At 40.7% G+C, this 72,089-nt stretch overlaps 1 protein-coding gene across 1 annotated transcript; it reads right to left on the bottom strand.

Annotated features, from left to right (window-relative positions):
* Window positions 1-16,009: 16,009 nt before the first annotated feature.
* On the bottom strand, window positions 16,010-62,491 carry slc6a1b (solute carrier family 6 member 1b). The gene is made up of 14 exons (XM_072280096.1): window positions 62,257-62,491; window positions 61,726-61,857; window positions 61,096-61,196; window positions 60,695-60,804; window positions 60,441-60,573; window positions 59,470-59,604; window positions 59,262-59,365; window positions 57,125-57,249; window positions 54,009-54,121; window positions 46,322-46,453; window positions 37,535-37,637; window positions 23,822-23,922; window positions 22,724-22,891; window positions 16,010-16,114 (listed from the first exon to the last, which is right to left on the bottom strand). The coding sequence occupies exons 1-14, from the start codon at window positions 62,489-62,491 to the stop codon at window positions 16,010-16,012; spliced, it is 1,797 nt and encodes a 598-aa protein (XP_072136197.1).
* Between the last annotated feature and the right edge of the window lie 9,598 nt (window positions 62,492-72,089).

The following is a 72,089-nucleotide window of genomic DNA, read 5'->3' as shown; positions in this document are numbered from 1 at the left end:
AATTTCATAAAATATTTTGTGTAGTTCAAGTTTGTTAATATAATATTGTAAGAGCAAATGTCTTGGTTCCATTTTCAAAGTAAGATGTTCTGAAAGAGAACAATGAACAGATATGAGCATATTATCTAATCAGTAATTTATTTCAAAGTACTTGTTTTCTAAGGGAATTTTATTTGACGAAATATAAAGCAGTATATTACAATATAATAATTCCTTTTCAAACAATTGATAGCCTGGAAATAGATGTTCATAGAATCATAGAAATCTACAGCATATTACGGGCCCTTTGGCCCACAATATTGTGCCGACCATGTAACCTATGGTAGAAACCGCCTAGAATTACCCTACTACACAGCCCTCTATTTCTTTTAGGCTCTGTGTACCTATCTAAGAGTCGCTTAAAAGAACCTATCTTGTCCACCTCTATCACTGTCGCTGGCAGTGCATTCCACACACCCACCTCTCTCTGTGTGAAAGACTTACCCCTGACATCCCCCTCTGTACCTACTTCCAAGCACCTTAAAACTATGCCCCCTCGTGTTAGCCATTTCAGCCCTGGGGAAAAGCCTCTGGCTATCCTCATGATCAATGTCTCTCATCATCTTATACACCTCTAACAGGTCACCTCTCATTCTTTGTCACTCCAAGGAGAAAAAGGCCAAGTTCACTCGATCTCTTTTCATAAGGCACGCTCTCCAACCCAGGCAACAAAATCTCCACTGCGCTCTTTCTATAGTATCCACATCCTTCCTGTAGTGAGGTGAACAGAGCTGAACACAAGTAAAATTAATCCCTGAAGGAATTATTTTCAACATACAATAAACAGGTTTTTCAGCCCAAATTGTTTTATTTTCTCGTTTGTACCTCACACCGGCCCCTGTGTGTTCCATAGTTTTCTACTGTGTCCATCTACGAAACTGAAGAACTAGCTCTTGCCCATTTTCAAAATCAAAACATATTCACTATAGCGTCTCGTAGCGGGAAGGTTTGCTACTGCTACACAGCGTGCGGTTTTGTAGTTTACACTATAAGGGCTGGGGGGTGGGGTGCGGGGGGGGGGGGGGGCTGGTGGTGGTGGAGTGCCAGAACAGATAGTGGAGTGGTTGTGGAGAAATATGTTGTTAAGCCTACATACACAGTGGGGAATCAAAACCTCGAGCATAATGTAATTAATGTTCTGAGCTGCATATATTTCAAAGCAAGGAGTATTGGGGGAAAGGAGGGTGAGCTTAGGGCATGGGTCAGCACGTGAAATTATAACATGGTAGCTATTACTGAGACGGTTGCATGTGGGGCAGAACTGGAAGCTTAATGTTCTGGGGTTCCATAGCTTGAGATATGATAGAGTGGGAGGAATAGGGTGTGAGGGGTGGCATTACTGAGTCACAGCAGTTCTCAGTCAGGAGATATGGGAGAGGTTGACTATTCAGGTTTTTGGGTAGAAATGAGGAATAAAAAAGGGATGACTACATTATGGAATTATATTATAGACCACTTTACAGTCCAAGGGATTTAGAGGAGCAAATCTGCAGATAGATCGCAGACTGTTGCAAGAAACATAAAGTTGTGATAGTATGTGATTTTAACTTTCCACATATTGGCTGGGACTCTCATATTGTAAAAGGGCTGGATGGGAAAGAGTTTGCCAAATGTGTTCACTAAAGTTTCCTTAATCAGTACATAGAGGTCCCAGCAGAGAGTGTGCAATACTTGATCTGCTATTAGAGAATGAGACGGGGCAGGTGATGGAAGTTTGTGTAGGGAAACACTTTGCCCTTAGTTTCACAAAGCAATTGTGGAAAAGGATAGGTCTGGCTCTCAGGCTGAGATTCTAAATTGGAGAAAGATCAATTTTGATGGTATCAGAAAGGATCTGGCAAGTGAGGATTGGTTGTTTTCTGGCAATGGTGTGCTTGGTAAGTTTAAGACCTTCAAAAGTGAAATTTTGAGAGTACAGAGTTTGTATGTTCCTGTCAGAATAATAGACAAGGATAACAGGTATAGGGGACCTTGGTTTTTGAGGCCCTGGTTAAGGCAAAGAAGGAGGTGCATTGCGGGTATAGTTACAAATGAGGGACTTGAGTATAAAAATGCAAGAGAACACTTAAGAAGGAAATCAGGAGGCCTAAAGGAAGACATGAGGTTGCTCTAGCAGACAAGGTGAAGAATCCTGAGGGCTTCTACAGATATATTAAGAGCAAGAGGATCTTGGAAGATCAGAGTAGTATGGAGCTGAAAGAGATGAGGGTGATCTTAAATGGATTTTTTTCGCATTTGTATTTACTTGAGATGGATATAGATTCTGTAGATGTGAGGCAATGCAGCAGCGAGGTAATAGATGCAAGTACGGAAATTGTAGGGGCCCGAGCAGAGATATTTGAAACATCCTTAGCCATGGTTGAGGTGCCAGAGGATTGGAGGATAGCCAATATTGTTCTGGTGTTTAAAAACGGCTCTAAACATAAACCAAGAAATTATAGGCTGGTGAGCCAGACATCAGTAGCGCGAAAGTTATGAGAAAGTATTCTAAGGGACTGGATATATAAGTATTTGGATAGACGGACTGATTATCGATAGTCAACATGGTTTTGTATGTGGTAACCAATCTTACAGCTTTTCATGGAAATTACCAGGAAAGCTGATGAAGGCAAGGCAGTGGATGTTGTCTACATGGTTCCTAGCAAGGCCTTTGACAAGGTCCTGTATGGGAGGTTGGTCAAGAGATTCAGCCTCTTGGTATTCAAGATGAGGTGGCCATTGACTACGTGAAAGAAGCTAGAAAGTGTATGGAAATGGTTGCATCTATTTCTGGAGGCCTGTAACTAGTGGAGTGCTGCAGGGACTGGTGCTTGGTACATTGTTGTTTACCATCTATATCAACAATTTGGATGATAATGTGGTAAACTGGATTAGGAAATTTGTGGATGACATAAGATGTGGGGGTGAGTAGTGGACAATGAGGAAGACTATCAAAACTTGCTGCGGGATCTGGACCAGCTGGAAAAATGGCAGATAGAATGTAATGCAGTCAAGTGTGAGGTGTTGCACTTTGGGAGGACCAACTAGCATAGGCTTTACATAGCGAGTGGTAGGGCTCTACAAAGTGCAGTAGAACAGAGGGATCTGGGAACACAGGCCCATACTTTCTTGAAAGTGGCATCACAGGCAGGTAGATTTGTAAAGTAAACTTTTGGCATATTAGCCTTCATAAATCAAAGTACTGAGTGCAAAAGTTGGGATGTTATGTTGAAATTGTATAAGACATTGATGAGGCCTAATTTAGAGTATTGTGTGCAATCTTGGTAACCCAACTACAGCAAAGATGAAAATAAAATCGAAAGTCCAGAGAAAATTTACAAGGTCGTTGCTGGGACTAGATGTATACAAAATTGTGAGGAGTATAGATAGGATAAATGCAAGCAGGCTTTTTCCACTGAGGTTGAGTGAGAGTGCAACTAGAGGTCATGGGTTAAGGGTGAAAGGTAACATGTTCAAGGGGAACATGAGAGGGAAACTTCTTCACTCAGAGAATGGTAAGGGTGTAGAATGAGTTTCCAGCTGAAGTGTTAGATGTGGGCTCAATTTCAACATTTAAGAGAATTGGAGTGGTATGGAAGGTTATGATCTGGGTGCAGGTCAATGGGACTAAGGAGATTAATGCTTTGGTACAGACAAGATGGGCCAAATGGCTTGTTTTTGTGCTGTAGTGTTTGATGACTATGATTCACTTTATATGTAAGAGAAAGGGTTAGATAAAAGTTTCTGCCAATTCACAGAGGCTTTTAGAAAGTGAAATTGACACTCTTAATCACATATATGGGAGACTAGAACACTTATGGTGCCTATACATAGGTCATAATAATTATGGATACATGTTTGTTGTAAGATGAAGATTGATCCTATGTTGATGAAGACATTGGTGTGTGTGCAGCTCTTACCTCCTGGGAAAATGCAGACACAAGCACTAGTCAGCATGTCTACTATGCACAACTTCACCAACCTTCAGGACAGCAAATAAAAAGAAGTGGTGCTAACTCTCTCACATAGTGTGTTATTCTCCCAGGTCCTGAATGTTGAACAACATCTGCTGTAGTCAGAATATATCAACCTTTAAGGGGTTCCCTCAAATGCTTTTTAAATGGCCTACCGCATGACTTGTGGTGTTCAGTAAATGAAAGATTGAGCTGACTACAGAAATGGCTGGATTGGGTTGGTAATCCATCCCACCAATATTTTGGGCCACATATGAATCTAGTTAGGGGCTCCTAAACTTTAACTCTGGAATTCTTGGAAAGGGTAAACCATAAACTACGGTTGTAATGGGACAAAATTTCACTTACCACTATTCTTGGGTGCTAAAATCTCCTTCTGCCATTCCATAACTAGTCTGTATTCTCCTAGACAAGGCATATTGATTTTTACAGACCAGAAAAGCATCTAGAACTGTCTAATAGCTTCTTAGAGGAGATTTAGTATATCACCAAAGACTGGCAAATTTCTAGAAAAGTACTGTGGAGAGCATTTTCAAACACATCATCGGCATCCTCAGCATTGGACCAATAATATACTGTATGTGTTTCATATACAGTGAGAGTCCAATTGTTCAGCAAGTATTCACCAGCACATGCATACCAATTGAAACTTCCAGTAAGCAGTTAGATCTACAGCACAGTGTGGAAGGTGCATGATGTACAAACAAGAAACGTTGTGGCGATGAAAGTAGACCAAAGTGTACATTATTATGAGTCAATTGCTACACTTCACCACTTTTCTAATCTTTTTTCCTTTTCTCTGCAGCAAAGACATATCAGATTACATCCCAGTAACAGCACAGGCTCAAAGTTTAATAACCTGCCCTAGTACTTGTCAGGAAAAGCAATTTAGAGCCAGTTTTCTTTTTATCCAATAATCAAAGTTGTCATACTCAGCTCTGAAGTGTATATGAAACACAGTTTTTAATATAAAAAAGAAATTATAAATTTATATGATATTAAAAATAAATGACGTAGTAACCATTAATGAGAGAATAAAAAAAATAGCTGAATATAAAATAGTACCTGGTAGAATGCAATTAGTCTTGGAAAAATATTTAGATTTTTAAAAAGATTAATAAATCATAATAAAACTATCCTTAAAATAACTATGTTACTATCAAAATATTATATGAATTTAAACCCAAACATTTTCCTGTATTATCTGGGGCTCTGGGATTCTAATAGCTGGATGCCTTATTCTGAAGGCCAAATTATATTGAAGAGGGTACTGAAGAATCAAATTCACATTAAACAAAACCCTTTCTTTGTGTTGTACCTAAGGATATTAAATTAAATTAATCATCTTTGGTGTTTATTTTCAAATAATAGATGCCCATCTTTTTTCTCTTTCACTGGATTAACATTTTCAGGAATATGAAATATCTGTGGAGCTACCAGGAACTCTTGTTTGGTGAGAAAGTCATTACCAAGGAAAGAAAAAAAAATCTGCTCCTCGAAGTTCGGAATTACAATTCTTGTCAGGAATAGCAACATTCTTGCTTCATGCAGCAGGAAAAGTTTACATGTAACACAAGGTTGCTACTGTTCAGCTATTGCAATACAATGTAGTTGTAAGACAACACATAAATAAAAGATGATTACCTGTAGCAAGGGACTTTCAACTGCGAGAACATCAAAGCAAAAACGAACATAGCCAAATTCCATTATAACCCTGTGAATAAGTCAGTTTTACCCCCTTGTCTCTGGAAAATAGAGTAAGTACATTAATCGCTCTTGTTATTTGTGCAGAATTCCCATGTGAAGACCGTTTGCATTTTATTTTCAGTTCAGAACTTGGTCTGTATGTTCAGGAGTTCACAATGTGGGTGAATTATTTTGCAATCTTGAAGCAGGTAACAATTACAGAAAACATTAATAACATCTCAGTACAGCAGCTCTTCAGTCCAACAAAATCATGATCTTAGTCAAAGTTTTCTTAACACATTATTGCTACCTTGAAGTTTAATATATATATTTTTCTCATTCATATATTTAGCTGCTGATGATTCTTAAAGTAAATGTTGCTATTTGTTCTGGCATTGAGCATTTGCTTTAGTGTGTGTGTGTGTGTGTGTGTGTGTGTGTTCTGACAAGAGTACTCTCAATAGGTTTTAAGTGAAAACAATAAGGTGTATAATTGGATCCAAAAATGTTGGTAGAGTTTTCTCATTGGCCCACATCCATGTTATCAACAGAATATCTTGGGAAACAGTGAAATAGTGAAAAAAGGATTTTTTTTTTTGCAGTTATAGTTGGAATCAGGGCGAACCCTCATATAATGTCAGCATGTCAGTTAAGTGACCGTTGAATGATTTAAATTTCAGGTATGCCTAGATACAAACAAATCAAATGCTTTAAATCCATTGCTCATAATTCCCTCCAGGCTCGACAAGAAGCTCAGAGACCCTGGCCTTCACCCTGCCTTGTGTAGCTGGATCCTGGACTTCCTGTCAGATCGTCAGCAGGTGGTAAGAGTGGGCTTCCTCATCTCTGCCCTCTGACCCTCAAATGAGGTGTCCCTCAGAGCTGTGTACTAAGCCCCCTCCTTTACTCTCTGTATACCCATGACTGCGTCACCACCCACAGCTCCAATCTGCTAATTAAATTTTCTGATGACACTACACTGATTAGTCTAATCTCAAATAATAATGAGGTAGCCTACAGAGAGGAAGGCATCACCCTGACCCAGTGGTGTCAAGAAAACAACCTCTCCCTCAATGTCACAAAAACAAAGGAGCTGATTGTGGACTACAGGAGGAATGGAGACAGACTAATCCCTATTTACATCAATGGCTCTGTGGTTGAGAGGGTGAACAACTTTAAGTTCCTTGCATAAACATCATCAACGATCTCATGTGGTCTATACATACTGGCTGTGTGGTGAAAAAGGCACAACAGCACCTCTTTCACCTCAGATGGTTGAGGAAGTTTGGTATGGGACCCCAAATCCTAAGAACATTCTCTAGGGGCACAATTGAGAGCATCCTGACTGGCTGCATCACTGCCTGGTAGGGGAACTGTACTTCCCTCAATCGCAGGACCCTGCAGAGAGTGATGCAGACAGCCCAGCGCATCTGTAGAATTGAACTTCCCACTATACAGGACATTTACAAAGACAGGTGTGTAAAAAAGGCCCAAAGGATCACTGGGGACCCAAGCCACCCCAACCATAAACTGTTCCAGCTGCTACTGTCTGGGAAATGGTACTGCGGTACCGCAATATAAAAGTCAGGACCAACAGACTGCAGGACAACTTCTTCCACCAGGCTATCAGACTGATTAATTCATGCTGACACAACTGTATTTCTATGATATATTATTGTACATACTATTTATTATAAATTACTATAAATTGCACATTGCATATTCAGAAGGAGATGTAAAGGTTTTTACTCCTCATGTATATGAAGGATGTAAGTAATAAAGTCAATTCAATTCAGTTCAAGTCTGAGCTGGAGACTCAGGAATACCATCAACTCAGATGTAGAATTCAATTCAATTCAACAGATACTGTTCTGTGACTAATAGTGTTGTTTTAACATAGTACTGAAATATCTGCCAGTACCACAGCCTATGGCAGGGGTTCCCAATCTTTTTTATGCCCTGGACCAAAACCATTGAGCAAGGAGTCCATAGACCCCAAGATGGGAACCCTATGGGGCCTATGGTATCATCACAGAATTATGGAAATTTATGATTCAGAAAGCCATTCATCCCATCATTTCCCAGGTGATTGAGAAAGAGCCTCCCAGTATTCCAGTATTTCAGCATTTGGTACACAGCACTGCAGGGCATGGCTCTTCAAGTGTGCTGTGAAATGGTCCAGAGATTCTGCATCTACTTTCTTTCAGGCAGTCAGCTCCAGACATCTAATTTGATCAGACTGTATTTATTTCCCTTATTTACCCTCCAATCCTCCTCTAAATGAGTTTAAATCCTAGTTTTTAACCACACTGCTAAGGAAAACATCTCCTCCCTGTTTACCAAAGGGGTGGTATGTCACGTAGTGGTTAGCACAACACTTTCCAGTACTAGTGACCCAAGTTCAATTCCTGCCACTGCCTGTAAGGTGTTTGTATGCTGTCCCTGAGACTATGCGGGTTTCCTTCAGGTGCTCCAGTTTCTTCCCACAGTTCAAAGACGTACCGGTTCATTGGTTAATTGGTCATTGTAAATTGTCCCGTGATTAGGCTAGGATTAAATCAGGGGATTAATGGACAAAATGGCTCAAAGGACCGGAAGTGCCTATTCCGCACTGTATCTCAATAAATAAAAAAAGAAATAAATAATAAATAAATATCTAAGGTTGCCATCATTTTATATTTCCAATGCTAAGTCTTCCTTGGTCTCCTTTGTGCCAAAGAAAACAGCCATAACTTATTCAATTTTCCAGTTCTGGCAACATTCTCAGAAGTGTCCCTGCACCTTCTGTAGACTAGCCACACTCTTCCTGCAATATGGTGCCCAGCACTGTATGCATAGCTTGACAATTTATCATCACAAAAGAGCCAATGGTTATTCTGTTACATTGACAATAGTTTAAGAGGTTTTAATTGGTGCATTCCACGTTAATCATACTGCTCCCACACCGACAAGTTAAAAAGATTGTCCCTTGTTTATAGCCGCCGTTTATTATGCCTCCTGCTCCCTTTGCCCTTATTCATTAGTCTTTCAATGTTTCTATTACCCTTACAGTGTTTCTTCTTCCATCCGTACCCTCTCTTCTTGTTCGTTTTGTTTTGCTTTCAGGGTATCCCCAGCTATTTGCTGCAGTCAGTCCGATTTCTAATTTATGTCATGGTTGGTCTTACATCTTTGTCCCTGAGAAATTTCTGCACTTTATCTTTTTTTTCTTGGGGGAGGTTGTTGCTTGCTTAGATGATTATTTTCCCTCTGTTCCTTCCTCATTGCTCATTCGGTGCCATGCTAATTACAGCTCTTGTCTTCTTTCCATTGCAGATCACTTTCAGGCAAAGGAAACGTTGGCAGCAATTCTGTGCAGCTGCATGCACAGGAAGCAAGTGGCTAGCTGCAGAGATCAGTGCCAAAGCTGTACTCTGATCAAGAATGATTCAGGATTAAGCCAAAGGAATGAGAAATCAAATGAGGGTGGATCAGAAACCTCTCATACTCCAGGGTCACACATGGCCAAGAGTTGATAGAGTCTTCTAAACAACTTTCAATCTCAGAGTTAACAATATAGTCATAGTCATACTTTATTGATCCCTGGGGAAAATGGTTAAAAAGTTCAAAGTAAATTTATTATCAAAATATGGATATGTCATTATATACTACACTGAGATTCATTTTCTTGCAGGTGTTCACAGTAAAACAAAGAAATACAATAGAATCATTGAAAAACTACATACAAAGACTGACATTGAGAGCATGCTGACAAGTTGCATCTCCACCTGTTATGGGAGCTGCCAAGCATCGGACTGGAAATCTCTACAAAGGACTGTGAGAATGGCTGAGAGGATCATTGCAGTCTCCCTACCACCCATCGGGGGCATTTATCAGGAGCACTGCATACGCAGAACCCTTAGTATTATCCCACCCATTCATCCAGCATCCTCTCTGACCTTCTACCATTATGCATAAAAACTAGGAAGGCCAGGATGGGAAACAGTTTCCTCCCTCAGGTCATTAGGCTTCCAAACTCCCTGCCACATTGCATTCAAGCTGTCACTGACTAAGACCTTCTGTGCCGTACAATATTTAAATTATGCACTTTACTTTGTTTATTTATGTGTAATCCATCTGTAGATTTCATCCTTACTTTCATAAGTCATTATGTGTTCTGTGTGTTATGTGTACTCCAGTGCCTTCCAACCTGGTTTGGAGAAACATTGTCTCCCCTGATGGTATACATGTATATAGTTAAATCACAATAAGCTTGACTTGACTTGACAGACACCACTGTGCAAAAGAAGACAAGCTATGCAAATAAAAAAATACAAATAGTGCAAATAGTAATAAATAATTAAATAAGTTGCTGGGAATATGAGTTGTTGAGCCTTGAGAGTGAGTCCATAGGTTAAGTTCAGTGAGCTGAGTGAAGTTATCTAATGCCTGTTCAGGAGCATGGTGGTCAATTGTTCCAGAACCTGGAGGCGAGGGACCTAAGGCCCCTGGACCTTCTTCTTGATGGCAGCAGTGAGAACAGAGCATGGCCTCAACGAAGCTTCTTGAAGATGGATGCTGCTTTCTTGTGGCAGTGGTTCTTGTAGATGTGCTAAACGGTAATATGATGTATCCATTACTTTATGTGGGTGTTTCAGTTCTTGGGTAATGGTGTCTCCGCAGCAGGCTGTGGTGCAACCAGTCAGGTTGCTCTGTTTTGTGAAAGTTTTAGCTGAATCTTCATGTCTGGAGATGTAAAGGAGGCTTGACCCAAAAGTAGGGCAGCAGAGGCGATTCAGCGGTGAACTATAACTTTAATAACAGACCGCAAAATAACAAGCCACAAGGAACGGCAAAATAAGAGACCGAGGATACTGAACACCACAGGCAACAAGGTAACTGGAGGCTAGGAATGACTGGTTGCGGCCGGCTGGTTTGGTGACTGCACAGGGGCTGTGAATGAGAGCTAGGATTAAATAGGCTGCAGGTGATGTGTTGGAAATGAGCGGCAGGTGACTCCTATTAGCTGGGTGGAGACTGGGAGGTGCCTGCCTGTGCAGGCCTGACACATCTCGCACATGAGCATGACACTGAAGATTGCAGCTCAAACCTTTGTCAGTTGTGAATTCATTTTCATTATTTCCCTTCAATATTTCCAAGAGCGTGGGAAATATTCTAGTCATCCCAAGTTGTTGGTGGTGGTGCAGCTCGAAGTGCTGAAAGGTCAGTTCACCTTTTCAATTTAGTTTTCAAGACAAGCGATGCCTAACATTTAAAGCCAGTGCTTCCAGTAATGCTTCTCTTTGTTTTCCCTCATTCCTGTGCCCCCCCCGCCCTTCACCCTCAGGACCTGCTCATCACCTCACTATGGTGCCCCATATCCTTCCCTTTATTCCACGGTTTACTGTGCTCTCCTATCAGATTCCATTTTCTTCAGCCTTTTGCCTCTTCCACCTACCACTTCCCAGCTTCTTGCATCAATCCCATTCAATCCCCCTCCCCAGCCACCTACTTACACCTTCTCACCTGGACTCACCTGCCAGCTATTCTCCTCCCTCTCCTCCTGTCTTCTTATTTCAGCTTCTGCCCATTTCCATCCAATCCTGATCAAGGGGTCTCAGTCTGAAGCTTCAAGTTTCATTCCCTTCCGTAGATGCTGCCTGACCTACTGAGGTCCTCCAGCATTTTGTGTGTGTCGTTTAAGGATTCCAGCATCTCTATAATCTCTTGTGTCTCCATTTTAAAGCCAGTTATTTCCTGGGAAAATGTACAGCTCTCGCTGTGGTGCATTGGAGCTCTTTAGAGAACTTGCCATTGGAACACACGTCCTTTCTTCTAAATTATTCTCAATCCGCCATCCTGGTTTGAACAATCATGTTTTATTTTATTCTCAGTAATCTACTTCTTGCTTTAATGAACCAACAAAGCAGATAATCTGCTTTATGTGCTGCTCAATGCTGCTTACCAAAGGTCTAGCATCAAAGTTCAAATTTCAAAGTAAAATTTGTTATCAAAGTGCAGATATGTCCCCATATGCAATCCTGAGGTTTATTTTCTTTTGGGTATACTCAATAAATCTGCAGAATAATAACGATGAAAAACCACCGAATTAGCACATGCAACCAGCATTCAGAAGATAACAAATTGTGCAAATGCAAAATGAAAGAAATAATAAACCAACAAATAAACCAACAAACAAACAAAAAAATAAGCAATAAATATCGAGAACATGAGATGAAAAGGGTTTTCAAAGTGAGCCCATGGGTCGTGGGAACATTTCAGCCATGGGGTGAGCAAAGTTGAATGAAGATATCCTCTTTGGTTCAAGAGCTTGATGGTTGAGGGGTAATAACTAGTCCTGAATCCGATGATGTGAGTCCTGAGGCTCCTGCACCTTCTTCCCAATGGCAGAAAGCAAACTCAGCAACAATTTGATAGCATTGAGCTAACAGTGAGAGGCTGGAGGAGGAAGCCCGTGCATAGCTGCGCTGTGGAATTTCACACCTGGCGTTACTGGTGTCTTACTCCCCAAAGGAGCCATATGCTCTTCATAAGACCATAAGACATGGGAGTAGAATTAAGCCATTCGGCACAATGTGTCTGTTTTGCCATTCGATCATGGTTGATTTATTTTCCCTTTCAATCCCACTCTCTTGCTTATTCTCCATGACCTTTAATGCCTTATTAATAGAGAATTTATCGACCCCTGCTTCAAATATACCTAATAACTTGGCATCCACAGCTGTCTATGGCAATGAATTCCACAGATTCAACAATCTCTGACTGAAGAAATTCCTTCTCATCTCTGTTCTAGAGCTATGTCATTCTTTTCTGAGGTTGTGCCCTCATGTGTTAAACTCTCCCCCTACTGGAAAAATCCTCTCTACATCCGCTGTATCTAGACCGTTCGATATTCAGTCGGTTTCAAAGAGATTCCCCCCTCATTCTTCCGAACTCCAGTGAGCAAAAGTCCAGCGCCATTGAACACTTCCCATACATCAATCCTTTAATTTCTGGGATCATTTTCATGAACCTCCTCTGGGCCCTGTCCAATGCCAGCACATCCTTTTTTAGATATGGGGGTCAAAGCTATTCATAATATGCCAAATGTAGTCTGATCCCAAACCTGATCCTGACACCACTCTATGTGTGCTCCATGTTTCAGAGATACAGTAGATATTTCATAAAGCGTGACGCAGTAAACCTGCCTAAATTTACTTCCAGCTTTCTCTGCGCTTACAGAGTTCAACTGTATCTCCATGTCCAGCACTATGTTAAGCAAGGTCAGGTAATTTGGTACATATGAAAGTTGAAATATGAGATTTGTATTGTGTTCTGTATTGTCCAGTATTTTTAAGTGAGTGGCAATAAAGGAATAATGATTTAGCTAGGAGGGGAAATCTCCCAGGAATTTGCTTTCCATTACCAAATAAAATATATCAATACCGTCATAGATAGCCTGTTATGAAAAATTATGCATCCGATAATAAATCATACAAGGTCTAAATTCCATGAGATGAGAGGCACTTCATCTGTGAACCTGCTGGAGTCATCTGTTGTGTCCAGTGCTCCCGATGTGGCCTCCTCGACATTGGTGAGGCCTGTCGAAATTGGGGGAGTACCTCCACTACCTCTTCCAAAAGTGGAACTTCCCGGTGGCCCAATGTTTTAATTCTGATTTCCGTTCCTGTTCCGACATGTCGGTCGATGGCCTCCTCCTGTGCCATGAAGAGGTCACCCTCAGGATGGAGGAGCAACTCCTTACATTCTGTCGGAGTAGCCTCCAACCTGCTGCATGAATATCGATTTCTCCTTCCGATAAAAACAAATCCCCCTCTTCTTCTATTCCCCACTCTGGCCTCACAGGCCATCACCTCCCTGCTGCCCCTCCCTTTTCTCTTCTTCCCACGGTCCACTCTCCCCTGATATCAAGTTCCTTCCTCTCCAGCCCTTTATCTTTATCTGGCTTCACCCATCACCTTCTAGCCGGTCCCCCTCCTCCCCTCCCAACCTTTTTATTCTGGCATCTTCTCCCTTCCTTTCCAGTCCCGAAGAAGAGTCTCGGCCAAAATGTCGACTGGGTTTGTTCATTTCCATTGATGTTCCCTGACCTGCCAAGTTCCTCCAGCATTTTGTGTGTGTTGCTTTGGATTTCCAGCACCTGCAGCACCTCTTGCATTAGTGAGGTCCTGATATTTCCCTGTTGTGTTATAAGGAAAAAAAGTGCCTAATGCATCACTTACTGTGCATAATCATGAATCTTGAGCCGAATATCTTGGGCTCCGATAAAATATTCTGCCTTCCTACTAAAGTGAGCATCATTTTAACAAAGGCACAGTCTCTTGTATACATGGTGTAAGATAAAGATTTTATTTGCTTTCCAAAAATTTGACAACATATATATGACAATCATGCCCTTTTATCAATAACACCATTTAGAACTGAACTACGCCATGTAATATATACGTTGAAAACTGTACATTTGATCAATTTAACATTTATAAATCTACAAAACAATACTCTCTTTACTAGACTCATTATATATTGAATGTATTTTATACAAATTAAATACATAGCTGATGCTCAAAGAGTAACACTTTAATTATGTTTTTCGTGTTATGAGTTATTGCAGTGTTAAGGTCTATGATGGAAGAATTATTATTTCTGACAAAACTACATTAAATAAGATGTAGACATTTATACTTTTTTTTTACACATTTGCTATACAACAACATTTTGACAGATATAGTTGTAATAGATTTTTTAAAGCAACCGATATTTAATCAATGCACATATACTTTCTATGCTTTTACTTAGAATACATTATACAATATAGTTAAAATTTCTTTCGTGGATCTGTTTCCCTGTCACAATTGCTTAGCTGCCATAGACACAAGCTGATGTCTGTCTCAAAGTGGAAAACTGTTAGCACTACCTTGATCTGCTGGTACCTGATGCTATGAGATCAATAGTCATTTATCAGCCCCTGGGTTATAAAGTAACTGTTATTCCCAGATCTGAACTGATAAATGTAGCAATGCCATAATATTTTTGCAACTATTTCTAATATTCTAAATGAAATGGAAGGTAATGGTTAGTGAATAAAATGCTTACACAAATATGTAGTTATATTTAAATACCAAACCAACCACAATAGTTTGGCCTCTGACCATAAAGGTTTGAAAGAGTACACGATGATCTATTTAGTTGAAGCCACGTTTCAGAGTTAATGAATGAAATGGTAATATAGTTGTAGATATCTGAGCATACAAGACTGAGGAAAGAATGCTGAACGTTTGCCAGTAGTTTAAAAGCAAGAATCTGGAAAATGGAGGTTACTGATCCACCTTCTAATTCTCTTTTCTCTTCTGAACTTTCGTGACCCGTATCTCATTCTTCCATGTCCACTCACTAACATTCCCTTCCCTATGCATCTTCTCCTCATTCCTAATTTCCTCCAGTCCATCCTCCTCCTTATTCCAGTCTGTATGACTTATGTTGTCAATTACGGATAAATTAGTGCTTCTCATTCTCACAAGAGACGGCAAAAGGAACAGTATTAAAGGTGACTATTTTGAACACTGTAAATTATAAAACTCTATCAACTATATAAAGAATTTCTTTACTTTGATTCTTTCTCCTAATATCAACACTCTGCTTTTTCCCACATGATAAAAGTAGCAAATCTCCACATTGGCGTTTGACAACATTGCTCGACTGAAGCAGAAACTCAAGTGTATGCCCAGACAAACGTCTGAAAAACGGGCAACAGGTACACACAGGATTCCTATCCATTGTCACATTCATCACGGGAATGGAGGGGCTGCAGGTAAAGAGAAGTAGATTCTGGGAAGTATGACTGGACCATTAAAGAGTAAGTGAGGAAATTCTTCAGTTTTATTGCAAAACCATAATTTTGATTAATGATCTTAGTGCTATCGACTTGACTAGACTGAACATGTTGATGTGCATACAGTAATACAGTGATTATAATCACGTCCACATGATCACAAGATCTTAGCCCCATGCAGGACACGAGGAAGCCATGAGGCCCAACATGCTTGTGCTTACTCTTCAGAAGAGAAAACCATGAATTAAAAATGCTAACAGTCTGCCTCTGTTGATGGTTTGCCAAAATTACATTGTTATCAAAACCTGGAATGATTTTTTTTTAGTTAAGAGTTTTACTTGATGTCCAACAACAAAGGTTTATAGCCTTTTTTTTTTAACTATTGGTCATATTTGTGATAGGAGGTAGGTGCACAATAATGTAACTACAGTCCTTGGTCTCGATCAACCATTGTAAGATTTATATTCTGGGCAGTGTTAGTATCGTACACTTAATAAATAATCTACATATATGCTTCATCACTTGGAGAATTGCATTGCTCTGGGGGTTCCGGTCCATTCTCCCGACATTTCATGTCCTCCATTGGTTGAGTCATAAGTCGAAGGCGCTACAAGCATAAGAATAAAAACAGCTTTAAATGCTTGGAATATTGATAACAATGGCCGGGGAGAAGATGTCAAGAACTAACCACAAAACAATATTAACAGTTCTGCTTAATGACACTAGGATGGCCAATTCGTTGCCGCAGGCCACAAGTCATTGTGTATACTTAAAGCAGAGGTTGATAGATTTTTGATAAGCCAGAGCACGAAGGGATATGGGGAGAAGGCGGGAGATTGGATATTAGAGGGAAAATGGATCAGCGATGATGAAATGGTGGAGCCAACTTGATGGGCCAAATGGCCTAATTCTGCTCCTATATCTTATGGTCTTCTGGCCTAATTACAATATGCTTGGAGTAGGTGAGATTGATGTGTTCAGTAAATATACAGTGGAATCTCAGGACCATAGTTTTAACAACTGGAATTCATCTTCTGAGTTGGAAAAGATATGAGAGAGAAACCTCAATTAATACAGTTTAATGTCTGACATCAGGGGATTATTATATAAAAACATACACAATATTTCCAGAAAGATCATCATCCATTTTACATTTACCTCGACACCTTTCAAACCATTATCGGAGGTTTCAATTAGGCTTGTTTAGAGAAATCTCTACTCAATTATCATCAACGTATATCCTGCAGCACCAGGGGTCCCAAAACATTTGACCGCTGCTATAATGTAATTAGAAATGCCTACTATTCCATGCCTAGGCGACATTTTGGGAACTCTGATCACTTGGCTATCTTTTTGCTACCTGCATGCAGGCAGAGGCTGAAGATCAAGGCCCCAGAGATAGGGACAACAAAGGAGGCAGAGGAGAAGATACATAATTGCTTTGAGTTGGTGGACTGAGCTGTGTTCAAGAACTCTGAGGATCTGAATGAATACACCATAGTTGTCACAGACTTTATAAAAATAGTCATAGTTGAGTGTGTCCCACAAAATCATTCTGAATCTTCCCTAACCAGAAACCCTGGATGAACCATGAGATCCACAATCTGCTGAGGGCCAGATCAGTCACTTACAGGTCTGACGACCTAGTAGGATACAAGAGGTCCAAGTACAATCTGCAGAAGGCCATCTCACATGTGAAGTGGAAATTCTGGATCAAACTTGAATCACTGAAGGATGCTCAACAGCTTTGGCAGGGGATGAATGCTATTACCTCTTACAAAGCGAAACCAAGTGCCAAAAAGGCTTTGCTCCCAGATGGGCTCAATGCCTTCTTTGCTCACTTTGGCTATCAGAACTTGGAGGAAACTTGACGAACTCCCAGAGCTCCTGATGACCCTGTGATTTCAGTCTCTGAGGCTGACGTGAGAGCATCCTTCAGGAGGGTGAAACCACGGAAGGGATCTGGACCAGGTGGAGTACCTGACCGAGTACCGAAGAACTGTGCTGACAAACTGGCTGGAGTATTCACCGATATCTTTAACCTTTCGCTTCAGCAGTCCGAAGTAACTACTAGCTTTAAGCAGGCTTCATTAATATCGGTGTTTAAGAAGAACACGGTAAGCTGCCTCAATGACTATGGTCCAGTAGCAGTTATACCCACTGAGATGAAGTGCTTTGAGTGGTTGGTAGGAGGAACTAAACATGGTGCCGGAGGTTTTTGCAGACCTGGGTAACTTCTTTGAATTCATCTGTGAAACTGCTTAAATTTCTGTTCTCATGTCTGTTTCTCCCTTTTCAAGTTGGCGGGGGTCCTGTTGGAGTCCATGATCTACAGCTGTGCTCAAACTGTGTTCTTCACGGATAGTGGATTCTTGCTCTTTGGAACGTGCCGAGTGGCCTGCGCTTCAGTATCTGCAGGAGCGGCTTGGAGGATGTGCAACTTTGGTGCGCGGCCCAGGCTCGCTGATGTCGCCGACTGAAACATCGTGGGAGATCGAAACATCGAGACTGAGGATGCAGCTGTCGGAGGCCCCTGCACTCGTGCGATCGCTTCCTCTTTGTCTCGACGGTGAGGGAGGGTTTGCTGACTCCTGAGTCAGTGCAACTCGAAATAAACAACACTGCAGACTGTAACTTCGAAACAGCGAACTGTTGGTCTTTCCCCTCGCTGTGGCAGGAGCGATATCTCTCTCTCCTTGTTAGTGAGAGAACTTGTTCCAATGTCAAGGTGTTGGAGATAACAGTATTTTGCCGCTTGTGTATAGGAGTGGGAAGGGGGCTTTGGAGTTTTAACGTTTTCTATCATTCACTCTTTGGGATTTTTTTCCCCCTCTGTTTTGTGGATGTCTGTGAAGAGTAAGGATTTCAGGTTGTATGCTGTATACTTTCTCTGACATTAAATTGAAACATCAAACCATTGAACATTGAAGCATATGAACTTCTGCCTGAGGAGCGACTTGATTCCACTCTAATTTTCCTACCTTCACAACAGGCCTACAGCAGATCCGTTTTCATTGGCTCCGCACTCTATCTTGGAGCATCTGGACAGCGAAGGTACATAAATTAGGATGCTCTTCATCAACTCTAACTCAGTACTCAATACTATCATCCCCTCAAAACAAATCAATAAGCTTCAAGACCTTGGCCTCAATAACTTCTTGTGCAATTGGATTCTCAATTTCTTTACTTGCAGATTCCAGTCAGTTCGGGTTGACAACAACATTTCCTCCACAATCACCGTCAACACAGGTGCACACCAAGGCTGTGGGCTTAGCCCCCTGCTCTACTCACTTCATACTAATGAATGTAAGGCTGAGCACAGCTCCAATGTCACATTTAAGTTTGCGGATAACACCACTGTCATTGGCCGAATCAGAGGTGGTGGTAAATCAGCACAGAGGAGGGAGATTGAAATTCTGGTTGAGTGGTGCAACACCAACAACCTCTCACTCAATGTCTCAAGATCAAAGAGCTGATTGGTGACTTCAGGAGGAGGATATTGGAGGCCCATGAACACGTCCTCATCAGGGGATCAGAGACAGAGAGGATCAGTAACTTTCAATTCCTCAGGGTTATCACTCCAGAGGATCTGAAGGTTCAGCATGTAAGCGCCATTACAAAGGAAGCATAGCAGCATCTCTCCATCCTTAGAAGTTTGTGAAGATTCGGCATGACATCTAAAATTTTGACAGACTCCTTTCGATGTGGGGTGGAGAGTATATTGACTGGTTGTATCACAATCTGGTATGAAAACTCCTATGCCCTTCAATGGAAAATTCTACAAAAAGCAGTGGATACTGGCCCAGTCCATCACCGGTAAAGCCTTTCCCACCATTGAGCACATCTAAATGGAGTATTGTTGCAGAAAAGCAATATCCATCAATATCCATGCTCTCTTCTCGCTGCTGTCATCAGGAACAAGATACAGGAGCTTTAGGACCCACGCCACCAGGTTCAGGAACAGTTATTACCCCTCAACCATCAGGTTCTTGAACCAGAGGAGATAACATCACTCAACTTCACTCGCCCCATCAGCAAACTGTTCTCAGTACCTATGGACTCACTTTCAAGGATTCTTCATCTCATTTTCTCAATATTTATTGCTGTTTATTATTATTATTAATGTTTTGTTTTCTTTCTTGTAGTTGCAGAGTTTGTTGTACATTGCACATTGGTTGTGGGGTGTGGCCTTTCATTGATTATTGGAGTTACTGAGTGTGCTCACAAGAAAATGAAACTCAGGGCTGTATATGGTGACATACAGTATAGGCACTTCAATAATAAATTTACTTTGAACTTTGAATATGGTGCAGATGAATTAGCCTTATCTCTGCATCAACCAAGAAGTAACAGTACTTGCACTTATTCTGTCAGGATGTTCGTACATTAACAGTTTTCTGTTGGTCAAAAGTGATTTCCATTTGTATACTGGCACTAAATTAACAGAGTAAATCTTCTGTTGGGAGTAATATGAAGCTAAAGACCATAAGACAAAGGAGCAGAAGTTGCCCATCGAGTCTGCTCCGCCATTTTATCATGAGCTAATCCATTCTCCCCTTTAGTCCCACTCCCCCGCCTTCTCACCATAACCTTTGATGCCCTGGCTACTCAGATACCTATCAATCTCTGACTTAATGACTTGGCCTCCACTGCCGCCCGTGGCAACAAATTCCACAGGTTCACCATCCTCTGGCTAAAAATATTTCTTTGCATCTCTGTTCTGAATGGGCGCCCTTCAATCCTTAAGTCATGCCCTCTCGTACTAGACTCCCCCATCATAGGAAACAACTTTGCCACATCAACTCTGTCTATGCCTTTCAACATTCGAAATGTTTCTATGTCATCCCCCCTCATTCTTCTAAACTCCAAGGAGTACAGTCCAAGAGCGGTCAAACGTTCCTCATATGTTAACCCTCTCATTTCCGGAATCATTCCAGTGAATCTTCTCTGTACCCTCTCCAACGTCAGCACATCCTTTCTTAAATAAGGAGACCAAAAGTGCTCACAGTACTCCAAGTGAGGTCTTACCAGTGCCTTATAGAGTCTCAACATCACATCCCTGCTCCTATACTCTACTCCTCTAGAAATGAATGCCAACACTGCATTCGCCTTCTTCACCACCGACTCAACCTGGAGGTTAACCTTAAAGGCATCCTGTACGAGGACTCCCAAGTCCCGTTGCATCTCAGAACTTTGAATTCTCTCCCCATTTAAATAATAGTCTGCCCGTTTAATTCTTCTACCAAAGTGCATAACCATACACTTTCCAACATTGTATTTCATTTGCCACTTCTTTGCCCATTCTCCCAATCTATCCAAGTCTCTCTGCTGACTCTCTGATTCCTCAACACTACCGGCCACTCCACCTATCTTTGTATCATCAGCAAACTTAGCCACAAAGCCATCTATTCCATAATCCAAATTGTTGATGTACAACATAAAAAGAAGCGGCCCCAACACTGACCCCTGTGGAACACCACTGGTAACCGGCAGCCAACCAGAATAGGATCCCTCTATTCCCATTCTCTGTTTCCTGCCAATCAGCCAACGCTCTATCCACGTATGTAACTTTCCCGTAACTCCATGGGCTCTTATCTTGTTTAGCAGCCTCACGTGCGGCACCTTGTCAAAGGCCTTCTGAAAATCCAAATATACAACATCCACTGCATCCCCCTTGTCTAGACTACTTGTAATTTCCTCAAAAAATTGTAATAGGTTTGTCAGGTAGGATTTTCCTTTAAGGAAACCATGCTGAGTTCTATATGCCTCCAGGCACTCCGTAACCTCATCCTTGACAATCAACTCCAACAACTTCCCAACCTCCGATGTAAAGCTAACAGGTCTATAATTTCCTTTTTGCTTTCTTGCCCCCTTCTTAAATAGCAGAGTGACATTTGCAATCTTCCAGTCCTCCGGAACCATGCCAGAATCTATTGACTTTTGAAAGATCATTGCTAATGCCTCCGCAATCTCCACAGCTACCTCCTTCAGAACACGAGGGTGCATTCCATCCGGTCCGGGAGATTTATCTACCTTTAGACTATTCAGCTTCCTGAAAACTTTCTGTCGTAATTATGACTGCGCACACTTCTCTTCCCTGACATTCTTGAGTGCCTGGTATACTGCTGATGTCTTCCTCAGTGAAGACTGATGCAAAATACTCGTTCAGTTCCTCCACTATCTCCTTATTTCCCATTACAATTTCTCCAGCTTCATTTTCTATCGGTCCTATATCTACTCTCACCTGTCTCTTACTCATTATATACTTGAAAAAGCTCTTTGATATTATTTACTAGCTTCCTTTCATAGATCATCTTTTCCCTCTTAATGACTTTCCTAGTTTCCTTTTGTGGGGTTTTAAAAACTTCCCAATCCTCTGTTTTCCCACTAATTTTTGCTTCCCTGTATGCCCTCTCCTTAGCTTTAACTTTGGCTTTGACTTCTCGTCAGCCACGATTGCATCCTTTTTCCATTCAAAAATGTCCTCTTTTTTGGAATATACCTGTCTTGCACCTTCCTCACTTCTTGCATAAACTCCAGCCACTGCTGCTGTGCCATCTTTCCCACCAGTGTCCCTTTCCAGTCAACTTTGGCCAGTTTCCCTCTCATGCCACTGTAATTTCCTTTACTCCACTGAAATACCAACACATCGGATTTTAGCTTCTCTTTCTCAAATTTCACAGTGAACTCAATCATGTTATGATCACTGCCTCCTAAGGGTTCCTTCACCTCAATCTCTCCAATCATCTCTGGTTCATTACACAATACCCAATCTAGTACAGCCGATCCCCTTTGCTGCCTGCCAATGGAAGTGGAAGCCAGGCATAACAGAGGAAGACCATAAGGCCATATGACTTAGGAGCAGAATTAGGCCATTTGGTGTATTGGGTCTGTTCTGCCATTCAATAATGGTTGATTTATTACCCCTCAAAAACCGATTCTCCCATCTTCTCCCCTGAACCTTACTGAACAAAAACCTATCCAAGTATTGTTCATGAAATTCAATGGATTCTGCAACTCTAATTCTCTGATAACAACATAAAGAATGTGATGCTGGATTTTTGCAATGCATTGCTTGGATTGCTTCCTTAATGCCCTTTAAGTTACAGATTGCAAGCATATTTATCTATTTTTTTAAAAACTGGACCCGAGTTAGAATTGCAGAAGGCAGTGATATAAATTTGTTGAGTGAAATATTTGAAGTGTTGACATGTACCTGTTTCAAAGAGCCCTTTGAAGTGAGAAACATATAACCCATGTAGCCAGGAATCAGTACCATGGATGACAGAGCCATGAACCAACCCACACCTTGGCCCCACTTGGGGAAGACGTAACTCCCCATTGTGAGCGGTTTCATTTGAATTGCACTGAAGAGAAATACACCCTGAAGACAGAAAAAATAAATTCATTCATTTGGTGTTTTATTTAATGGACTTTTCAAAAACGTATTTTCAAATCAGTGAATTACTTCAAGCATAGTTATTAGTAAAATATAAAAAACTATATAAGAAAGATTAAGAACACCTGAGACACCAAAATGAGATGAATAGAGAGCTGATCTGATTTGGACCATAGAACAGCCCCTTCAGCCCACAGGATCTGCACCATACATGATCCTGGATTAAACTACCTGAACAGGATCCACATTGCTGTATATTCATAAATCTGTCTCTTAAATACCACTATCATATCCACTTCCAGCCATTCCGGACATCCACCAGCTCCATTAAAATAAAATTGCTGTGAACATCTCCACTCAACTTTCTGCCCTCACTTCATTTTTCAACCCTGGGGAAAAGATACTGAATGGCTATCCTATCAATTGGGTGATGGAGTGGAGAGGCGTCTCTAGCAAAGTTCTCCTTCCCTCTGATAGCCTGCAGGGCACCCTTGGGCAAGGTGTAGCACCTGCTTACCACCCCCCACCCCACCAATCAGGGTCACATGAAACCATGGGAGCAGGTAGTGGATGGTCGTATGAGCAGCTGGTGCATATCACAAGGTTATATGACCACAGATGCCATGCAGACAAACTCTGAAGAGTATTGATAATGGCTGGAGTCATCCATTTTGTAACGACACTGCCCAGAAGAAGACAATTCTTCCGTAGAAAAATGTGCCAAGAACAATCATGGTCGAAGACCACAATCGCCCACGTCATACGACATAGCACTTAATGATCACAATGATGATGACGACTTTCATAAGATTATAAACGTCTATCAGGTAACTTAAATGAGGAAATTTGTGTTAACATTTTTTAGCTTTTGACATTAAATAATGAAATATTGTGTGCAAAGACTCTCTTTCTTACCCCCACGACAATTGGAGTGAAGAAAGACCAGCAAAGTTTCCACCATAGGCAAGGTTTATGGCCAACCATCTCTTCAATGTTAACAAAGAATCTGTTCACACCTGAAGAAAGGGAAAATCAGTCTTATTCAAGCAATTGTACTAATATGAACCATAATTCTGGGCATGTATACATAATAACATCGAGTATTAATTAACTAACCATTCAATCATTTTATTTAAAATTCTTAGTTAAATCAATGTAACAAAGAAAGGACCAGGTTTTGTGCATGGAATGTAGAACATAATACTTAATTAAAGCCTTGAAAATGCAAAATATCCTGCAACTACAAGTGATAATTTCTGTGTTTCTTTCTCCCCAACTCTACTGGTCTTTGATATGGTCTGAAAATATTTGCTGTACAGATCAACAGATATCTTCTTAATGTTTTCATGAAGTTGTTGCATTAATAATGAATAGCCTGGAGTTGCTGATAGATCCAAGGATAGAATCTGTGAATTGGCTAGGTTAAACAAATATTTCCCTATACAGCCTGACAGTCAAGGATAACATGTTCATTTTGGATTTTGTTTGTTGCTCATCTGCTCAATACATTTACAATAGATTAATATTCTGTTATTAATTTTCCCTAACTAGAGCTCTATTGAATGGTATATTTTGTGTCAGTAATATATTTCTCAGTTGCAAGCAGAAAATATATGGTTCACACTTACAACTGTGACCTTGAAGAGATTTTACTTATCATCTTATTGACGGGGTTTTTCCAGTCACTGCACTGATATTGCTCAGTAATTACTTTCAGTCCTGTTCCAGGCAGATAGAAGAAGCTTCACAGTGACTGTTCCACATATTCCTTTGGATCTATATCAACCTTCCATTAGTTGTGACTGGACTATGCCACATCAATCAACCAATCAATCCATCAATTTATTTTTTGTTGCATCCTTGAGCTTTGTGCAACAGATCAAAGAGAAAATGTATCTACAGTATATCCATTTCATACTTCACTAAGATGAAAAAGTGCAAACAATTTTTCCTCCTTCCATCTTGGAATCTTCTATTGTGTACTGGTGAAAATGACCCTTCCTGAAAATTTTTTAACAAGCAACATAAAGGGAGACTGTTGGATAATCTAACATAACTCTTTTTTTAAAATCATGTTTGTGTGATACTTTTGGATGATCTTCTGAAAAAAAACCAGCACAACAGCAGAATCTTTTGCAATGAACTAAGTAACAGGAATATTACATAAATTTAACATGCAGGGGTTTTGATATCATGTTAAAATACTTGGGATGAAGAAAATAATTCGGGGTGAATACTGGGATTGTCTTTATAAAATGAGATATATCGCAAAGTATGAATGTGCTAAAGTAGAAAGTAAGTGTTTGATCAGATATGTGGACAAAACATTTAATTGTACACTCAGAGGCTATTTCATTAGGTACACCTGCACTCCTGCTCATTAATGCAAATATCTAATCAGCCAATCATGTAGCAGCAACTCAATGCATAAAAGCATGCAGACATGGTCAAAGGGTTCAGTTGTTGTTCAAACCAAATATCAGAATGAGGAAGAAATGTGATCTAAGTGACTTTGGCTGTCGAATGATTGCTGGTACCAGATGGGGTGGCTTGCGTATTTCAGAAACTGCTGAGCTCTTGAGGTTTTCATGCACACTCATCTCTAGAGTTTACAGAGAATGGGGTGAAAAACAAAAAGAAAAAACACCCAGTGAGCCGCAGTTCTGTGGGAGAAGACAGCTTATTAATGAGAGAGGTCAGTGGAGAATTGCCAGACTGGTTCAAGCTGACAGAGAGGTGGCAGTAACTCAAATAACCATGTGCTACAGAAGAGCACCTCTGAATGCACAACATGTTAAACCTTGAAGTGTTACTGCTCCAGAAGACCATGGAGAAGTTTCAATGCCCACTTAATTAAGTACAGGATGTACCCAATAAACTGGCTACTGAGTGTCTATTCAATTGATTTCTTGTTATTAATTTAATGATTCTTTGAGTTTGAATGAATGAAAAATAATTCTCTCTAAACACTGCCAGATGTACGTAACTCCAGGGAACTATCAGGGTTTCTTATTTACTGTCCTGGCAGCTGTGAATTTGCTTCATTGTCGTTCCTAAGGACGCCTTAACCACGCATGGCCAAGTGGTTAAGGCATTCGTCTAGTGATTTGAAGGTCGCTAGTTTGAGCCTTGGCTGAGGCAGCTTGTGTGTCCTTGAGCAAGGCACTTAACCACACATTGCTCTGTGACGACACCGGTGCCAAGCTGTAAGGGTCCTAACACCCTTCTCTTGGACAACATCGGTGGCATGGAGAGGGGAGACTTGCAGCATGGGCAACTGCTGGTCTTCCATACAACCTTGCCCTGGCCTGCACCCTGGAAACCTTCCAAGGCGCAAATCCATGGTCTCATGAGACTAACGGATGCCTATAATTCCTAACGAACAAAGGTATTGGCAGCCTCTTCATCAGTATTGATTTTCAGTTTGTTCATTTAGACATTTTTAGTTCCAGGCTCAGTAAATCTTCTTCATTTGAAGTTGCTATTTGCCTTTCTTTTGCCAATTTTCTGGCTAATTATTGTATTCCCAGCAAAAATTTTTCTTTCTTCCAATCTTCTTCCTTTGAATTCAAATATTCATGTAAGCAAGTCTATCCTGTCATCATCTGGTAAATATGTTGTTCTTTTTTTTAAATTCTTCAAACGTTATGTTTTCAGTCGCACTTCCCATATTTATTGCTTCTTTCTGTCAACTGTTCTGTACTCTTCCAAAGAAACACTAACCTTTCATATAGAACTACAAACAATTGATTGGAAACTTTACACTGTTCCCATTACCATACACTACTTTATCCTGGACTGAACACTGTGACGTTTGATAGCTCTGATATGAAAGCTCAGTAGTTGTGTTAGGAGAGTTGAATAGTAATAGATGGAGGATGAAGGATTAGTTTAGTTTGTCAAGTTAAAGAACAAGAATTGTTCATAAATTTCTTTTGGGGATGCTTCCTCCTTTTGTCCTGACTTGGGCATGGACAAGAACGCTCATGGAAACTTATGTCTTGTGAAAATAAACGCATTATTTATTTATTGAGATACAGTGAGGAATGGACCCTTCCGGTCTTTCAAGCCCCGTTGTCCAGAAATTCCCCAATTTAACCCTAGTCTAATCATTGGACAAATTACAATGACCAATTAATCTACCAATTGGTAGGTCTTTGGACAGGGGGAGGAAACCGTAGCACCTGGAGGAAACCCACGTGTCCTGGCGAGGATGTACAAACTCCTTATGGGCAGTGGTAGGAATTGAACCCAGGTCACAGGTACTGTAAGGTGTTGTGCTAACCACTATACTACCATGCTGTCCCTTTAGACGAACAATAAGGGCTGATATAACATAGAGAAAAAATCTTTCAGGCATACTGCAAACTTAAAATAGAGCATAAATATTGTTCCAGAAGGTAGGACAGTTGCATGTACCGTGCTCTAGTGGACATTACTGAAATACTTTAAAAATAATTGTAATAGAACTCCTCATTTACAGTATAAAATAATGGAAGTCATATTAGACAACAAAATAACTAATAATTTTGCCAGTATATTTAATCCAAATATTAAATGATATTTTCTATGAATATTAGCCTTGAGTTATAATCATGTTAAAATACCATTACTAGGTTATTAGTTACACAGTGTGATATCCAGTTAGCAACAGCAGAATTACAGTGTTTCTGGACATACTGAGCTCAGTAACCATGGATAACTACATATTAAGTTGATTTTATACTTAACAATATTCATGCTGAATTCCTGCTTCCATTATTTTATTGGAAGTGACAACCTTCTTAATGTAAACATGTTAATAATTCTGAAGTAGGTTGTTCAAGCCCTGAATTCAGTGCCATATTAATGCTGGTCTATATTTTATTTCCATTGAGTTTGTTTTTCTTTTCCTGATACTTTTGCTCAATAGAAATCAATCAAATGTAATCTTAAGCACTCCCAATTTGTGGGAAAAATTGCCATCAGTATTCCTCCAAAATGTCCTCTTGTTTCAATACTATACCATCGTCTTCTTGATTTGTCAGATAAATGGTTTATCTTGCATTTATCACAGACGCTAAATAATTTAAGATACTTAGCTTGGATCAGCTTTGATCTTGGTAAACTTCAGGAAATGTAGAGTAACACATGCAAACTGCTTGAGGAACTCAGCAAATCAGGCAGCATCTTTAGAGGGATAAACTTGACAAAGATTCTCAAGCCAAAACATCCACTGTTTATTACCCTCCATAGGTGCTGCCTGACTTTCCAAGTTCCTCCAGCACTTTGGATGTGTTGCTCAAGATTTCCAGCATTTGCAGAATCTCTTGTGTTTAAGGAAATGTAAACAGTTTCCTCGTTATTGAACTTTTTAAACCTGTTTTCACACCGGTGTAGAAATGCAAAATACAACAGATGCTGGAAATCTCAATCAAGATCATTAATGTACCAGAAATACTCAGCAGGCCTATCAGCATTTGGAGAAAGAGGAACATGTCGACAACCTTTCATCAGAACTGTTTGAGAAAAGGCAAGTTTTAAAGTGCATAGGTAATATACTTCTCCAAAAGTTTGGTTCCAAATCTGAGTGCAAAATTCCAGATTGAATCTGGTTGTTCTTCATATATCCATCGCATCTCCTGCGCAGTTTTAGTTTACAAACACTTCAGAATAAAGGCAAACACAGCAAAGAAGGGTCTCAGCCCAAACCGTCGACTGTTTACTCTTTTCCATAGATGCTGCCTGGCCTGCTGAGTTCCTCCAGCATTTTGTGTATGTTACTTTGGATTTCCAGTATCGGCAGGTTTTCTCATGTTTGTGACAGCTGTGTTTTTGGTGTCTTTTTGATTACTGTTTACAACTGTTAACAAATTGTAAAAAGGACCACTTTAATTCTTATGTTCACTTACAGCTGCTGGACTTCCACAATTAAGAAAACATTTCATTTTTCTCTTAGGTCTAAGTTACATGATGTTGCAATAACTTGGATTGTCATTGCTCTGCAAATTCACTTTGTCTCTCCCCATTGCTGTATAATTCCCTTCTCGCTTTCACACACCTGGTATCCTACAAGGAATTTCAAGATCATCATAATGAAAAAATGGCTGCAAGGCTACAAATTCCCCAAGGAAGCTAATGATTACACAGCAGGTAGTTCCAGATTACTCTGAAATCAGCGTAACCCCATCTCAGTGTGAGATTACATTCAGATTACAACAGAATCAATATAAAGAGGCTTTGCTTTATACTGATTCATTCTGGATTCACACTGATGCTAAAAACTGGATTTATGAAGTTTGTAAAGGAACACAGAATGATTAAAATCACTCCGTCACATTTTTTGATCAAGATTTCACAGCAATTCCTTGTACCCGCTCAAATGTGAGACTGACCCCTGGATGATTCCAACACTTCTATATTGATGAACTTCTAAAACCTCATCTCTATGAATGGCAGCAGTGGAGATACGTCTCTACCAAAGGAGATGGAAGGTACTCCTTCCCTCTGCTAGTCTGCAGGTTATCCTTGCTTAGCCACCCGATCAGGGCTATGTGAAGCCACCGGAGCAGGTGGTGGACGGTCGTATGAGCAGCTGGTGCATATCACAAGTCCTGTTTATGAGTCCACTGACCCCAGTCAGACATCTCTGAAGAGTATTGGTAATACATTTTTGTGGAAAAATTTGTCAAGAACAATCACGGTCATGGACAGACCATGACCGCCCATGTCATACGACATGGTACATAACAATCGAGCTACATCTCATAACATGATCAAGGCAGAAATCTGAAATATGTAAAAAATGTAGCAAGCTTCTAGGCACAGAATTGAAATGATTATATGTTTATTGGGATACAGCGCCTAATAGGCCCTTCTGGTTCTTTGAGACCTCCTGCCCAGTAATCCCCTGATTTAATCCTAGCCTAATCATGGGACAATTTACAATGACCAATTAACCTACCAACCAGTACATCTTTGGACTGTGAGAGGAAACAGGAGCACCTGAAGGAAACCCACGTGGTAATGAGGAGAATGTACAAACTCCTTACAGGCAGCATTGAGGTATATACATTTGGTTCTAGATCTGTCCAGAGCTTTAAAAAAAATCTTGCCTATTGCATAAGGGCTTTGTCAAAAACTTATAGGAAGATGCTTTACTTTTGTATTCTTTCAATGAGATGGATCATCAGTCTGCTATAGTGGGTGACAGCGATTTACTACCTGCTCCTGCATCTCATCCAATTTTAACTAATAGATGTATGTCTAAACCAGGTTGCTGTGCACCCACTCCCTGACCTCTAATCAACAATAATCTGGTTACATTGTTAAAGGCATTAATTTAAAATGAGATTTTTGTTGTGAATGTTTTGTTTCAACCAGCATATTGCTTTGCTTTGCCGGCTGCTCAGAGAGATTGATGGAAACTAATAGGCAGAGATGGATTTGCTGAATTTTGCCTTACTCTTGGCTTTCTTAAGGTGAGGAAATATCATTCATACTGAGATGTTGAGTTGAGATATTATGCTTTATACTTTATACTTTATTGTCACCAAACAGTTGGTACTAGAACTTATGAATCTTATGAATCTTATGCTTATGAATCTTTCTCATGTATCTTTACATTAATATCTCCATGTATTAATTTTTTACCTATGCTCAGTCCATTTATTTGTTTCCCAAAAACATAAATCTTCTCAAGCACATTGCAGATGCATTTCCACTTGCTTAGCTTGTATTATTCAATTCTTCACACTTTGATGCAGATTTCCCCTTTGGAAATTTTAATCCATTTCGCAATCCTCAATGAAGTTACTCGAGGGACCATTGATTTCAGATTGCAACCTTAATTTCCAGCCTCTGGGAGACTGTAAAGCCAGCTTTTGTTTTTGTTTGGTGAAAGTTGATATCATAGAAGCTGCAACAACTTTGTCAATGTTGTCAAAGCTCAAGATTTTGAAGTCAATCAGTAACTAGTATTCGCGTTTGTAAGATCCCATGGGTTTTATGTCCTCCAGCTTCACACAGGCTTTCCTCTGCACGTTTCATAAGTAAGAGGAGAATTACACAATTTCAATTCAATTGATTGATTAGGTAGCCAGAATCTTTGGAAATTGTTGGACTGATGGATAAATGGTTCCTTAAGGTTGCTAAAGCCAGGGGTGTTAGTGGGGATGAGCTTCCACTACCTATTAAATGCTCTCAATGGCATAAGTCACAAATAGTCTCTGAAAATCAAATGCATCTCCTGGCCCTTATGTGTGCCTTAGCTACTAAGCCCAGTGGAACCATTTCTACTGACAGGATAAAGGGCAAAGGTGGGTTATTGGTGCCTTAAAACCAGTCGCTTTGGGCAAAAGGGGTTCGTCAGTTGTGGCTGACAGCTCATCCAGGAGAGGGAAGACTCTGATCTCAAACCTCCACGGCCTTTTGGCTATACCCACTCATGGGGAGTAAATCCTGAAGGAAAATCCAGAGCTGTAGTCCCTAAGGTAGTCCTATGTTGGGTTCAACGCTGACTGGCAGCTCCTGCAACGCCACTGGTGCCAAACTGTATTGGTTTCTGTCAATCCTTTGGATTCATCAGCTGCACGGAGAAGGGGAGCCTGTTGCATGGGCACCAGCTTTCTTTCCATACTGTATTGCCCAGGCTTGTGTACTGGCTCGTGTATCATGTAGACAGTTGGAATGCAACACCCACGGACCAATGGAGAGCCTCATGTGAAATAAACAGATTGTATAATTTTTCCCCATTCATTGTCAGCGTATTCTCCTTTGGATATCATCGACCTTTGTAAAAGTTTTAACTATAGTATCAATACCACTTGATTAGCATCACATGACAGAATCCTGCGATCCGTAGTGTTCTATGTGACTTTGAGTTCAATGTGCCAACCCGCGTAGTAATGTATCCCACTGAAGAACCCAGTATCACAGTCCCAGTATTTATCTTGCTGGTCTTCTCAGTCATCTTCATTGACATCTGCTTTCTGTTAAGTATAACCAGGTTTTGATACACCTGTGACATCATTGCTATCATGTAACTTTAACATTTGTTTGGACAGTGCCACCAATTGTATTGACTTTGTCAATGCATAGTGGATATTACCTGGTTTCATGCTGAATTTCTGTGATCAATATACAGTATATCTTCTACCCTTTAGTTACCGTTACTATCCATTTTTTGACATTGTTGCCATTGCTTATTAGTGGTAAGTCATTTCATTTAGATACACACCTCATCAAAAGTCTTATCAAATGAAAACATGATTAAGAATCTTCTCTTAACTGAATCCACTCAGTTTGAGAAATCTATCAGATTACCGCTGATAGTAGTCTGGTAATTTGCATAATGGCTTGTTATATTTACACTGCCTGCCACTATAAAACCAAGAATCACACACATGAAAGAGTCCTTCCCACTTTCTGCACTGCTCTTTTCGAATTTCATTTGACAGAGGTATACAAAATTAGGAAGGGTAAATGCAAGCAGACTTTTTTTTCCACTGAAGTTGGGTGGGACTATAACCCGAGGTCATGGGTTAAGGGTGAAAGGTGAAAAGTTTAAGTGGAACATGAGGGTAAACTTCTTCACTCAGAGGGTTGTGAGAGCGTGAAATGAGTTGCCAGAGCAAATGGTATATGTGAGCTCGATTTCAACATTCAAGATAAGTTTAGATAGGTACATATAGTAGACAGTAGGACTATGGTCCCCATGCAGGTCAGTGGGCGTAGGCAGCTTAAATGGGTTGGCATGGACTAGATGGGCTGAAGGGCCTGTTTCTGTGCTGTACTTCTGTATGACTCCCCAAATCTAAGTGTCAAAATTTCACTTAATATTTGGAACAATACCTCTCCTGAAATATTTAAATATAGATTTTCATGTGATACGGGGTGGGGGGTAGTAGATTTGGAGGTTAGGCCATGTTTTAATTGGATCACATAACTGTTTCAGCTCCCGGAACACTTGGATGGCAAGAAATAAACAGATTACTAACATGTTTCATCTACATGCTCATTGCACAAAGCCAAGTCAATATTGTTGCGGGACACGTTTGCTCCTCAGTTTTAAACTGGAGTATAGCCATGCCCCAGAAAATAACAACAAAAGGGCTTAAAAGTAATACCTCACTTAAAGAGTTCAAGAGTGAGTACCTCACATATAACATATACTCATTGACGTGATCTTGTAGTCAATCTATTGCTGACAATATTAACTCGGGCCGATGCATAGAAATTTGGACTGGAATTGTAGGGTTAAGCTTCGATGGCAAGAGTTAGTTTTGCTTGCAAGTGTATTATTGCTACAAAATGGTATTCAAGAATGCTTTTCCTCAACTTTTGTATCTTTTGCCTTTTCACAAACCTGGTTTTTGTGTGGTATTGCAAGCAGAGAGTTAGAGGTTTGATCCAACACCCACCATGCTGCTTCGAATTGGTTTGGAGAAGTGTAACATGGTCTCTGTTTCCATCTTTTCTAGCTTTTCTTTTCTCTTCAGGGGGATTTCCAGTCTGTTTTTAACTGACAAGCCAAAAGGGTTTGCCCCAGATTTCCCTTTTGTCACACTCAATATTAATTTCTCCCTTTCTTTCCTTCCAATATGACCATTACTTTTCCATTTTGTAATTTAAAGCCTGAATTCAACTTTTGAAATAAATAAATAGTCAGGTAGTTGTGTAACCCAATTTTAATTATTTATTTACTTTGGCAAGACAACACTCCAGAGAATGGTCCTTCGCTAGCTCCCTCTACTGTCATCGGGAGGGACATCCAGGAGACTGTGGTCTCACACTACCAGGTTCAGGAACAGTTATTACCCTTCAACCAGACACCTGAACCAACATGGATAATTACATGCATCTCAATGCTGAACTCATTTAACAACTTTTGGACTCACTTACATGGATACTACAAATCAACGTTCTGAGTATTATCTATCTATCTATTTATTTATTTTTGTATTTGCAATTAGTCTCTTTTACACATTGCTTTTGTCAGTCCTTTTTGTGTGCAGTTTTTCATTTATTGCATTGTATTTCTTTGTTCTACTGTGAATGCCTGCAAGAAAATGAATCAAATTTCAAGGTACATTTATTGTCAAAGTATGTATGCAGTATCCTCCTCTAAGATTCGTCTAAGGGCAGTACATGGTGACATATAAGTACTTCGATAATAAATTTACTTTGAATTTTCTTTCTGTCCATTCTTCTCTCCCTCCCAATCTTTCTTTTAATTTGGAATTCAGGTAACTATCTCTGGCAATGGCTATTCAACAATTGCTCTGGCAGTCAGAACTGTAGCAATTTTCCGACTGCCAGGGTTGAAAGCTTTCGAGTGAAATGACATTGCTCATCTCCTACAACTCCAGTTGAGTTATAGTACAAGCATGGGGAATAGACATCACAGGAAGTCGCAGGCTTTGTGAGAGCTGACAATTGAATGGTGTTGAAAGTGGCAAAGGAAACGTTCCAGATACTTGTTAGCATTCAACAGGAATTCTGCAGGTGCTGGAAATTCAAGCAACACACATCAAAGTTGCTGATGAACGCAGCAGGCTAGGCAGCATCTCTAGGAAGAGGTACAGTCAACATTTCAGGCCGAGACCCTTCGAAGGGTCTCGGCCTGAAACTTCGACTGTACCTCTTCCTAGAGATGCTGCCTGGCCTGCTGCATTCACCAGCAACTTTGATGTGTGTTACTTGTTAGCATTCTTATGTTTAAAACTTCATTTTGTGCATACGCTTTTGGGATGGGGATAAAATCAGTATATGAAGTTGGTCCATTGCTTTGTGTATTGATAATAAGTGAAATTGATGTTTGGTTGTCCTTTTTTTTAGCAAAATAGATTTAATCTAATTATAATTTTTGAATATGTTGAGTCTGATTTGCATTTTGACATGCAATTTTAAATTTCTTAATATCTGCAAATATTTTCAGAAATATAGTCAATAATCATTTGCCATCATTTTAGAATTCCCATTGAGAGATTCCCAATTTTCAAAGCATTCATGGATGGATAATATCATTAGATAGGAAACATTGTTCGATCTGTTCTTTTTCTGCTGCGAATTCAGCATCAAGGCAGATATTTCCTCAGTTGAATGATTGATGTTATGGTACTCTGAACAGAAGGTAACAGTTAGGCAAGTAGTCTCAATGCATGTTACTTCCCATTTTGTATAGCAACAGCAGTAAATAGAAGTGTTGTCGTTTATTGTTATGGTGCATGTCACCAACTAATTTGTGAATTAAATTAATCTATTTATTGAGATACAGTTTAGATAGGCCCTTCCACACTTCGAGCCACACTGCCTGGCAATCCCCGATTTAACCCTAGCCTAACCAGGGGACAATTTACAACCAGTACGACCAACTGGTTTGTCTTTGGACTGTAGACCACACGGTCACAGGGAGAACGTACAAATTCCTTACAGGCAGCTCTTAACTGTGGCTCAGCTATTGAAACATTAGAGATTGGAGCACAGCCAATTACACGATGTTCTGATCAGTTAAGATGATCACCCTTTCCCACTGTGCAGGTCCATCCCTCCCCAGAAACAGGACAGGAGATGTCTGACTGAGGTTCGTAAGAAAATGAGTGCAGAATGAATTATATTTTTAAAAAGTCAATGCAATGGTCACAGTTCAATCTTTCAGTGTGACTGTGCATGTAATCTCCAAGGATAAAACATTGTTAAATCACTGCTGGAAAAAAGTCTGAAATGCTGGTTGCTTTAAGAAAAATGCCATTTACACACCCAGCACTTAATTATAAACTCCATATCTTCCATAGTTCTGTAGTTTGACCTCATTCTCATTAATTTTAACATTGACCAGATACAATCTTTCTGAATTGCTTACTACAATATCGCACCTACAGTAATGTGATAATGAGGAAATTATCTGTTATCCTGTGTCCTGTCTATATCCTAACTTAATCTAATCTTTTGATTTGACAAATTTATGTGTCAACCCTCTTTAATAAATCCAACTGAGAAAAGGAAAACAAGTGACCCAGCATTGGTATCTTTAATAATGATATTCAGATATGTTAGGTCTGGGCAAAATGATGATTCTGAGCCAACATTTAAACCAACAGCTGCCTATTTTCAGTGATACTCCAAAAGGAAGTTATGATTGCTGTGTTGGGTGCCCTTAGCAAACAAGCATTGGAGCTAATCGTGTACTTTACCCACCCATGTTGATCAAGGCAACATCCATCATTGAGGACCCCCACCACCCAGGACATTCCCCCTTCTCATTGCTACCATCAGGGAGGAGATATAGGAGCCTGAAGACCCACACTCAATCTTTTAGGAGCAGATTCTTCCCCTCCACCTTCAGATTTCTGAACAGTCCATGATCCCATGGACACTACGTCACTATTTTTAATAATATTTCTTATTGTAACGTGTAGTGTATTTTATGCATTGCACTGTACTGCTGCTGAGAAGCAACAAAATTCTTCACATATTTCAGGGATAATAAACTAGATTCTGATTTTGATTCCTCCTTTTTAGTGTTAATCAGCTGCTAGCGTAGTCGTAACGAAACAGTGAACTGGCTCTATCTGGTCTGTGGTTGTATTGTGATGGGAGGGAACACCAGCCCACTTGTTCTGCTTTGACAGTGCTGTGTGTTATGTTCATTGTTTCTTATTCTGTATCTGAGGAGTGTTCCAAAAAAAGGATGTGTCAACATAATTGCTGCTCAACTAAAGTGTAACATGGTCTGCAATTTTGCCTTTACACGGAACAATCTTCATATCAGCCAACCAACTCACACTGAACAGTAAATACATAAGAAATGCATGCTGATTTTGATCTAAACGTTTGAGTTTTGCATAAACACCTGGCTTAACTGTTAAACGGTTTGAATAAATTGCATCTAATGGATTAGGTATCGACAAGCAATGATAACCTATTTAGTACAACTTCTATGTAATCACAGAAATAAATGATTGCTGGAAAATTGCAAAGAATATACTCTGATGTTAAACCTAGACAAGTTATATTTGTTAATATTCTCTCCTTATCGGGTGACATGGGATCCTACAACCTGAAATATCTGATATTTAATTGAATCTAATTTCCAGTTCTGAAGTAAAGCCAGTTGCCTGGGCAAACGATGATTCTCAAAAGGTTCTATTTATGCTCTGCAGAATATATGTGAGTGAAGCCATCAGTGATGTGAGCTGATATCAAACTATTGTGCAAAATTGATGTTTTTTTCTCTCTTTAAGTTATGCAGTTGAGCTGCGTGGCAAGACACTAATCTTGCTTAAAATGTTTAAGAGAATGTTTCATCTTTAACTTTATGCCTTTTGGAGATCAGTTCATCTTCTACTCACTTAACTATTCACAGTAACAGTAATTTTGACCAGGGGTGCCCAAATGTTTGCATGCCACTGTATGTGAGTAAAACAATCAGTGATTTGACCTGATATCGAACTATTGTGTAAGATTGATGATTTTTTCTCTCTTTAAGTTATGGAGTTGAGCTACTTGGCAAGACAAAATATTGTGGCTTTGCAATGAATATATTTAAAGAAAAGGACATTAATGCCTGTTATATGGGTTCAAAAGACTTGTAGCAGAAATGTTTCATGGCATAAAATCAACAAAAGATTTACTGTTAATAATTCTTACCATAGCACCAAGATATTGAGACGGTCTCAAAGAAAACAAGAAAGAGCAAAGACATTCCACTCGCAGAGTAGTAGTCAAAAAGCTTAAAGACATACAGACCACCCTAGGGAAAAAAAAATACATTGCTTAGATATAATTTTTAATACATAACACCTTAGTATGTCTTAGTTATTGGTTGTATTCTAACTGCATGCTCAATCCTTAGTTACTCTAAATATAAATGAGAAGACCTGACAATTGTTGAATTAATTTTGATTCACTAGTTTAAAACAAAATTGCATAATTTCCATATCACAAAACTGAAATTACTGCTAACATTCAATCTCTGATAGCTAAATGAGCTGCACTTTAATTAAGGCACCTATCTTCAATGTGGCACACTGGAGGAACTCAGCAGGTCGGGCAGCATCTGTGGAAATGATCAGTTAATGTTTCGGGCCGAGACCCTTCGTCAGGACTGAAGAGGGAGGGGACAGGGGCCCTATAAAGAAGGTGGGGGGAGGGTGGGAAGGAGAAGGCAGGTAGGTGCCAGGTGAAAAACCAGTAAGGGGAAAGATCAAGGGGTGGGGGAGTGGAAGCAGGGAGGTGAAAGGCAGGAAAGGTGAAGAAGGAATAAGGGGAAGCACAATGGGTAGTTGAAGGAGGTGGAAACATGAGGGAGGTGATAGGCAGTTGGTGGAGGGGCAGAGTGAAACTGGGATGGGGAAAGGAAGGGAGAGGGAATTACCAGAAGTTGGAGAATTCTATGTTCATACCAAGGGGCTGGAGACTACCCAGAAGGAATATGAGGTGTTGCTCCTCCAACCTGAGTTTGGCCTCATCATGGCAGAAGAGGAGGCCATATATGGACATATCCGAATGGGAATGGGAAGCAGAGTTGAAGTGGGTGGCAACTGGGAGATCTTGTCTGTTGTGACTGATGGAGCGGAGGTGCTCAACGAAGCGGTCCCCCAATCTGCGTCGGGTCTCACCGATGTAGAGGATGTGCTACACCTGTCCCTACCCCTCCTCTCTCACCACTATTCAGGGCCCCAAACAGCCCTTCCAGGTGAGGCAACACTTCACTTGTGAGTCCCTTGGGGTCATCTATTGCATCTGGTGCTCCCGGTGCGGCCTCCTGTACATCGGTGAGACCCGACGCAGACTGGGGGACCACTTCATTGAGCACTTCCCGGAGAAGTGTGAGGTGGTACACTTTGGAAGGACAAACTCTAAGGCAGAGTACAAAGTAAATGGCAGGATACTTGATAGTGTGGAGGAGCAGAGAGGTCTGGGGGTACATGTCCACAGATCCCTGAAAGTTGCCTCACAGGTGGATAGGGTAGTTAAGAAAGCTTATGGGGTGTTAGCTTTCACAAGTCGAGGAATAGAGTTTAAGAGTCGCGATGTAATGATGCAGCTCTATAAAACTCTGGTTAGGCCACACTTGGAGTACTGTGTCCAGTTCTGGTCGCCTCACTATAGGAAGGATGTGGAAGCATTGGAAAGGGTACAGAGGAGACTTACCAGGATGCTGCCTGGTTTAGAGAGTATGCATTATGATCAGAGATTAAGGGAGCTAGGGCTTTACTCTTTGGAGAGAAGGAGGATGAGAGGAGACATGATAGAGGCGTACAAGATATTAAGGGGAATAGATAGAGTGGATAGCCAGCGCCTCTTCCCCAGGGCACCACTGCTCAATACAAGAGGACATGGCTTTAAGGTAAGGGGTGGAAAGTTCAAGGGGGATATTAGAGGAATGTTTTTCACTCAGAGAGTGGTTGGTGCGTGGAATGCACTGCCTGAGTCAATGGTGGAGGCAGATACACTAGTGAAGTTTAAGAGACTACTAGACAGGAATATGGAGGAATTTAAGGTGGAGGCTTATATGGGAGGCAGGGTTTGAGGGTCGGCACAACATTGTGGGCCGAAGGGCCTGTACTGTGCTGTATTATTCTATGATCTATGTTCTACCCCTCCTCCAACTGCCTATCACTTCTCTCTTGGTTCTGCCTCCTTCTGCTACCCACTGTGCTTTCCCCTATTCCTCCTTCACCTTTCCTGCCTATCCCTTCCTGCTTCCCCTCCCCCACCCCTTGATCTTTCAGCTTACTGGTTTTTTACCTGATACCTACCTGCCTTCTCCTTCCCACCCTCCCCCCACCTTCTTTATAGGGCCCCTGCCTCCCCCCCTCAGTCCTGACAAAGGGTCTCGGCCCGAAACGTTGACTGATCGCTTCCACGGATGCTGCCCGACCTGCTGAGTTCCTCTAGCGTGTTGTGCGTGTTGCTTTGACCCCAGCATCTGCAGAGTATTTTGTGTTTGTCTTCAATATGTGTGTGTATTTGTACAGATATCTCATTGTTTATGGGATTACTTTCCCTGCATATTCTGATACATTGTGACTGACTAATGTTAATAATAACCAGCTCTCTGGTTATTTATTTACATTGGATATTGATGGGAAAATTCCAACAGAATCATGCTCCCAATGGGACCAATTTGCAAAATTTTAAGTATTTGATTTAAGCTGGCGCATAATTTCTATTAGGAGCTCCTACTGGAACACTTTTCATTAATATTACTGAATCAACTCATTTAGAACCATTTTTATACATTTTCCTTTACTTAATTGCCATCTAACATTTTCTGCACCAAGTATGCACGATTAAAAAGCTGACAATTTAAATGTAATTACTCGTGTCTTTAATATGAATTTGAAAAATCATAAATATCATTTATCAGTTTTCATAAAAAAATATTTTGATGTTCAAAGCTGGATTTATAAATATGTGCTTAGTGCAAGAAAAACTAGAGATCAACCACAAAAAAAGTGTTAAATTGGAGGCAGAATGTCTACAAAGTGCAATGATTTGAAGAAAAATTGTTCTGTTGATGGTACTAAACTACATGATCTATAAGGCCATAAGGCACAGGAGCAGAGTTAGGCCATGTGTCCCATTGAGTCTGCTCCACAATTTTATCATAGCTGATTTATTTTCCCTTTCAATCCCCGCCATCTTCCTATAACCTTGGCAACCTGACTAATAAAGAACCTACCAACCTCTGCTTTAAATATACCCATTGGCTTGGCCTCCACGGTTGTTCATGGCAATGAATTCCACTGATTCATGACCCTCTGGCTAAAGAAATTCCACCTCATCTCTTCTAAAGGGGCATCTAAGGTAGCTCCCTCTGGTCTAAGACTGTATCCGTAAGGATTCTACATTTTGTGATCCAATGTCAGTTCTTTCTAAGGATTGACTTCATTTTCCACCAACCTCTCTCTGCCCACAAGACTGTCCTTTTGATATGTTATGTGTCCTCGGACACTAATCCCCCAGAAGTGATCTTCTTTCAACCACAATTCTGTGATACCCACGATGTCGTACTTGCTAGTTTCTAACTGCGCTACAAGATAATCTACCTTATTGCACACACTGAGTGTATTCAGATGTAACACCTTCTGTCCTGTATTCACCAACCTTCTCAATTTTGCCTGAATTTAAATTCTTACCACTTTTGGGTATTTTTCATCATAACATGACCTAAGGGAGAAGCTATACTGAGGTCCTGAGATACATAAGCAACTCCTTAACAGTTTGTCATAAAAGGATAAAGTCATGAAAGGACAAACTAAGGTATTGAATATAAAGGCAAAGAAGACTGAAAGCCACAGCTGGTGTTTATTCTAGGCAGTTTCTAGAGTAGGTTACACGGTCGGCACAACATTGTGGGTCGAAGGACCTGTAAATGTGGTGTAAACTTCTATGTTTTATGTTCTATGTACAAAATAGAATTTCAAATGTTCAGAAATAAGATGGGCGGTATATTCATATATAAGAAGGGTATGGTAACAACTGAAAAAAGTACAAAATAGTGTTTGTTGTGTGAGACTACAATGGTTACAAAGAAAAATAAACATGAAGATAGGGTTTGTGTTCAGTGTAAATGAAGAACTTGAAAACTGACTGATCAAAATGACAGCTCTGAAGAACAATGAGCATATAACTTGCAATAACAGCTTCGATTGATGGTTAAATGGTGACAGCATCAGAGACTTATTTAAGCTAATTAGATAATGGTTTGAAAGAATGCCAGTGCAAAAAGTAATTGTTGAAGAAAAATCTATAGCTGTTTGTAACAGGAATTAGACAATTGTTTGATAAAGGAAAGCACAAAAAGAAAATGGGATTAGAATATCTGCGTCTTGTAGAGAAGGAAATCCGAGGAAAAACTTGTTGAGCCAAATTGTCTGTACTGTGCTTCAGTTTCTTGGTACACGTATTCAACTTCAGTTTGAAAATGCGATCGGTAATCAAGTTTTGATGGTTTAAAACTAGCTAGGCTACATATGGCTTAGAGATGTCAGAGCATTGCTTTTGATTGCAATGAAATCTGGCAAAAATTGTCCTGAAGAAAATAGTTATAAGTTCTGCAAAAAGAAAATTGAAAGGGTATTCTTTGATAAAGCTAACCTAACAATCACACATAACCATTATCCTGTGCGACAGAAACCTTACTAGCTGAAATGATATTATTATATGCGTAGATTAAAATGGCTCCAGTATGCTTTGTTACTGAAACACTTGTTAAAATTACAAACTCTCCCAAAACAGAATAAAATAGAGTTGATAATTCAGTTCAGAAAATAAAACAAAATAAAAGTTTCAGTAACTCTATGGAGCATATAATGTATTTTAAAAAGAATTTTTAGCTACATAGAGAGTCATTTGATCTGCTCCAATCAGTCAGTTTAGCTCATTCAGTGAAGGCATTCAGTACAATAAGTGACTTTTGTCTTTGGGATCATGGAAATAACAATCAAGGTAGATATACCAAGATGTGGAGCTGAGTTAACTGTACTAAGGTGAAAAAAGTGTAACTGAGAACTTTCTCTGCATTGATAATACACAAATTCAATTTGCTCAATTTGAAATTCTGCATTAATTTGCTTGAAGCCCTTGTTTTATTTAAGGAAAAAATGCTAATATGTGTGATTGATTAAAAAGATGAACAGTGAGAAAATATTTCAGATGTTCAATAAAGTTGCAAATTGATTCAAAGAACATTTTTTTATTCAGTGTAGGGGAGGAGGGGAGTTCCTCCTTATCATTGGCCACTGAGCATGCTTGGAAAGCTCAGAAAAGAACAAAATAGGTATTGTCTGTAATACAACTTGGGTTAAGGTTTAAGAGTTATGAATAATATCAGGGGTGAACCAAGTTTAAATGTCTTTAGATTGTGATGAGGACTGGATGAATAAGTAGAAAAATGAGGCAACGAAAATTAATGACTTTCAATTCTCACAACACAATATGAGCAGGGGAAAGTTACCACTAAATTCCCTGAGAGAAAGCTAATTGCTTTAAACTAAGTTGAATCGGACCTCTCAAAGTCCAACCTTATGTTCCCGTCATGAGAGGAGGAAACAGGTAAGGCCAGCTAACAGGGCTCTAGTGAAGCTATACAGGCCAATCCCCTGTACAGTGAATATAATGGATTACAGAAACATTGACCAACTCCAAAGAGGTCATCGATGGTCTATGCTCCACTGGGAGCTAAGGGCCCAAGAAGAAGAAATTGAATAGGTATATAGTTACAAATTTACAATATATAAAGAATGAAAAGATTGTTCCCTGATCAGCTGTTCCTGACCTAACTAAAGAGAACACTATGAAATCACATCTGATGATTTACAACGACACTGGAGCAAATGGAAGCAGGGGGGGGGGTGTTAGAGAAATGTCAAGGACTGTAATTCTACATATCCCTCATATATAATTACAGTAGTCCTTTGGCATATACTATGCTTCACTTAAATGCAATAGCTATAAATTCAACATTTAAAGATTGTTACTGATTTCATTTTGGAATTTAGTTCTGAAATTGCAGATGTCTAAGATAAATAATGCAATTTGTTCCCATATTTTGAATCTATCTGATCATATCTGATGCAGGAATGATGTTGACCCTCCAATCTAAATCTTAGCAAATCACCCTCAGCTAAATTTGTCCTGTACTACAAATGAAATATTTGCACTTTCAACTCAATGATAATTACCAATTTTTGTAGTCTGGGTTAATTCCCATTGGAAAGTAAAGCTATTTTCAATTATAATCCTCATGTAAAGGAAATTATCAAAATGTTGACACTGGCTAAAACATATATTAAAGACATAAATATAAAGTTGAAACTAACATCAAGTTCAACTAGGAATAGGTAATGAGTAATTGAATTTTTAAAATTAAAATCAAAATATTTTTGAAATAATTTTAATAACACTTTTTGTAACATGCTCAGCTCATATTAACGTTATAAGCTACAGTCCCAGCCATTAACCTCATGTTGGACAGAATAGTCGACAGCTACTTGGCATCAATATTGATCGGTAGAAGAAGTTTAAGAAAAGGATCCATGATCTCCCCATCAGCCTCTTGTAATATTAAAAGGCAGGGCAGAGGTGAAAAATTATTTCCATTCTTAATAGATTGTGCAAGGTAAGTGTTGCTTTAAAAAGGGTAAAGGAACATAATTTTGATAAAAAAGTATAGAGTTATTTTTTTTTACTGTTCAATTCTATTGACATTTGAGATAGGGTCTCAGAATGATCAGTGTAGCTTCAGATAAGTTAAATGGTGCATTATCCTAAAGTAATACTAGGAAAAGTATGGCCATATTTAACTTTAAGTTAGGGCCATGTAATGTCTCATACAGTATATTAACCAATTCAAATAAAGTTCATGAGGTAAATCAGAAATTAATCATTGCAACCCACAGAGTTGCATTTAACATTAAAAATGTCTAATAAGAAACTATCTCAAATAATCACACTTCTGTAAAAATACAAATATATCTAATGTTTCGAATTGCAGAATGGTTTTTAACATTTTGCACAATGTGGGGCATTGGAGGTAGTCCTTATTCTGGCCAAGAAATCCGGATTGTTTTGAGCTGTGAGCTCCCTTTGCATCAGTCTAACATAAATCAGAACTTCAAGGATGGGAGGGTCTGAAATGGTACACTTGGCAGCTTTGTGGAAAATAATAATTGAGAAGAACTGCATGGTTTCCCACCTGCGCTTTCTGTCCGACTTGAAAAGAAAATTGTAGCTGGAGTCAATTGTGCTTTATGCAATTTCAATTTGTAGAACAAAATGTTTTCCAACTTTAAAAAAAAGTGTAGGTACCCTGGCTGTCCATTTCCCTTACCAATTTGACAACTAGAAGGGTACAGATGAAGGTAATTGGTAGAAAGATCAGTAGGGAGTTGAGGAAACATGTTTTACCCATGGAATCTGCCACCTTTAAGGGTGGTGAAAGCAGGAACCCTCATCACATTACAATGTGTCTGGATGCAACATTTGACATTCCATGGTGTTTCTTATGCGTTATGCAATGAAAAAGTAAATTAGTCTGAACAAGACTTTTTTTGGTAGGCATCCTTTAGGATACATTTATTTTCAAATAACTTTAAGTGTCCAACGAGAATGCTGTAAAGGTAGACGGGAAATGTTCTGATACAATTTTAGGCGGCCGACACTTCATTTATACTGCGATGAGCAGAGAGCAATGGTCCTGTCATTGTCGAAATTACATCAAAAAGGTATAATCGTAACTTTTATATACAGATATTTATTTATTGAGATTCTGGCCCTTCGAGTCACACTGCCCAGCAATCTCTCAGTTTAATCCTAGCCTAATCACAGGACAATTTACAATGACCAATTGACCTACCAACCGGTACGTCTTTGGACTGTGGGAGGAAACCGGAGCACCCAGAGGAAACCCACAAGGTCACAGGGAGAATGGAGAAACTCTTATCCTTGCAAGCGGAACAAGTGCTACACATGCCCTTACACTTCCTCCCTTACCACCATTCAGGGCCCCAGACAGTCCTTCCAGGTGAGGCGACACTTCACCTGTGAGTCGGCTGGGGTGATATACTGCATCCGGTGCTCCCGATGTGGCCTTCTATATATTGGCGAGACCCGATGCAGACTGGGAGATCGTTTTGCTGAACACCTACGCTCTGTCCGCCAGAGAAAGCAGGATCTCCCAGTGGCCACACATTTTAATTCCACATCCCATTCCCATTCTGACATGTCTATCCACGGCCTCCTCTACTGTAAAGATGAAGCCACACTCAGGTTGGAGGAACAACACCTTATATTCCGTCTGGGCACCCTCCAACCTGATGGCATGAACATTGACTTCTCTAACTTCCGCTAATGCTCCAACTCCCCCTCATACCCCGTTTGTTATTTATTTATATACACACATTCTTTCTCTCACTCTCCTTTTTCTCCCTCTGTCCCTCTCACTATACCCGTTGCCCATCCTCTGGGTTTCCCCCCCTCCCCCTTTTCCTTCTCCCTGGCCCTCCTGACCCATGATCCTCTCATTTCCCTTTTGACAATCACCTGCCCAGCTCTTGGCTCCATCCCTCTCCCTCCTGCCTTCTCCTATCATTTTGGATCTCCCCCTCCCCCTCCCACTTTCAAATCTCTTACTACCTCTTCTTTCAGTTAGTCCTGACGAGGGCTCTCGGCCTGAAACGTCGACTGTACCTCTTCCTATAGATGCTGCCTGGCCTGCTGCGTTCACCAGCAACTTCGATGTGTGCTGCTTGAAACTCCTTACAGGTAATGATTTACTTCTAAATTTAATTTCAGATGAAATCATGACTGAACAAGCACAAATCATGTCACATAGCAAGTGGTAATGTATTAAAAGCTATCTGTCACTTTTTCAATATGCATCAGAAGATTTTATATAGCTTCAAGGAGATTGATTATATATCTTACCTGGGTTATGTTGGACAGTCCTATCAAGTAGGAAATAATGCAGACTACAGCAATAAAAATTTCTCTTCTTCCTCGTAACAGTTTGGGAAACTCATCCACTAGGGCAGTAATAAAACCTTCCACAGTGCAGAACTGAAAATTAAGGAAAATTGTGCATAAATACTAAATTGGTAAATTGATTTATTATTGTCACATGTACAGTGAAAACTTTTTTTTGTCACAGCATCCATGAAGATAATTTCATCACATCAGTGCATTGAAGTAGTACAAAGGAAGACTATGAATACTGTGCAGTTTTGGTCTCCAAATTTGAGGAAGGACATTCTTGCTATTGAGGGAGAGCAGCATAGGTTCACAAGGTTAATTCCCGGGATGGTGGGACTGTCATATGTCGAAAGATTGGAGCGACTGGGCTTGTATACTCTGGAATTTAGAAGGCTGAGAGGGGATCTTATTGAAACATATAAGATTATTAAGGGATTGGACACGCTGCAGGCAGGAAGCATGTTCCCGCTGATGGGTAAGTCCAGAACCAGAGGCCACAGTTTAAGAATTAGGGATAGGCCATTTAGAACGGAGTTGAGGAAAAACTTTTTCACCCAGAGAGTGATGGATATATGGAATGCTCTGGCCCAGAAGGCTGTGGAGGCCAAGTCTCTGGATGCTTTCAAAAAAGAGATGGATAGAGCTCTTAAAGATAGTGGAATCAAAGGTTATGGGGATAAGGCAGGAACTGGATACTGATAGTAGATGATCAGCCATGATCACAGTGAATGGCGGTGCTGGCTTGAAGGGCCGAATGGCCTACTCCTACACCTATTGTCTAAGGCCATAACCAGGTTGATTATGAGGTCAAGAGACCATCTTATCATACAAATGAACTGTTGAATAGTCTCATATCAGTGCAGTAAAAGCTGTCCTTGACCTTTGTAGTATGTATTTCAGGCTTTTGTAGCTTCTGCCCAATGGTGGGGGGGGGGGGAGAGTGTTTAAAAAAAAGCCTCTAGGATTTTTGATGATTTTGGCTGCTTTACCAAGGCAATGAGATGAGTAGACAGAGTCCATAGGAGGGAGGCTGGTTTCCACGATGTGCTAAGATGTATCCATAAGGTTATGGGCTGCATAGGATGGGGTTATATTGATCATGGAGTGATTATATAGGTTGCATAACATTGTGGGGCAAAGGGTCTACACTGTGCTGTACTGTTCGACGTTTCGTGTTTTATGTTCTCTGTAGTTTTTTGCAAACTCAGGCTAGAGCATTTGCCATACCAAGCGGTAATGCATTCAGAAAACATGCTTTCTACGGTGCATCTACAAAAATTTGGTGAGGGTCAAAGGGGACATGCTAAATATCTTTATCCTCCTTCAGAAGCTCAGCAGGTGGTGCGCTGTTTTGCCCATGGCATCAATGTGGTCGGACCAGGTCAGGCTATTGGAGATATCCACTCACAGGTCTCGACCTGCTTTAATATCTTCCTCCACTTTTAGTCACCATTTCTTGCAAACAACGTTAACTAATTTAGCAGGGAGAATTCTGGCTGAAGATCCTCAACCTGAACCTGTTTTTCACCATGTGGGTACCTCAGCTGTTAGTTATTTCCAGCATTTAGAATCAGGTTTAGTATCACTGGCATATGTCGTGAAATTGGCTGTGCAGTATATTGCAATACATAATAATAAAAACGGTAAAGTACAGTAAAATATACTGTCAGATACAAGTACAGTATATAATAAGATATGCAAATTACAGTAAGATACAAGTATATATATTTTTAAAGTTAAATTTAATTAGTAGTGCAAAAAGAGTAAAATTAAGTAGTGAGGTAGTGTTCATGGGCCCAATATCTGTTCAGAAATCTGCCCCTCTCTGCTCAGTTCCTGAAAGTTCCACTTCCCTGGAATGGATGCAGGGAGATGTTCAAACATGAGCTGAGGTGACGAATTACTGTGGCTGGCAGAATATTTTCTAGCCGTCACTAAGCTGCTACTGTAAACACAACTAAGTGTGTATGTGAGTAAAAGGTGACATCTCACTTGTCCATTACACATTGTGGGTGTGGGCTGTGGGTGAAGGAACCTGCCATGATACAAATATAATCAGGTTTCCTGGGTGCAGTAATATGTGGAAATAGGGGCGCTTCCCCCTAAAAACTAAATTTTACAGCTGTATTTGTGTTTGTTTAACAAAACTGACTTGTCTAGAGTTCCTGGGCAACTATTAAATAAGGGGAATATGTTGCAATGAACTGCCTGAGTCACTCTTGACATTATATGTTGATATGCTTTTCCTTGCTTTTGTTTGCACAATGTGTATTTTTTCTCTCTCTCTGTGCCTGTTTTTTTAAATAATGGTCTTTCAGCCTTCTTGCTTTGTGGCTGCCTATAAGCAGACCAATCTCAAGGTTGTATAACTTATGCATACTTCAATAATAAATGTACTTTGAACTTTGAACGCACTGCTACATCTGCCAATTGTCAAATTCTAGCTCAAACTCCTCAGTGAGCACAAGCTTACTTAGACCATTGTTGCCCGTTTCCAATGGGCCTCAATTACTCAATCTTTCAATAATACTATAAATTACAAAATAAATAAATAGTGCAGAAAAGAAGTATTGAGATAGAGTTCGGAAATCTGACGGCAGAGCAGACAAGCTATTTCTGAACAGTTGAGAATGGGTCATAGAATCAGGAAGTACTACAGCATAGAAACAGACCCTTCAAACGAGCAGGACCCTGCTGAACTGTTATTCTGCCTGGACCCATTGACCTGCGACCGAACCATAGCCCTCCATTCTTCTCCCATCCATGTACTTAACAAAATTTTTCTTACATGCTAAAATATTATATGTTGATATCATATGTTGGATGCCATAGTTGGATGCCTCAGCAAGGGAGATGAGGCTGAGTACAGGGCTACGGTAGGAAACTTTGTCACATGGTGTGAGCAGAATTATCTGCAGCTTAATGTGAAAAAGACTAAGGAGCTAGTGGTAGACCTGAGGAGAGCTAAGGTACCGGTGACCCCTGTTTCCATCCAGGGGGTCAGGGTGGACATGGTGGAGGATTACAAATACCTGGGGATACGAATTGACAATAAACTGGACAGGTCAAAGAACACTGAGGCTGTCTACAAGAAGGGTCAGAGCCGTCTCTATTTCCTGAGGAGACTGAGGTCCTTTAACATCTGCCGGACGATGCTGGGGATGTTCTACGGGTCTGTGGTGGCCAGTGCTATCATATTTGCTGTTGTGTGCTGGGGCAGCAGGCTGAGGGTAGCAGACACCAACAGAATCAACAAACTCATTCTTAAGGCCAGTGATGTTGTGGGGATGGAACTGGACTCTCTGACGGTGGTGTCTGAAAAGAGGATGCTGTCCAAGTTGCATGCCATCTTGGACAACGTCTCCCATCCACTACATAAGGTACTGGTTGGGCACAGGAGTACATTCAGCCAGAGACTCATTCCACCGAGATGCAACACAGAGCGTCATAGGAAGTCACTCCTGCCTGTGGCCATCAAACTTTACAACTCCTCCCTTGGAGGGTCAGATACCATGAGCCAATAGGCTGATCCTGGACTTATTTCCTGGCATAATTTACATATTACTATTTAACTATTTATGGTTTTATTACTATTTATTATTTATGGTGCAACTGTAATGAAAACCAATTTCCCCCGGGATCAATAAAGTATGACTATGACTACGATGACTAAATCAAAACTACATCCGCCACCTGCTCTGGCAGCTCGTTCGTCACTCTCGCTACCCTCTGACTGAAGAAGTTCCCCCTCATGTTTCCCTTAAGTATTTTACCTTTCACCATTAACCCATGACCTCTTCAGGCTCTTGTACTTCAGAAAAGGCCGAAAAAAAAGTCTGACAAATAGTTATTGACTAGTAAGGCCTTAATAGTGTGGTTAAGGGGAGGATGTTTCCTGTGGTGGGGGTCTCTAGGACCAGAGGATACAGCCTCAGAATAGAGAGATGTCCATTTAGAACAGAGATGAAAGGGAATTTCTTTAGACAGAGGGTGGTAAATCAGGCAGCTGTGAGGTCACACCATTCGGTATATTTAAGGAAGAGTTTGGTAGATTCGTAATTAGTCAGGGCACAAAGGGTTACAGGAGAAGGCAGGAGATTGGGGCTGAGAGAGAAATGGATCAGTCATGATGAAATGGCAGAGCAGACTTGATGAGCCAAATGGCCTAATTCTGCTCCTAGACCATAAGACCATAAGACAAAGGAGCAGAAGTCGGCCATTCGGCCCATCGAGTCTGCTCTGCCATTTTATCATGAGCTGATCCATTCTCCCATTTAGTCCCACTCCCCCGCCTTCTCACCATAACCTTTGATGCCCTGGTTACTCAGATACCTATCGATCTCTGCCTTAAATACACCCAATGACTTGGCCTCCACTGCTGCCCGTGGCAACAAATTCCATAGATTCACCACCCTCTGGCTAAAAAAATTTGTTCGCATCTCTGTTCTGAATGGGTGCCCTTCAATCCTTAAGTCATGCCCTCTCGTACTAGACTCCCCCATCATGGGAAACAGCTTTGCCACATCCACTCTGTCCATGCCTTTCAACATTCGAAATGTTTCTATGAGGTCCCCCCTCATTCTTCTAAACTCCAAGGAATACAGTCCAAGAGCAGACAAACGTTCCTCATGTGTTAACCCTCTCATTCCTGGAATCATTCTAGTGAATCTTCTCTGAACCCTCTCCAACGTCAGCATATCCTTTCTTAAATAAGGAGACCAAAACTGCCCACAGTACTCCAAGTGAGGTCTTACCAGTGCCTTATAGAGCCTCAACATCACATCCCTGCTCCTATACTCTATTCCTCTAGAAATGAATGCTAACATCGCATTCGCCTTCTTCACCACCGACTCAAACTCAATCTGGAGGTTAATGTTAAGGGTATCCTGCACGAGGACTCCCAAGTCCCGTTGCATCTCAGAACTTTGAATTCTCTCCCCATTTAAATAATAGTCTGCCCATTTATTTCTTCTGCCAAAGTGCATAACCATACACTTTCCAACATTGTACTTCATTTGCCACTTCTTTGCCCATTCTTCCAATCTATCCAAGTCTCTCTGCAGACTCTCTGTTTTATCAGCATTACCGGCCCCTCCACCTATCTTCGTATCATCAGCAATGTTAGCCACAAAGCCCTCTATTCCATAATCCAAATCGTTGAAGTACATCGTAAAAGGAAGCGGCCCCAACACGGACCCCTCTGGAACACCTATATCTTATGGTCTTATGGTCTGTCAAAAATGTATCTCCCTGCTTTTTAAATCTCCGGTGATCCAGACTTCATGATGGCTAAGAACAGCTTGAAGGTATGGATAGGAAAGATTTGAATGTATATGGGCCAAGTGTGGGCAAATAGGACTAGCTTGGATGACTATCTTGTTCAGCATGGACCAGCTGGGCCAAAGGACCTTTTCCATGCTGAATGACTCTATGATTCAATGATTTAGCAGTCTTCAATACAAGCCTAATTAGATTTAGACAGATATGGACCAAGGTGTCAAGGCAAATGGGACTAACAGTAGGCAACTTGGTAATGATGGACAAATTAGATTGAAGGACCTGTTTCCATGCTGACTAACTCTATGGATCAGTCATGATCAGTCTATGAATATAACTCTCTAAATTGAGAATAGAATGATTCTTTGACTTGACAAACGAGAGGTGATTGATAAGTTCGTGGCCTAAGGTAGAAGGAGTCAATTTTAGAAAACCTAGCACATTTATTTTTCCTACATTTACACACTTAATCCAGCGGTTATGGAGCATACGGATCTCTTCTTTGCAGAAGTCGACATCTTGGACCTCCAGAAAGTGGTCCACAGCAGGGGTGATTGATAAGTTCGTAACCATCTATAACAAGAGCTGTATAACTCATCTCCTTCTACCTTAGGCCACAAACTTATCAATCACCCCTGCTATGGACCACCTGGAGGTCCAAGACGCTTTCGTTACATGCATGTGCAGTTCAACTCTTTGAGTGATAATGCAGAAAGTTTGAAGTTAATAACTCATCTCCTTCTACCTTAGGCCACGAACTTATCAATCAGCCCTGCTGCAGACCACTTCTACAAAGAAGGGATCCATATGCTCCACGACTGCTGGACTAAGTGTGTACGTGTAGGAGGGGACTATGTTGAAAAATAAATGTGCTTGGTTTTCTAAAATTGACGCCGTTGACCTTAGGCCACAAACTTATCAATCACCCCTCGTACATAGCTCAACTGTTGACATAAGGAACACTGATTTTTCCCAGAAATGTGATTTTTTTTTTTTAAACAGGTGCTGAACATTATTTCTGGTATGGGAAGATTTTAAGATTGTGGTTATAATAGGAATTGTGCACACCTGCATCTCATTAGGAGTTTGAAGGAATGTGATTTGTTAGAAGTTTGTCATCTCTAACAAGTTTCTACAGTGGTACCACGGACAGCATGACTGTCTGGTGTGGAGTGTCACTGAACAGGATCGGGAAAAGCTGCAGAGGGTTGTAAACACAATCAGCTCCATCGTGAGCACTAGCCTCCCTAACATCGAACACCTCTTCAAAAGGTGGTGCATCAAAAAGGCAGCATTCTTCATTAAGAACCCCCATCACACAGGTCATGCCCTCTTCTTATAACTACCACTGGAGAGGAGCACATGAGCCTCAAAACACACGCTCAACCTTTTAAGAACAGCTCCTTCACCTCCACCATCAGACTTCTGAAGAGACAATGAACCAAACCACGAACATTACCTAACTATTTCACGCTCTCTTTTTGCACACTAATTTAACTATACATTTTTTATTGTAATTTATAGCAATTTTATGTATTGCACTGTACTGCTGCCGCAGAATAATAAACTTCAGGTTATATGTCAGTGATCTTGAACCCGATTCTGATCTGCTATTGATGGGCTTTAAAATCTGAAACAAATAATATTTAAATTTGCTTTATTAGTTGAATGACATTAAAATGCTAACTAAATGAAATGGAATTTAAATTTTTACATTGTATGGAACATTTTGTCTTACACCTTGGGAGTATACGTTTCAATACAATCCAAAATTACAATATTACAGTTGAGGGCTAATCTGCAGTGTTACCCTTAGCAACAGAATGCTGTTCAATACTGATGTATGACTAGCACAAGGATTCAGCATGCTTGCACCTGTCAGATGCAATCAATAAAGGCGTTCTTGAAAGGTTTTATTTCAGTCCCCAAACTATTAGATTTACGGTGCTAGATTAAAAGTGTCAGAACACATTTCTTGCTAAACCCATTTGTTCTGTAACTGTAACCTTGCAATTTTGTGTTGCATTAAAACATTTTTGTTCATGTACAGTATAATACAAAATGTTCCACACACTGTAATTTTTAAAATTCTGTTTCATTTAATTAGCATTTAAAAACATTCAACTATATTGAACACGATTACAATACGATATATTGAATTTTAAGTGCTATCAATAATAGATATGAATAATTCCAATTATAACCACTTCCAAAAAGTCTTGCCACACTTGTTTTGTTTTTCTTAAAGATATTGATGAAATGCTATTCAGCAAAACTAAAGAACTAACAATTAAATCAACGCAAAAAAATGAACAACAGCCATCCCTGCAACAAACACCATAAAGCCTAAATGATGTTTACTTACTTGGCTGTCGATCCCCAGCATCAGTAACATGGAAAAGAATAGAATGGACCATAATGGAGATATTGGTAATTGTGTCACTGCTTCGGGGTATGCCAAAAATGCCAGGCCAGGACCTTTATAAAAAACATATTTGTCGAGATATGACTTGGGATCAAATATTAAATCTTTTTTGTTATGTTTAGGAACAAACACTATAATTGTAAGCAAAGTTACATGCTAATTTATGAACCATATTTTCAGTACAGGAGGCATACAAAAGTAATAAATGTGAAAAGGTTATCCTTCCAAAATCAATGTTCATTTCAAGATCACCCATTAAACTGTTGTAAAGGTCTCTACTCATCGTTAAGCATCCTACATCATCCTTCCTTGCTTTATTGTCTTATTTCGACATGACATATCCATGACCCTACAGATTGGCATAATCCTCTGGCCTTTCCCTTTTTAAACCACAAGTTTACAGATTTTAAAGAGTTAATTGGAAACATTTACAGAAGACTACAATGTACATTTATACAGAAAATATGCCATTTTTTACTCTTATTCTATCATGAAATTAATTGAATTTTATTTCATCTGCTTAATTAGTCATTTTTATATTGTAGTATTAGTTTGAATAAATATATTAAATTATATGTTATTTTGTATGTGACAAATACTGTACTCATTTAAAGTATACATGATTTTGACCTTCTGTGTTAATATGCTTCTCTGAACTTAAAACTCCGATAGTTTTCAGAAAGCTTTCATATGATTTATTTCAAGTTGCTATCAGTAGGGTTCTAAGAATGGTTACGTTTCGTATTTCAGTCAAAAAGAAACTGGGCTGCTTCCCGTTCTTTCTCTCAGTGGAAATATAATTCTGTATATGTCGGAATTCAGCACATGGGCCTATATGTATGTTTTATGCATACACTTGCCAAGTTTTAATTAAAAGAATTAAAGATGTGGAATTTATAATGGGAACCATGATGAAACTGTCAGTTCAGTGTACAGTTAATGGAATTTGCCAGTGGCTTCTAGAGGTCAAATATGGAAATCTTGACGTTGCTGCTCCTTCTGAGGGTAAGTTGCTGCCCTTACTACCAAGACAATCAGTGAATTGTTAAGAACTTCAAATTTTAATGAACTATTTGCACTGTTAAAATACACTGCAACTTCATGAGTTTAAATGGTGTTTTAACTATTGCTGAACAGCTTCTCCAGCCTTGAAAAGGTAATATTTAATGTATGACTGTTATAGAAACATCAAAAAATTACAGCACAATGCAGGCCCTTTGGCCCACAATACTCTGCCGAACATGTACTTACTTTAGAAATGACCTCGGTTTACCCATAGCCCTCTATTTTTCTAATTTTTCTAAGCTCCATGTACAACAAATTGCTTATTTCAAAAGTCTATTTTTAAGAATCCACTTATCATATTTCCATATTGACTTTCATCCTTGTTTGAGTTCCAATTTTACTCTCTGAGGGACAATAAAAAGTTATTCGCAATACTTCTGTTCTCTCACTGTTCTGTTGTCTGGAAATGTTTAAGGTTGCTGGACATCACAGATTGCCCTACAAGTAGCGTCACTGACACTACAAAAGAAGAAATCCATGTCACGGTGTCCGTCAAAGCTTTGAGACCGGATTCACTGAGGTCAAAGGGCAGCATGTGACTACACCACCAATATGCAAAATCTGGGCCAGTAGTTGTATCATCGTGCTAATCTAGGTGTGTTTAGAATGACAACTGTAAGGTTTTCACTTAGCCTTGGGATGACAAACTGAGCTCCTCAGATCCCTCCACAAACATACATATTGCAAAATATTCTAACTGCAAACTATACTCATGCTACGGTTGCTTGATCTTGCCTGACCATCAAAGAAACTCTTCCCTTCTTCCCATCAAGGAAAAACTTCCCTTCTTCCAGCTCACGCTAGAATAAATTCCAACCCTTCAGGAGCAACCTGTTCAGCAACATTGTCCACTAGTGGCATTTGCTTCCCTACCAGCATAACGCGGAAGCAGGTTCACAGGTTTAGTGAGTGAGGTAGAAAACACTGACTATGAATAAGCATATTAACCACAAACAGTAAAAAATTCGACCAAACGTTTAAGTTCCCGCAAGTTACACAAACTACAAAACTAAATATTCAATAAACAGATACTTAGTCAGAAGTTCTGTGAAGTGAGCCCTGGGGACAAATCTCCTTCTTATACTCCTGAGGCACCCAGACCCAGAGGTTGGTGCCTTGGCACGCAACCCAACCAATGGGAAAGAGCAGCTGCAACTTTTAAACCGGCCAATCAATGACTGACATGGCAGAAGTGGCTTTCAACCAGCAAACAAGCCACCCACACCTACCGCCCCCCTTGTGATGGCCCGCAATGTCTGATTCACAACAAGTTACCTGCTATGATGAATGGTGCAGAAATCTGGCATTTGAACCTCCCTAGTTCATTGGGCAAGCTATAACTACCTTATATATTGGGCAATTTTAGATATTGAACATTCGGCAATTTTGTTCACAGCAGAGCAAAGGACTTCCATGTTAGTTCTCCATTCAGCTGCACACATCTTGGTCCATTTTTCCATACTGAATACTGAATAATGGTCTGTCAATAATGTCAGATTCCAGTGTAGGTATGGTTCTGTTGTTGGGCAGAGGCTGGCAGATTACTTCTATGCTATTCAGGTTAATTGTGTGGCAAAATCACTCCAGATGCTCTTTATGATCACTCCGCAGTCTACTGCAGACCTACTTCTGTGTCAGTCGGAGTATGCATGCGCTAGGACAATGTTTCTATCTACTTTTGGCACAGTATAGACTGCAAGTCACAAGAATAGCTCTGATGCATGCTTTTGGGAGTAATGTTTCATGTTAGAGAAACAAACATCAAAGTTTTATTTTGTGATCTAACAGGGGCCAATTAAACATGTTAGCTGCATCAAATGCTCCAAAGTCAAAGATTATTTTCCTACTGTTTTGTTTAAAAGATGTGATGTTTGGAAAAACGCTAATATTATTCAGAGGTGAGGCGAAAAACATCACACTGTGCAAGTACAAATGAGACTGAATATAGGCATGAGGCGTTTCACTTTAATCCAATGAAAGGCAGGACCTACCGGAAGCAGCCACATCAGCAATAGGCTTATTTGTTACATGGGCCATGAAGCCAACGATGGAGAAGATGACAAATCCAGCGAACATACTGGTGGTGGAGTTTATACAGCAGACAACGATGGAGTCTCTGAAATAAAGAGGAAGAAACTCTCTGTGTTATAGCTATAGAGGACCCTGGTGAGACACCACTTGGAGTACTGTGCTCAGTTCTGGTCACCTCACTACAGGAAGGATGTGGATACTATAGAGAGAGTGCAGAGGAGATTTACAAGGATGTTGCCTGGATTGGGGAGCATGCCTTATGAGAACAGGTTGAGTGAACTTGGCCTTTTCTCCTTGGAGTGATGGAGGATGAGAGGTGACCTGATAGAGGTGTATAAGATGATGAGAGTGTGGATAGTCGGAGGCTTTTTCCCCAAGGCTGAAATGGCTAACATGAGAGGGCACAGTTTTAAGGTGTTTGGAAGTAGATAGAGGAGATGTCAGGGGTAAGGTTTTTATGCAGGGTGGTGAGTGCATGGAATGGGCTGCCGGTGAAGGTGGTGAAGGTGGATAACAATAGGGTTTTGTAAGAGACTCCTGGACAGATACATGGAGCTCAGAAAAATAGAGAGCTATGGGAAACCCCAGGTAATTTCTAAGGCAAATACATGTTCAGCACAGCATTGTGGGCCAAAGGGCCTGTATTGTGCCATCAGTTTTCTATGTTTCCAAACCAGGTTGACTTGTCTGTGGTGCCTGCAGTGTAACTGGACTCATTTCTTGAGCACCAGGTAAGATTGGGACTCGAGCACATGATGTTGAGTTTTTGATATGTGGTCTCAGTATGTGGTGGAAGATAAGCATTTCCTCTCTATGTCCCATTGTGGGCAGTCTCAGCCCGTGCACCTCCGCAGAGCTGGTGTGTACACCTTGGGACTGAAGCAGAGCATCAATTCCACATCTCTTCTCTCCTCCGGTGTCCACTTATTTTGAAGATGCATAGTCAGCGAGTTAACTTGTGGGAAGAAGGAAATGGATGGGTTGATATTAGATGGCTTTAATTTTCGAATATAAATCACCTCCAAAATCTAAATTAATGCAGTGGAACAATTTGATAGGAAATAACACCCCATAAGCTTTCAACAATAGGCAGCATAAAAGTGAATACCAACCTCAAAAATTGAACTGTCAATTATATTTTGTTACATTTATGGGTGAAACATGCAATAGTGCCTATGTTGTTAAACCAACTACTGGTGTACATTATAGAGGGATTGTTAGGGTTTCTCATTTTGAAAGCATACTCATCAATTTGATGGAACAAATGGCCTAATATTGCTCCTCTCAATTCTAGTCTTATATTGGAATATCCAGTGGATTAAAAGAGCATGCATCCTCATCTACAATGTCCATGCAGTGTCAAATATTAAAGCAAGTTTCAATGTATAGCCATGAGTGGCACTGGACTTTAACTAACTGAGGAAAGTTGACAATGCCTAGTTAATTGTAATTAGACTTATCACAGAGCATGATTATTTCAGCAGGTGATTATGTAAAGTACGTAATCAGTTGAGATTCTTCCTTCTGCAACGCACACCCATTATCTTTGGTCAACAAATAATGAGAGTTTAGGAGTATTGCTACATTTAAATACCATTATCAAATCTGGATGACTCAAACTAACATGAAAATAAAAAGGAAAGGGTTTACCTAAATCTACAAAAATAAAGATTGCCTTTGTTATCAAATGGGAAAAAAATTATGGGATAAGAGCCAGAATTAATGCGATAAAAATGCAGCTGTTGGAAATCTGAAATAAAAACAGAAAATTGCTGGGAACACTCAGCCGACCAGGCAGCATCTGCAGAAAGAGTTAACATTTCTGATTCAGAACTTCATGTTGATGAAGTCGATGGGACCCCGACCTGAAATGCTAACTTCACGTATCTTTCTCTCTCCACAGATGCTGTCTGACCCGATGAGCCTTTCAGGAATTTGCAGGTTTCATTTGGATGAAGAGTTAAGCACGGATGCGACGGGCCGATCGGCCTCACGCCCTGATTGATTCAATTGTCCCGAAGCCTTTCACGTTTGGGAGGAAGAGTACTGCCAGCATAAGTGGGATACGCGAAGGTGGCAGCCGAAGGCAATGATTACCTGTAAACGTTGTTGTGGAATGTGTTGTAGCTGCCGAGTGCCACCAGTGAACCAAGACCCAGACCGTAGGAGAAAAATATCTGCGTGGCGGCATCCAGCCAAACCTGGGAAAGAAGGGATTGAGATGGTCCATGAGCAGCGGCAGTGAAAGCGGTTTCATTGACACATGCGTATCAGCCCCGACCATTAACCAGCGCTAATGACGTACCTCCGAATCAGAAAGGCGGCTGAAATCGGGGGTGATGTAGAACAAGATTCCCTCTTTAGCGCCCGGCAGGGTCACTCCACGGAAAAACAAGGTAAGAAGCATGACGTACGGGTAGATTGCGGAAAAGTAAACTACCTGTTGGGGAGAAAACAGCGCGGACAGATTACAATATTGGATTCTGTCCTGTATACACTTGGTACACCGAGGATATGATCGACCATTTTAAAAGGATTCTGAAGGCTTAACTTGGTGCACAAAGACGTGGATAACTTGTTCGCACAATTTTCTTAAGCTAAAGTGGTCTAAGTGCTTCCAACCTTCTTTATTAGACTATCACCATTTGCCAGGACACCTGTATACCTTTAGTATTAAGAAGAAAATGGTCGGAACGTAAGTAAATAACACCCCGCAACCTTGTATGCATTCAGCCTCCTAGTGCCAGGCGATGGTTTCCAGTGTTAAAGTTTTGGTATGGCTCATTGAGCAATTGATCACTCCTCTCTAATTACTATAGTCCGGTGCACGTCGATTTGGAGTAGGCAGTTTAAATGATTTGGCACGGACCAGATCGGCGGAGTGGCGTGTTTCTCTGCGGTACTTTTCCAAGACTCAGTGTGAACAGGATGTGATTTGCCACCGGGTTAGTTCACACCAGTGCATCTATTAAAATCAATGGGGGGGGCGGGTGGCAGTGAGGGGAGGGGAATTATGTACAAAGAGAATGCTGGACTCTGTTATTTTACCAAAACCAAAATATTACCCATATGATGGGCTGAATGATCTCGCTCTGTGAAATAGTGCATATGATTACACAGTTAGCTTCCCGCACATTCCATGTCATTGGCCAAAACCAAAGTGGGAAGTCCGTGACCCTAAAGAGCGACTCCGGGTTCGCTGAAAACTCGAGCCCTGTACCGTCACACGATTCCAGTGTCCGACTACTGTTCTCATGAAATGTGTCAGGCCTTTACCTTTCCCGTCCACTTGACGCCCTTCCAAATACAGAAGTACACAAGAATCCAGGCGATGGCCAGTGTTATTGCAAGCGGCGCTCGGATATGCCCCGGATTATCCAGCCCGCCCGTTAACTGGTGCATGTTCCGTCTGTGGATAGTCATATTTCTATCAGTAATACACGCTATTTCCGGTCCAACGGTTGTTAATTTAAGTACTAACTCACAAAATAAAGCAAGAAAATAATGGAACGAGATAAAAACCATCTTACTCCCAGAACTCCACGATTGGGCTGCTGAGGTTGGTTGAATTGGTCATACTGTAGTTTGAGAAGCACCTCTCCGTATTCCATGAGTTTCCACAGTGTTGCCAGGGAAGTTCCTATTTGTGAAAAATTAAATTATTTTGTAATTTTTCCTTAATCTCCTTTACTAATCCACTATTCTTTATTGTGCGTATTTCCATTATTTGCCACTTCGAAACAAACCCGTGCAGACATAGATGTATTTGGTGTTCGTGTCTCGGCCTGTCACTATAGAAGCAGTTTATTGACTTACGCGGAGGGCTTCATCGTTTTGATCACTGTTTTCGAGAACGAACTACGTTAAGGTTGCTGTAACCACGAAGAAATTAATTCGCACGCGCAAATAGGCAGAAAAAAAGGGAACTTACTGATGTGAAAGAATTGTACAAGTAATAAATGGCCCAAGCAATTATGACAACGTAATAGATGTTTAGCCAGAAAGACAGGACGGCGGCTGCCAGACCCACACCTGTAAACAGAGGAAATATCCAAGAAGCCCAGAGAATTACATCGATTAGGTTTCAAAGAGTATCAATTTAAAGGCACGTTAACAAATGTCACCTCTGTCAACGGGGGTATTAAACAGTTTATTTTGTGAAACCTGGTGTTAATTCCGCTTGTCAAGCTTCTTGGAAATGACTGTCCATCCTTGTGGACATTCCACCCCCTCCCAGCCACGCCCAGATCTGTGGATACCCAAGCTATATTGACCTTAACGCTTGCGACCAATGACCCAGATCTAAGATTGAATATTCACCGAGAAATTGCAATACGTTTATAAAACCCCGTTCAAAATAAACATGCCAAATCACATTCCAATGCTTGTAAGCGGATATTTGATACGGCCACTATTTGTACAGTTTTCCAAAGGGTAGGAGGCCACTACATGGCGAAGAGTTACTCCTTGTGACAATATTTATTATTCTGTATACCATTGTCCGCCGAGAGACGTGCGGCGGCACCCCCCCCCCCATCACTGTGCTGGCTTTACACCATACCTTTGAACATTGGTGCCAATCTCCAGATGCCGAGTCCGCCGACAGAGGTGTACTGACCCAAGGAACATTCCAGCAGAAAGATGGGCATTCCAGCAAAGATCAGTGTCATGAAATAAGGAATGAGAAAAGCCCCTTGGAGAGAACAATAAGCAGCATGTTAGAAATTCATGGGAAGTTCAGGCTCATTAAATCCAGGCGAAATCGACAGATCGGTGTAATGAATACATTGAGTTATATGTCAAGTGCAGGGACTAAGCAAGTCATTTAACACAATGGACCCGATAAAATCCATTGTATTCTTTAAAAAATTATGGCTGTTCATTATTCGAACTTTAAATGTAGAATAACAATTTTGCAATTATCAGCTCCATATCAACATCACTGGAGCAATTGATCTTTAACGCGCGATTGACTTTAGCAATTTGAAATCCAAGGGGGGTACGTGGGAAACATTCTGATTCGTCGTTGTTTAAACTGTTGTTTTATTGTGTACAGCACATATCAAGTAAATTGTAAAGTTATTTTTTTTACCTCCGCCGTTCTTCCCACAAAGATACGGAAAGCGCCACACATTCCCCAGACCTATTGCATATCCAACACAGGAAAGCAGAAAGTCAAATCTTCCTCCCCATTTCTCTCTCTCGGGAATCTTCCTGGCCTTCTGCACCTTCACCACAAGCGTTTTCGGTTTATCGTTCGAGGTGGGGGCGTCGTGCAGCTCGGTGGAAATTTGCCCGTCGGGCGTTTTTGCTCCGTTGGTCGCCATAATTTTAAATTTAGGCGCCCAGCGCCTGGGAGTTGATCGGAAATTTTCAGCACCAGACCACGTGGAAAGCAGCTTTGCGGTTCAGTCAGACCAGCATAGGCAGAAAAATATATGAAGGGTGGGAGCTCGTTTGCTCCTGCTGTGGGGGTAGCTGTCAGCTGGTGTTGGATCAGGCGAGCGTTCGTATTTAACCAGGGGGAAAGATGCTGCAAAGAGATAAGGATATGCAGGCTAGCTTTGGTAACGATAGAAACAGCCAAAGGCACGTGCTTTCATTCCGCGATTGACTTGGTCCTAGTGATGGAATTGGGACACGTCACGTCATTTTTCGACTTAAGTTAAAATCAACACATCTATGATTTCCGAGCACCGCGCACGACCATCTCACTCCGGCTAAGTATTCGCGGCTTTAACTTTGTTTACAAGAAAATCTCGATGTAAATATCACCTTTATAAAGAAATGGAAAATATAAAAGTTAATACAACTGTTGATCACTTCTCGGTACACACACACACGCACACAACACTTAATGCAATGAAGTAGGTCCGTTTGATATCAAGCACAGTGTAGAACAGTCATAGAGAAATACACTTCGACCCACTGATTTCAAGCAGAGTATCAACTATGTTTTCATTCACCCCGGATTCTCATTGTCACCCTCGCCCCTATATTCCACCACTTGTCAATACACTGGGAACATTTTGGAGTGGCCAATTGACCGACGAATCTGCACGTCTTTGGGATGTTTAACGGAACCGGAGCACTCGGAGGAAACACAGACGGTCGTGGAGAGAGCGTGCAGACTCCACACACACAGTGCCGGAGAGCAGGACTGAAACCCGGGTGCCTGGCGCTACGAAGCAGCTGCGCCGCTGTGCAACAGACCTGTCTTTTCCTTAATCCTGGGGCACACTTTCGAACGCGGTCACGATGTGATAGCGATCACATTTAAACAGAGAGCACCGGCAGATTCGCGCGAACTAGGCGCCTCAAACTCTGAGGCTTACCCGTCGGACTGTCTATTCCCGATGTGCATAAAAATATCTCGTGTCGCTTTCCATTGATCAAAGTCGCTTACATAATTTCTAAAGAAGAAACAGCCTGACGTCTTGACCCTAGAGAATAGTTTCTTTTAAAATAAGAGATATCTACGTCTGCTTTTCCTCTCGTCCACCGCTCCATCACATTCCCACACTACACGATTCAAACTCGCTGACAGTACGGGGGGGGGGGCATTGTTGTAAGACCATCCTAAAATTCTTTCGAAGTAGTGCGATTGCTGTCCACTTTCAGTAAGCTTACCGGCACATCGCCTCTATTTCCTGCCTATTTTGTCAAGAACCTGGCTTGCTCTCTGGAAATGTTGCACAGATAAACCACGCACTTACTGTTTCAAGCCCCCGGTGACAGAAGCCGGTGGTGTTTACTGTTCGAAGTTGATGCTGAGAACCAGATCTTTGCTTTGTTACTGCTGTTGCTTTTTGTTGTCCACGAGCTCAGAGATGAGACGGCGCAGATTCTCCCCACGCAGCGCGGCTCCGAGTATGCGGAGAGCGGAGGAGAGAGGGGCAGGGAGCATCGAGGCTCCCGCGCAACTGGCTAATAACTCCAGCAACAACGTAGCGTGCGGCGCCCAGCCTGACACTCTCATCTACATAGCGTCAATGACATCTCAAAGTCACCATCCACTGAGATGGAAGTGTGGGCTCCGCTCCGCTACCCCTGCCTTTTTGTATCAACGTTTGCATATTCTGGGAGTTCCTTCTATTGATGCCTGCTTCACCCAATAAATCGACACCGTGCAAATACCAAACAAGCGCCATTTCAAGGGCACCATTTGAATAGGATGACACCTTATTTAAAAAAAATTAGAGCTCCGAGGTCCTCGACAAATGCCAGATTTTGTAATGGAGACGATTAAATTGTTTCTCGGGAAACGCCGGAAAGAAAAGGCACAGATTAGTCCACGTTTTCCAGTAACCTCTACACATTAAACTTCTCTTGAATCAAGTTCGTTCCCATTGAGCCTGCATTCCCCCAACTTCGCAGTATGCATTTTATCACAAAAGATCATGGAAGTTTGTTGCCAGCTCATTCAAGCCCTGAAAGGGAATAAAGGTATTGACGAGAAGGAATAAACTTGCATTTAAATAGCGTCTTTCAGAGCGTTCCAAAGCGTTTTACTGCCATTGATGGATGGCAACTATTGGGAGGTAAAAAAACTCTGTAGGTAATTTTCACAGGGCGAGCCCCCGAGTCGGCGAAGTTTTAATGAGCCAGACGATCCACTGAAATGAAATCTGGCCTGAACCACCGAGGTAAGATTCCAGATAGAGCGAGCGTGGAATCATAATACCCATACGAGCAAGGAGGCTGGATTCGGCGTGTCTGCCGTTATGTTACCGCAACTCCCATTTCCCCAGCAGAGCCCTGAGATTATTGTGGTGAAGTGGCTGATATGGGACATGAACTCGGAGGCATGAATCCTAACAATTCAGCTAGACCGAGTTCCAAGCCGTTCTCCAGTGAATGCAAGCAAAATGTCAATGGAATACAGTCAAGGAGGTTCGGACCTAACATCACGACATGGAAAGTTTCGTTCAATAAAACGAAGAAAATTTCGACCGTGCAGACAACACGTTGGATACGTCCCTTTCATTTGCAATTTGAAGTTCTCTCTTTAAAAAATCACAGCGTAATTTCAACAGGCAGATTTTATAATCCTGACAGGATAAGATAAAAGTCAATAGTATTCGCACTGGGGTTGAGAGATGAACTGAATATAGTATTTATAATCTTCTTGCCTTTCACACACCAAAGGGGGCCCAGTGCCCACACTCCGGAACACAGGGCTTTGCTTTAGAGTTGAAGTAAATAGATAAATCACTGCCGAACGGTCTTGGCCCGAAATGTCGACCGCATCTTTCCCCATAGATGCTGCCTAGCCTGCTGAGTTCCTTCAGCATTTTGTGTGTGTTACTTCTCTTGTTTGAGATAAACTTTCCTCCTAGGGACGCCGAAATATTACTGTGTAGCTGAAGCTATTCCGAGGAAAACCGAAGTCTCCTGGAAAGGTGCACGTTGACGGTATTGAGGTCGCACCTGTTCCCACAGAAACATGTTGTTTCCCACGTTAGTCGCTCCTAATTACACGAGGCATTGGAACTAATCTCAACCGAGTACAACGAGAATGAAGACTGAGTCCTTTGCAGGTTACAATTCACTACGATCAATAGCCTGTAACTTCCCTTTCGGAACTAAGCATTTTTGCGGTGTGAGCTGTAGTCTCGAAGGTGCAGGTCGGCTGCGGCGTGGCGTCTCCGGGCCCCAGAGCGAAGAGCGAGCCGATGTTTGGCCGATTTAAGCGTCGGGCCAAATTGTAAAGTTCAGGGTGTCGGGGCAGGAGGACGGGCCGGTGTTCAGCTTGCTGCTCGGCGACGTTTACTCGTCTCTGCGCTGAACTGAAGCTGCGGCCTGCAACTAACGGGATCTCCTGGCCCGGTTGCAACGATGATGGCTTCGTGGCCGTGAACTCACTTTCTTGAACTTTAGTTCTGAATGCTATTTGCTTAATGTTTATTGTTTGCATGATTTGTTCTCTTTTTTTTGCACATTGGGTGTCTTGACAGTCTTTTTAATGGCTTCTACAGGGTTTCTTTGTTTTGTGGCTGCCCTGTAAGGACACGAATCTCAAGGCGGTATATCATATACAAACTTTAATAATAAATGTACATTGAGTTTTGAAGTCATTTTTGAGCTATATCATATTCCATTGGAGAACAAGTGAAGATATTCATCGTGCTAATTCTCTGAAGCTCAAAGAACATGAAAATAAAGTGTCATGCCTTAGTTCAGTGAATGAATTGTGGGAAAGGACCGCGCTGAAAAGGTCCTTCTAATGTTAAGCATTAAAGTGTAAAATTCAAAATGCAGAAACTCTCGTGTGAGCCTTATACTAGTTAAGCAAACCAGTAAACCGTTTGATTTGTTGTTTGGTTAAATTTCGACTATTTATATGAAAACTCTAAACCACTCCTCGTCTGCCTTCTTTCTATGTCGCTAGTTCTCAAATGAGGGAACAAATGAATGCAATGTTGTGGCCTGTTTCGGAATAAATGTCTGATCTTTAACTGGGCGGCGTTTGCAAACGCATTTAGTAATACAGAAGAGATACACCTGATGTATATTGGCTGAAAGTGCCAACGCGAATTTAAAGAGCTCTTTCTTGGAAGAGGGAGATTGGTCCACAGTTGGAAATGAAAGATTGGATTTGTGTGTGTGTGTAAAAGGGGCCACCGTTTGGAAACTGGTGTTCGTGATAGTGATGCATTGATACCTAGCGTACCAATTGCCCTAAATGTGTGAAGAGGCGATGATGGGAACCCTACGTTTTCCATTCCAAATTACATCTATGCACTGACTACATTTATCCTGATATGATCAGCACCAGTCATATAATTTATCACTGATTAGTAAAAGCCAATTAAGGTGATCTGATGTGCCGGTATTTTGAATGTTGCTACATAGTTGATTTGATTTCAAGAAACTCCTTTCACTTTGGTTGAAACTTCGTAGTTGCCCGTGAAACCTTTGAAAACTTCAGATTCCCACCGGATGCGAGACTGGCTTCATTTCTGACCATTTAGATTTAAAAGTCTTCGACAATGATTCATGTCATCCCCAATGTATTGCCCTTTGGAACATTTACTGCGCTGATTAAGTTCTCAATAGCTTTGAATTCCTACAAAATCTGAAAATATTCGGAGATTTATTCAACGTTGTGGTTTTGGAGACATTCACGGCAGAAACGATTTCTCCTTGCCGGGTTATTTTGGGACAGTAATCCAATCTTTATTGAGGCTGATCTATGATAAACTGGGAATTCAATGCAATTTTCAAAACTTTTGTTTAAAGTATATGTTGTTTAGCTAGAAATGTATTTTCTCTAGTAGGTACATCATAGAAACATATATTTTGTTGTAAGGAATATCCCGGAGTAAATTATATATATGATTTTTCGACTTCACTAACTTCAGAAGTTACTTTGGGACGAATAAACAAATTTCTACACAGTTCAACTCAACAATGGTAAAACTAACGGAACATTTTTAGGGGTTTCTGCTTATATTTCTTAAGTGGACTTTAATGACCTTTCTTTGATCTACAAAATTGGTTAAATATCATACACGGAATTTACAGACCGGAAGTCGTTTTACGCGCACTTAAGTCCTCACGAATGGTGTTAACAAGACTCTTAACAAGTTGCTCGCTCTGTTTATACTATTGCGTATCTCCACCAACGGATTTTACAATTAAGTGACACGAGTGATTTGCCCCTTTTCATTACAGCGATTAAGGATTTAATAAAGTAGCGTGGTTGCGTCCCATTGTTCATTTGTGATAGACAGTATACATTCATATTCAGCACACACACACTCGGCCAGGCACACTGTGCGTTAGACAGTACCACTGCTCTGGCTGATTTGGTGGAATCACAAAGCAGTCATCCCTATTGGGGCGTGGGGGAGTTAGAAATATATTCATGCATGTGTGTTCTCCACCTATCCTGCCCACTCATTCTGAGGCAAAATTGTATTGGCCTTTAGTTTCTGATCCTATATTAATCAGGTCCTTAAAGATCGGCAAGCAACCATTTTTCGAAGTTTTCTCCGGTAGCAGCAATTTCCCCACACACTTAACTTCAAGCGAGTCAAAATACACACGTGTAAAAAATAACGTGTGTGCGTGTGTCATTGCTGAATTCCAAGTTAATTGGTATTAATTGGGAAATTACACTTCTGAAAAGGAAAAGTTTGTGATTTTCGTTGGTTATTAATTCTGTTAAATAAACATATAAATAAGCATACGTGTTAACTTAGAACGTAGAATAATGCAGCACACTAAAGCCCCTTCGGCCCTCGATATTATGCCCAGTTTTTTTTTAAACCTATTCTACGATCAATCTAACACTTCCCCGCTACATCTCCCTCCGTATTTTGTTCTAACATCCATGTGCCTATCTAGTACGTCTACACTACGCCGGATAATTTTGAAAACGAAGCTTTTTCTCTTCGTTTTGCCCCCCCGTCCACACTGAGCCGGCGTTTTCAGCCCCCGAAAACGGAGATTTTCGAAAACACTCTCTAGGGTGAATAAATCTGAAAACGCTTAATATCCGGCGTAGTGTGTACGGGGTAAACGGAGAGATTTAAAAACGTTGTCATGACAACACCAGAACTACAATGCTTTTTTCTGCTTCTGCTTGGTACTGCGCAAGCTGTTATAACGCGCAGTCGGTGTGAACGGCGTGAGAGTTCAATTGTAAAGTGAGCTTTTTTGACTATTGGAAAACGCTGTCATGACGAGCCGGAACAGATGTTCATTGCTTTCTTGAACGCCATCACCCTTCAATTTCAGAACAGATGGCAACGAGACTGAAGCCAGAAGAGTTAAAAATGTACTCACCAAATACTTTGACCCATAGCTTACTGAATAAATAAGTATACTCACTTTGCCCCGTTTTCTGTCCTTGCTTGTATGAAGGTGGTTTACCTATTTATGCAAGTACTTCTCTGACAATAGACGTGTAACAGCCTAATGTAACATTGTATGGAAATACAAGATAATGCTGATGCAGACGTTTTATACATTTAACAAGGTGCTTTATTAATGCAACAGAGTTAGTCAGTTTTTCAATATGTTCGTCATCAATCGGGTCATACGGTCCGTGAACTCTCTGTCGGTTGCCTCCATACGCTCCAGTATTTGTTTTTTTTTAAGTTTTAAGTCCTCCTGCGCGACAGCCAAGTGCAATTCCTTTAAAGTTTTTCTACTCTGTAACTGGACCAACGCGCATTAAGTATACCGTTTCTTCTTAGTTTGTTGCCTGTGTGTCCTGCGCATGCCCAGTAGGAGCAGATTCGCCCAAATATCCGCCTAATGTGGACGGAGATATTTTGAAAAACGCTTAGTGTGGACGCCTCTCGTTTTTACTCGAAACCGGCGTTTTCAAAATTATCCGGCGTAGTGTGGACGTATGTGTACCTGTCTCTACCACCACTCCAGGCACGGCGGTCCACGTACCGCTGTGTAAAGAGCTTACCGCTGCCATCTCCCCTATGCTTCCCTCCAAACACCTTAAAATTATGCCAATTATACAAATTAGTCATTTCAGCCTGGTCAATAAAAGAGTTTCTAGCCATCCACTCTATTTATGCCTCTTATCATCTTGTACACGTCTATCAAGTCAGATCTCAACTTCCTTCCCTCCAAGGATAAAAGTCCTAGCTCATTCAACCCATCTTCTATGACATGCCAGGCAGCATCTCTTCTTCAGCCCTTCCAAAGCTTCTACATCCTCCCTATAATGAGGCAACTAGAACTGAGCACAATATTCCAAATGTGGTCTAAGCAGAGTTTTATTATGCTGCAACATTACCTCGGCAGTTCTTAGACTCAATCCCCCGATTAAAGAAAGCAAACACACCAAATAAGAGCCCTGCGAATTTGCGCGGCAATCTTACTTAAAACAACTTTGAATTTTAAGCAGAGAGGGAACAAACTATTCCTTGATTGTAATTTTAACTTGTCTCCCTCCAACGCCTAGATGTCGTTTTCATCTTGTTATAAAGGTTTTACTTCAGTATCCGTTGGAATTAACATGTGTTTCGAGTTATAACCCAAAACAGCAGGAACACAGCACCGGCGTGTTTAAGCTACTTAGATGTGGGGGTGGGGAATCAACGTTACCCAGTTAACAGTTTCTGAAGGACTTATTGTATGCTTTGAAACTATGTCTGTTGAAGGTATACTTAGAACAGGAAATAAATCGAATCTTTGTGATTTTGGTGTGAAGGGACAGGTTTAATCAGTAAATACTTCTTGATGACCAAGCTGCCTTAACCGAGGTTGAATAGTGATTTAAACAGGATAATCTCCTTTGCTGCTCGCTGGAAGAGAGATTCGGGGTATAAATTTGGTGCATAGATGCACATACAACACTGCATTTTGCAGCTGGCTCTTGTGCAGGCAGCGAAATGCCACACGAAAGCGAGCCAAGACAGCACCGAGTGAGAGAGCATCAAACGCGATCGACGAAAGCTTCAGAGTTGCGCGCAAAGACGCTCGATCCGAGTTGATGTCCTTTCCCCTGTAGCCGGCGTGAATGATGTTCATCACCCAAACTCAAGCTGTAGATTTCATCCTTGTACACAAGCTGCATTTGAATGGCAAAGAGACATTGAATGCAAAAATAGAGGTAAGTGGTGACAAATTTTCGCTGTCGTGGCTTAAAACCAGTGATGCAATTAAATGGAGAAAAAGCACGTGTTTGTAGTTATCTTTAGTCTGATTCCGTTCAGCTACTTGGATTGTGACTGCTTTTTGACGGAATTCAAAATAAGGACTCCACTGCCTGGGAATCTCAAACAAAAATAATAAAAAAAGTTCTGGAAACGCTTAGCAGGTCAGGTAGCATCTGTGAGGAGAGAAACAATTGGCACCTCATGTGACAACCCTTCATCAGAATTGGAAAAGTGAGAAACCGTACAGTAGAAAGGAGAAGGAGAGAAAAAAGGGGAATCTGTGATGGAGTAGGAACAGTTTTTAAGAAAAGGAAAATGAATGCTAACCAATAAAACGTGATCTCTTTGGAAGTGTGGAAATAGAAAAAAACAAAGAAGTTAGTAGGATAAAGGTGTGAAATGAAAAACTTACTCACAGAAAAGAAAGATGTAAATCAGGTTGACAGAGCACAGAGAAAATTTACAAGGGTTTTGCTGGGTCTGGAGGAGCTGAGTTATATGAAAAGAATGAATAGATTCCTATTTTATTCCTTGGAGCATAGATGATTGACGGAAGATTTAATAGAGGTATACAAAATTATGAGGGGTATAGATTGGGTAAATACAAGCAGGTTTTTTTCCACTGAGGTTGGGTGGGACTACAACTAGAGCTCATGGGTTAAGATTGAAAGGTGAATTGTTTAAGGGAAACATGAGGGGAAACTTCTTCACTTAGAGGGTGTTAGGAGTGTGGAACGAGCTGCCATTGCAAATGGTGCATGTGAGCTTGAGTTCACGGTTTAAGAGAAGTTTGGATAGGTACATGGATGGTAGGGGTATGGAGGGCTGTGGTCATAGAGCAGGTCGATGGGAGTAGACAATTAAATGGCTTGGGCCAGACTAGATAAGCTACAGGGCCTGTTTCTGTGCTGTACTTTTCTATGAAAATCTGGAATTTAAAAAATTGCTGAAAATACTCAGCAGATCAGACAGTATTTGTGAAGGGATGAAAGAGTGAGTTAGTAATACAGCTAGATGATTTTACATCAGAACTACACTGTTCTGACACAGTTGGGGAACTTCAGATATATGAGATTGCAGTGTCCCAAGGGCTGTGATACATGACCATATACAGGTGAGGTACTATTTCTTGAAACACACATAAAAGTTGCTGGTGAATGCAGCAGGCCAGGCAGCATCTCTAGGAAGAGGTGCAGTCGACGTTTCAGGCCGAGACCCTTCGTCAGGACTAACTGAAGGAAGAGTGAGTAAGGGATTTGAAAGTTGGAGGGGGAGGGGGAGATCCAAAATGATA

The sequence above is a fragment of the Mobula birostris genome, chromosome 16 (genome assembly GCF_030028105.1).
Source record: "Mobula birostris isolate sMobBir1 chromosome 16, sMobBir1.hap1, whole genome shotgun sequence".
Taxonomy (NCBI): domain Eukaryota; kingdom Metazoa; phylum Chordata; class Chondrichthyes; order Myliobatiformes; family Myliobatidae; genus Mobula; species Mobula birostris.
The sequence above is the reverse complement of the archived record's forward strand: the minus strand, read 5'-3'. Positions and strand labels throughout refer to the sequence as shown.

Bases quoted from the DNA above. Each gene is read 5' to 3' on its own strand.
- slc6a1b (XM_072280096.1), bottom strand. From the start codon at position 62,491: ATGGCGACCAACGGAGCAAAAACGCCCGACGGGCAAATTTCCACCGAG. The intron at 57,250-59,261 runs GTAATCATTGCC...TCTTTATTTCAG, and splicing joins TTCCACAACAACGTTTACAG to AGACTCCATCGTTGTCTGCT. The intron at 37,638-46,321 runs GTAAGATATATA...TTTTTTCCCTAG, and splicing joins GACTGTCCAACATAACCCAG to GGTGGTCTGTATGTCTTTAA.